The sequence below is a fragment of the Malania oleifera genome, chromosome 4 (genome assembly GCF_029873635.1).
Source record: "Malania oleifera isolate guangnan ecotype guangnan chromosome 4, ASM2987363v1, whole genome shotgun sequence".
Lineage (NCBI taxonomy): Eukaryota > Viridiplantae > Streptophyta > Magnoliopsida > Santalales > Ximeniaceae > Malania > Malania oleifera.
The window spans coordinates 106,245,347-106,317,435 of NC_080420.1; the positions used below are offsets into that span (position 1 = coordinate 106,245,347).

The 72,089-nt window shown below is 36.5% G+C and overlaps 3 protein-coding genes across 3 annotated transcripts in view; 2 read left to right on the forward strand and 1 right to left on the reverse strand.

Moving 5' to 3' along the window:
- Window positions 1-10,843: 10,843 nt before the first annotated feature.
- LOC131153561 (serine/threonine-protein kinase WNK1) lies at window positions 10,844-16,148 on the forward strand. Its single transcript, XM_058105949.1, has 7 exons — window positions 10,844-11,236; window positions 11,326-11,363; window positions 11,523-11,750; window positions 11,904-12,124; window positions 12,322-12,482; window positions 14,312-14,753; window positions 14,852-16,148. The coding sequence occupies exons 1-7, from the start codon at window positions 11,162-11,164 to the stop codon at window positions 15,328-15,330; spliced, it is 1,644 nt and encodes a 547-aa protein (XP_057961932.1). The 5' UTR covers window positions 10,844-11,161; the 3' UTR covers window positions 15,331-16,148.
- A 10,502-nt stretch (window positions 16,149-26,650) lies between these two features.
- LOC131152814 (uncharacterized) lies at window positions 26,651-54,642 on the reverse strand. The gene is made up of 6 exons (XM_058104690.1): window positions 53,670-54,642; window positions 52,717-52,819; window positions 50,527-50,582; window positions 41,932-42,096; window positions 27,134-27,247; window positions 26,651-27,057 (listed from the first exon to the last, which is right to left on the reverse strand). The coding sequence occupies exons 1-6, from the start codon at window positions 54,315-54,317 to the stop codon at window positions 26,965-26,967; spliced, it is 1,179 nt and encodes a 392-aa protein (XP_057960673.1). The 5' UTR covers window positions 54,318-54,642; the 3' UTR covers window positions 26,651-26,964.
- A 13,831-nt stretch (window positions 54,643-68,473) lies between these two features.
- LOC131153402 (small ribosomal subunit protein eS24z) overlaps window positions 68,474-72,089 on the forward strand; it is a 3,998-nt gene continuing 382 nt past the window's right edge. The window contains exons 1-4 of the mRNA XM_058105686.1: window positions 68,474-68,737; window positions 68,981-69,022; window positions 69,137-69,307; window positions 71,978-72,064. Of these exons, the coding sequence (XP_057961669.1) occupies window positions 68,531-68,737; window positions 68,981-69,022; window positions 69,137-69,307; window positions 71,978-72,064 (507 nt within the window). The 5' untranslated portion in view covers window positions 68,474-68,530. The remainder of the gene's footprint in view (window positions 68,738-68,980; window positions 69,023-69,136; window positions 69,308-71,977; window positions 72,065-72,089) is intronic.

Below are 72,089 nucleotides of genomic sequence, written 5' to 3' on the forward strand. Positions count from 1 at the left end.
TTTCCTTTTTCTGATTTTCTTTTTATTATTATTATTTTTTTTTTGGAAATAATATTATGAGTATAACTACTATTATGGTAATAATAATAATAATAATAATAATAATAATAATAATAATAATAATAATAATAATAATAATAATAACAGAAATAAATAATAATAATAATAATAATAATAATAGTACTAATAAAGATAAAAATACTAATAATAATAAAAGTTAAAAATAATATTAATAGCAATGAAAATAAATAATAATAATAATAATAATAATAATAATAATAAATAATATAAATAGAAGTAAGAAATAAAAATAAAAGTAATAATAATAATACTAATGAAAAATAATAATAATAATAATAATAATAATAATAAATAAAATAGTAATAATAGTAATAATAATAAGACTAATGAAAATTAATAATAATAATAGTAAGAATAAATAAACTAATAAAAATACTAATAATAATAATAATAAAAAGGGAACCCCTCGTTCTATTTGGCTAGGGCAAAAATAGGGTGTCTACAACCCCAACCCTTAATATGGCCCCAGAGTGCTACTATATATACATATCCTGTACAAATCCTTGGAAACCATAACTACCCGCCCTAAATAGAGACACACGGGTATTTCATAATGATTTTTACTCACATATATTGCGGAAAACATAAACATTCATATGGATTCTAATAGACATACCAGAGTATCCAATTGTTCCTTATCTATATTCATCCGTATGTAAAACATAAATTGTATTACATTCCCAAAAAAAAAATACCCATCCTGGCTAAACAACCCAAAACTTATACAAAACTTACGTCAGCTAATCAGACGCTACTCTCCAAAGTCTTTCTAAAATAACCCCTGAAACAAAGGTTGTAAGATTAAGATGAGACACTTCTCAGTAAGGAGGAAGATATTACATCAGTGTGTGATTGTACAATTATATCCTTGTTTGAAAATAGTTACGTAGATTACACATTCTCAATACTGTAATATACATATATATATATATATATATATATATATATATATATATTCCTGATAATAGATCAGCATCATTACAAGTGAGAGTTCCCGAGGTTAGGGTAGGGTATAGGCCCATACACTGTACAATCCCTCCGCCTGGTACTCAGACCTATGACTCTGCTCAATAAAACTTTTAAATCATGTATATGCATATTTAGAACACCATCCAACTCGAAACTATCATAACTATGCCAGTAACTCCCTGTGGCAAGGATTGTGCGATAAGAAAACACTAATCGAGCCCTGTACATACAGGCATCGTCAGGCATCATAACATACTGCAGTCCAACTTGGCCATCACTACCCTGATCCTTTTTTACCAGTGGCCCTTCTTACCAAGCCTACTACTAGGTACCCACATTGAATAATAACTACGTGTGGTTGCACTATACCTTTGTTTTGGCAACGGTACCGAGCTTACATAATATAAGCTTTTTAAGCTTCATATACTGTTGAGACAAGTTGCAGTCCCAATATCATATATATATATATATATATATATATATATATTTATATATATATAATTTACATTAAAACATAATCACCTGTGCAATTCCAATATTTTCAAAATCTCATTCATACATACTTTCATTCATACTATGGTAAAAATCGGCTCGTAACCTCTCGATTTTACCCTTTTCTCATACTTGGCAGGGTATCTAACCGACACCTATTTTCTGTTATTTTTTATAACTACTAGAAACTTTAGCCCCCATAATACATATACATGCATTTCAAATCAGTATAAAATTAATTCATATCATACGTCACACTTATTTGGTCAAATATACATTTCATATAGATTAGTTCGTAAAATAACATTTCTACTGCTATTAAGAGTTTCAAGCATCTCCTACTACAGTATTAGTGCAAATAAAGTAGTTTAAGAAATTTGGAGATCATATGCCAAAAATCTCATTTTTTCCAAAACTGTAAAATCGTGAAAAATCGTAAGAATCGGAATTTATACCCGATAAAACTTTATAAATAAGCAATCCATAAGTACATATAAACATAAGCTACATATCTTGTGGTTTTTTTTTTCTAAAAAATACTGATGTAAACAAATCCCCTTACCTTTTTCCTGAGAGTTGAAACACGAGTTTATTGATTCAAAACTACGACACAAGATTCTCAAAATCTAAAAGCCGAAGAACAATACTTCAATATTATTCAATCTACGACAAATCTACCCAAACAAAAATGAATTCAAATCCTTACCTCAATTTTAGGGACAATCTCGAAAATCTTCAAAACGACGATCTTATCCGCTATAACTATAAAGTTTCCTCCCCTGATCCACACAAAAACTTCCAATCGTAGAAACAGACGATGAACGACGAAGGATCTTAGAGAGAGAGAGAGAGAAAGAGAGAGAGAGAGAGAGAGAGAGAGAGAACTCATTGGTTCTAGAGAGAGATAAAAAAAAGCTTTTGGGTTTTCTTACCCCTTAAGTGGATAAAAATGATATTTATAGAGCCTTTGACCGAGTCAAATTTGTTGGCGAAGCAGCGCCTTCGTCGACGAACTACCTGGACTGTTCGTGGATAAAGCTCTCGTCGACGCCCTTCATTAACGAACCACCTAGACTGTTCATGGACGAAGCTCTTCCTTCGTCGATGAACCCCATCTAGATATTTTCTTTGGTTCGCTCGGTATTTCTTCGTCGACGACGCTTTGAATTTTGGCGACGAAGAACTTAAGGGACTTCATCGACGAATATACTAGCTTCATCGACAAACCGTGTTGAAATTCCCTTTTTACCCTTTTCTTATTTATTTTCCTTATTTATGGGTTCAGGTCTCTACACATGTCCAAGTCGATTTCGAACAAGTTGTATGTTAAGCAAATGCTTTATTGGTTTAAGATGGCGGAGGGTTCGGATTTGATTCAGCACATCAACACATTTAGTCAGATCATTAGTGAACTAAAGCAAGTTAATGGGAAGTTCGAGGAGGAGGAAAAAGCATTGATGCTGTTAAATTCCCTGCCTACATCGCCTACATACCAGAATCTGGTTATGACCCCAACTTAGGGGAAAGAAACCCTAGAGTTAGAAGACATCGCAAGTGCATTTTTGGGGTTCCACCAAAGGAAGAAGGTCAGCGATGAGAGTTCACATGGTGAAGGGCTCATGGTGAAGGGTAATCAGGATCGTGGGAGAGGCAAATCCTAAAGTGGACTGAGTGGTAATAAAACTCAGTCCAAGAGGAAGAAGGATGCTTGTTGTTTTAAGTGCAGGAAAGTAGGGCACATAGAACCAGAAATGTCCAGAGTGGAAGATAGGAAAGGCAAAAACTCAAGGGGGTTCGTCAAAATCTTTAAATGTAGTTGAAGAAGCGGACTCAAGGAGTAGTGATGGTGAGATGCTTACTGTTTCATCAGGTTCGGAATGCCTCACGAGTTCTTGGATCCTAGACTCAGGATCTTTTTTTTTTTCATAAGACGTCCAATAAAGCCTGGTTCACCAGTTACGGATTGGTGAGTCTTGGTTCCATTTTGATGGGAAACGGTGCGATCTACAATGTTGTCGGAATGGGGGATATCAAGATCATGATGTACGACAGTATGGTAAGGACATTGTGTGGGGTAAGTCATGTACCCGATTTACGGAAGAACGTGATATCATTAGGTGCTTTGGATTGTAACAAGTATAGTTACAAGTCCAAAGGCAGGATAATGATGGTGTGTGATGGCGTATTGAGGTGTTGAAAAGTCTGCCACAATATATTATATATAGAAGATGAGAAATGATATGAATTATGCAAGAGTGACTCCAAATCAAAAGAAATCATTCAGTACATCTCTATGGATGTTAAGCTTAGTTTAGACTAAAATTTGTTTGTTTTAGAGCTATTATTTCTTTTTCTCTTTTTTTTGTAGGCTTGATGTCATTATCTTTTAGTTTTTGTGAGGCTTGTTGCCTTGTATCCATCATTGGTAACAAAAACTACTTACTTTTTTTTGGAATTGGTGTATTCCCAAGAAGAGGGTGAATTGGAATTTTAAAATTTATCTCCTAAGTTAAATGAAATAACCGTATAATAAAACCTACAGTCTTTCTATGCAATTCCAAATGTGCCAATAATGTAATGTGCAGAAATTTAAATCAAACGTATCAATCACACCATAACATACATGTGCAGTAAATATAAAGTGCATAACTATAAATGAGGCACGCAATATGTTATCGGGGTTCAGCCAATTATGCCTATGTCCCCGCCTCTAGCTCGCAAGCCCGAGGTTTTCACTAAAAACTCACTTAACGGGTGGAACGGCACCAATTACAACCAGCTCAATTAGCACAAGGCTGACCTCAACCTTTACAACCAAGTCAACTAGCGGGGCTGACCTCAACATATACCTTAACAAGATGGTGCACCTAACTTTCCTAACCGAGTCTAAGCCAATCCGGGACTATTTCAAAGGGCTAGTCTCCCTCTTCAGGCTCGTGCCTTGAAATACAACAGTATGTTCACAATCAATGAAATTGGTATAGTGAATGTGCTTTCATGTAAAGTAGACATGTACCCAGTTACGTGCAATCACATATACCACCAAATGATATAATATGTAAGTTTAATGTGGTTTAATATATCAACTTTCAAATATATTTGCAATCGATGTAATCAGTGCGTGAGAGTGCAAACCAGTATGATCTTTGTATCGCAATATGTATTCAATCTAAATGCTCACACAAAGATATCAATCAACTCTCAATTATTTCAATCAGCTAAATATCTCAATCATATAAAGTTTAAGCAACGTATAACTTTGATTTGCAAAAAGGGAATTCAATCTTTGTATTCAACTAAAGATATAACTCAAATAATATTCCAACAAAGATTTTCACCTCATAAACAAATATCTCTTCAAATATTTTTCAAGATAAAATGCACTAGATATTTGAAAATGATTGAGAAAATATTTTGTGACCAAAATGAAATACGAGCTTCTCAAGATGTTGCAATGAAAGTACAATCTCAAAAGATCTAACAAAGTCTTCTTAGGATAGACTTATTAACAAAGTCCCCTAAGAACACTTAGGTTTGGCTCTCAAGAAAATCGTATCAACCAAACAAAGCAAGGAGAGCAAACCTTTTCAAACAATCACTCAAAGCAATTTACGAAAAGTTTAGGCAACAGTGGAAGGTAAGTATGAGTGAAAGGAGTGTGAAAATGAGTAGTATGGATTTTGGGAATTTCAGAGAATTTTTCTTAATCAAAATTTTTAATCCCCTTGCTAATTATTCCAAATGAGGGGGTATTTATAGACTTCCCTTGAAATATAATCGTTAAGGACATAGTTGGAATAATTAGAAAATATTTAATGATATTTAATTATTTTAACCCTGTTTTACTGAGTTAACCATGGTAAAAAAATAAGTCCAACCCGAAAGCACCGGTCAACCAAGACAAGTTCGGTCAACCCAAGTTCTTAGGGTTTGGTCAACTGGGCCAAAAATGAACTGCCCGTTCGGTCGACCGGACATGTATGTCCAAGGGCGATTTTTTCAAATTTGCAAGGTTCGGTCAACCAGACTGATTTGAACTAAGTCTGTCGGTCAATCAGACCATTGGGTTCCCACACGTGGGAACTCGGTCGATCAGGTTGGTGGTATACAATTTTCTCTCGATTGACTAGGAAGTCAAAATGTTGACTTCCTATGAGGCTCGATCGATCGGGGCAAATGACTACACTATTCGGTCGACCGGGCTGTGGTCAATCGGTTGACCCGGTCTAGGGTTGGTCGACTGGGGGCAAAATGAACTTGAATTTTTGGTCTACCAAAGGTACACATTTTGTGCTATTCGGTCCTATTTCATGCAACAAACACCCTATTCAGAGGTCTAACACATACATGTGCAACAGTAAGTGTCCTAGGGTTGTTTGTAGGTCCTGTTTCAATTAGTTTTGGTTTGAGCTTACGTATTAGACCAAGCATGTGATGTGTGTATGATTATTACAAACCAAAAGCCCTAATTACTATTACAAACCCTTTACATGAATGAAATATATTACAACATAAGAATTGGGTCTTCAATCTTCACTTTCTTCCATGTGCATTAAGATCTTTCAATTTAAGTTCCTGCACACAACCTCAAACACTCATTTGATATAATGAGTATTTGTCATTATCAAAACTTGGTGTAACCTATAAGGTCAACACTTTTCACTATATATAAGTAGGCTGAGGTTTCCCTTTTCATTGAACTTCTAAACTTGGCATTCATCTCCCTCTCATTGTTACTATGATTAAGATGCAAATGGTAGTATGAACCTAATGTTTTCCAACTGTTGTGTATATGACCTATGGGATTATGCACACACAAAATCTTCAGAGTTCTTGCTAAAATCTCTTATCTATTATGAATAAATCAATATACTCCCTTATGATTTTAACTCTCATCCACAAAAAATAAAAGTCTTCATGTGGAAAATCCCCAAATATCCCTATATAAAAAAAATATCGACACTATGCCCTAGCTTCAAAAAATACCATATTATACATTGTTACCTTAAGGCTTCTTCAATTCCCTTAACATAAATACCTTCCCCCTTCTTACAAACCCCATGTTTATCCTACTCTAAATGTAAGTCACAACTTAACAAAAGGAGACTCTCAATCCCTATTCTCCATCATGGTAACCACACAATGTTTGGTGCCATTGGTTGCCCATTTTATTGTGAATGCATCGTCCAAAAAAGCTAATAAATGGAAGCTCCAACATATATGAATATCTTACAAAAAACTAACACCATCATATTTCATGGCCTTAAGAGTTTCAAGTAAATTCCTATAAGTCAGTTGGGAGCAGTTTATGCATGTGCAATCACACAATCCTTGATGCCATTGAGTTGTCTATTTTGTTATGGGTGAATAGGCCAAAAAAGTCAATAAAACTAATGACATCATATTTGATGGCCTTAAGAGTTTCAAGTAAGTGTCCTATAAGTCAGTTGAGAGCAGTTTATGCATGAGCAATCACTAATGCAACCTTTGCATCCAATTGTAATAACAAACTTCCTGTATTTATGGTAACCTATATTTGTGCTTTCTATTGCCATAAGTGAAAAATGTTGTGTCCCACAACATTAACAGTCAAGGACATTATTTTGTAACATCTCTCTTGTATGATAACTTTACTTGTCATGATATATATGTTGATTTATTTTTTTAGTTTGAAACCACTATTAAATACATACATATAATATTAATATATATATATATATATATATATATATATATATATATATATTGTAATGTAGCAAGTTTCAAATGAGAATATTAGGTGGTGAGTACGCACATTCCTAATATTTACAAATGCAAGATGAGGTAGAATGGAATCATTTTCCTTATTTGATAACAAATAAATAGAGTAAAACGAAAGAAGAGGGATTGACACCTATTGCTTGCATATTTAAAAAGGAAAAAAAAAATAATTGAAACGATAATGTTGCAATGAATATGAAATATATTTGCAATGTTGGAAGTTTCATTGAAGAACATGTGATAAATAAGCACATTTCTTATGAAAGGAAAATGAGGTGAAATCAAATCATTTTTTTTCTTATTTAATAGAGACAAAATACAAGTGAAACAAACCAAAAAAAAAAATTACATATTTTCCGTACCAACACGATACAATCTCTTGATGAAAGGAGTGAAAGAGGAAGGAAATTATTTAATTTATTAACTTGGTTTTGTTCAATTTACCATTTTATCCTTTTTCTTTTATAATAATAAGCTTCCTAACCAATCATTTCCTCTTGTTTTCTTCTCCCTTCCTATTTTCTTTCCTTCTTTTTTTTTTTTTGCCCCATTCCAAACTTGAAAATTATTTTAAAAATAAGAAATGAAAATACAAAAAAAAAAATTTACTTTTTCACGTTTAGTTACCAAAAAATGAGAATGAAAAGAAAAAAATAAAAAATCAATGAATAAAATTTTGATTTTACATACAATTAATATTTGATTTTTTAATATTATTCATACTAAAACAAGTATTTATTTTGTATACTAATAAAAAGAGAAAATATAATAAAAAATATTTTAAATTTTTTTTATTTTCTTAAATAAAACTAGCCATGGGCACATACTATGTGCGTGTTCTACGACTTTCTATTTTTAAAAAATTATAAAAAAAATAATAAAAATTTAAATAGTATAAGAGCATTTTGAGATAGTTGTAGATAGTTTATAAGGGTCTTTTAAAATAATTATAAATAGTTAAAGGGGTAAATTTGACATAATTGTATGGGTATTTTAAAAAATTATCGGTAGTTCAAGAAGTATTTTGGAATAATTATTAGTTGTTTTTTTTTTTTATAACTCGGAGGCTCTAACCACCATTGCGTCACTTTAGATACTATGGTGCGACACTAAACTCATGGGGGAATTTTACATTTTTGAAAAATGACACCAAAGAGGAATTCCCATATAATAGCATAGATTCTTAATAGCCAGCATAATTATATTTACCCCAAAAGCCCTCCCCCACCAACAAAACAAATATCATGACCGATTGTGACTCTTTACAAATCTAATTTTTGCAAATCTCGATGCCTATAATTATTATAATTTACTAATTGGGGCTCTAATCTTAAGTCATGGTGGTCCATACTTTGCCCCCCTCATTAAAAGAAACAACTTTGTACGAAAAGGTACAAAATATAACATCAAAAAATTAATGCAATTTTCACACCCTACCTTCCAAACTCGTCAAATTCTTTTCCTTGCTAATGTCAATTTCCCATGGTCCTCCTCCATTGATTGCACCAAGATTTTATGAAGATGCGAACCTCTCTCTATTCACCGGCCAGCCTAACCTCCACAACCCCGCCCCCCTACCCCACCCCTTTATTTCACAAACCTAACTTCACCTTACTCTCTCACCTGATTTTCGACTAAGGTTTGAAATTTTCGAGTTTGAAGTTTTCGAAAACGTGTAAATAAATACGAAATGTGAGATGGGTTATCTCCCATTATATAATTTAAGTTCGATGAGCCGATAAGTTTGAATGACTCTAAAAATAATACTAGTAAATATTAGCTATGCATAAGTTATGAGGAAGTTTGTGGGTCACATCTAATTTTGAGTAAATCAGTTAAGGTTTGAAATTTTCGAGTTTGAAGTTTCGAAAACGTGAAAACAAATGCGAAATGCGAGATGAGTTATCTCCCGTTATATAATTTAAGTTCGATGAGTCGATAAATTTGAATGACTCTAAAATAATAATAACGTATATTAGCTATGCAAAAGCTATATGCAAGTTTGTGGATCACAAATTTAAGTTCGATGAGTCGATGATTTTGAATGACTCTAAAAATAATACTAGTAAATATTAGCTATGCATAAGTTATGAGGAAGTTTGTGGGTCACATCTGATTTTGGGTTAATTTAATAGGGTTTGAAATTTTCGAGTTTTAAGTTTCGAAAACGTAAAAACTAATACAAAATGTGAGATGAGTCATCTCCCGTTATATAATTTAAGTTTGATGAGTCGATAATTTTGAATGACTCTAAAAATAATAATAATTAATATTAGCTATGCATAAGCTATACCTAAGTTTGTGGGTTACACACTTCTTAATTTTAAGTATTAATAAAATTGTATTGTTATTTTTCCCATATACTTTATTTAAAATTTGGATGGAGATTTTGTTTGATAGAAAATTTTAATTCTATTAAGAATAAATGAAAGAGGAACAAAGTCTTTTTTTGTACATTACATTTTTAGTCTTTGGTTAAAACACATAAAGTAAAAGAACATGTCACGTGAATCAAAATAATGAAATCGATTTAAGTTTTCTAAGTTCACAGTTACATACTTTTAATGGTCGAACCATTTTTTCATCCAAATAGTTTGACGAGGACTTGCAATTGTACGAATGTCTCACTTTTAGGATTCTAACCACATGAAAATATGCAACTAAAACAAAGCAGTGGTACACGGAAAAGTATAATACTATTATAATTGGATCACGTTGAGAAAAATATAAAAGAATGAAGGGTTTAAAATCTAAACAATAAAAAAGTAAAAGTGAGAATTTGAGAAATTAACAAAGTTAGTTAATTTTACAATGAGTTCAATAATAATGAACTAAAAATTTTCCTAAATTACGCATTCAACAAGTGCAAATGATGCTTATTATTGATTAGAGACTTGGTAAAGGTAGGGAATCATAGAGACTATTAAATCGTTAATTCTCAAAAAAGCTCAAACACTATTTTATATATACATACATATATATATATATATATAAAATTGGAATTTTTGGTTAAATTTAAGGAGTAGGAATTATGAGTAATTAATAATAAAAATAAAAATAAAAATACCCATCAACAATAATCATAAAAGGAACATATTTTAAAAAAACATAAAACTTAAGAAAGTTAATTTAACCTATTTAAATGATAAAAAAAATCTTCAAAATCTTGTGAGCTCAAGATCATAACTCCCACTAATCAAAAAATAAAAAAGTGTCGTAGGCCCTAGCAATACGAGTTCACATAACACAGTAGAGAAAAATCAAATTTATCGGTTATACTTATTCTATTAGCGTCATGTGAGACCGTAACGAGCACAAGTCCGTTTAGAATAGTATTAGTAATAGATGAATGAATTATGAAAAAAAAAAACAAAATAATAATAGAAAGAGTTTTTTTTGACCCTTTAGGTGGGTGAACGACCCGTTTTGGAACCTAGGGTTCCCTCGTGTGCTTAACGGTCAGGATTAAAAGAACCAATCGCAGATGGTCCTTCTTTTAATCAAAATTTTTTTAACCGAAAAGCTGCAGGAGCAGATTAGAGTTTTACAGCCGCGAGGAGAGAGAAAAGCAGCTTGTTTCCTCTCTCTCTCTCTCTCTCTCTCTCTATTTGTCATGTATCGACGTGGGGTGGGTGGCTCTCTGTGTTGGAAAACCTTGTCTTTTTGATGAATCTCTCGCTCTCTCGCTCTCTCTCTCTCTCTCTCTCTCTCTCTCTGATGGTTTCTCTCTCTTTCTAGGCCAGCTCTGAGAAGGGAGTGTTTGCGTATGATAAATTTTCTCTCCAGCACCACCTTCGGTGTCAGAAGGAAGACTGTAAGGAGAAAAAAAAAATTATCAGAGCAAAAACAACAGTAGAGAATGAATGGTCTCTTGCATCTTGAAGCAGAGGACTCTGAGTTTGTAGAAGTCGATCCCACAGGAAGATATGGGAGGGTATTCAATTTTCTCTTTCCCTCTTCCCTTCTTCTTTCTATTTGCTGCTATGTGTTGCATTTGATTATCGAGCTTCATTCTTCTTGCAGTACAATGAAATTCTTGGGAAAGGAGCTTCAAAGACAGTGTATGAATTTTTGAAGTTTTTTTCCTGCTCAGCTAGTTATTTTTATTATTTTTTGTGGGTTTTTAATAATTTATTTAAGATGGTTATTTGATTGATTGGATGTTCTATTGCATTTTGGTGTTTTTGATTGAGGGGTTTCTGATGATTTTTTTGGTGCAGGTATAGAGCATTTGATGAGTATGAAGGGATTGAAGTTGCTTGGAACCAGGTCAAGCTTTATGATTTTTTGCAGAGCCCTGAAGATCTTGAGAGGCTCTATTGTGAAATTCATCTCCTGAAAACACTAAAGCACAAAAACATTATGAAGTTCTATACGTCTTGGGTAGATCCTGCAAATAGGAACATTAACTTTGTGACTGAGATGTTTACTTCCGGAACTTTGAGACAGTAAGTTCTGTAAATATGTTAAAATTTTCCTAATCTCTTCTCCCTTTTTTTTTTTTTTTTTTAAGTTTATGGGTCTTCAGATTTCAGAATATTTTTAAAAATTTTGGGTTCATTTTTTTTTTTTTTTTTATTTTGGGTGTGGCCCTTTTGTAGGTATAGGCAAAAGCACAAAAGAGTTAACATTAGAGCAGTGAAGCATTGGTGCAGGCAGATCTTGTTAGGGCTTCTCTATCTCCATAGCCATGACCCCCCTGTAATCCATAGAGATCTCAAGTGTGACAATATCTTTGTCAATGGCAACCAAGGGGAAGTGAAGATCGGCGATCTCGGCCTTGCCGCGATTCTCCGGAAGTCACACGCGGCCCATTGTGTAGGTATGTTTAACTGATGCAAATCCCTTGAGAGTAGAGAGTTTAAAAAATTACAACAGGGATTCAAAGTTGGTTTGGGGCTTTATGTCATTTAAGATTTCCCAACCAACTCAATTTTGGGGCTATCAGTGGACTGAATTGAATGGGGAGAGTAATTTTTACATAGTAATTTATTTGTCTCTGGGGTTTGTATGAACCAGGGACACCAGAGTTCATGGCACCAGAAGTGTATGAAGAGGAATACAATGAATTAGTTGACATATATTCCTTTGGGATGTGCATCTTGGAGATGGTCACCTTTGAATATCCATACAGTGAATGCACTCATCCTGCTCAGATCTACAAGAAAGTTATCTGTTCAGTACTCTTCTCCATCCAACCAACCCCCCATACAACCAAACACAAAGCAACAACAAAACCACAACAAAAACAACAAGACAACCCAAAAAACAACAAAAAAACAAATCCCATAAACAAACAAATCCCACAAAAAACAAATACAGAAAAAAAAAAAGACACCAACCCCACCTAAAACAAAAACTAAAAATAACTAAAAACAAAAAACACTAAACACAAAAAAATAAACAAACCCAAAAACAAAAACAAACACCACAAAACAACAAACACAAAACACACACAAACAACCAATCAACCGCACCACACACCCCAACCAAACCCAAACCAAAACCACACCAACACAAAACAAACACAAAACCATACACCACCAACAAACCCCACACCCAATACAAAACCCAAACATCACAAAAACCAAAACAAAAAAATAACAAAACCAAAAAAACAAAAACACAACACAAAAAAAAAACCCCAAACAAAAAAACACACCCACCAAACAAAAACAAAACAACCACAAAAAAACACCAACCACAACAAAACACAAAACAAAAAATTCCACACTAAAACTCACAAATATCCCCCAACTCCCCCAAAATAACAAAAACCACCACAAACAACAAAAAAACAAAACCAACAAACCACACAAAAAAAATAAAACCAAACACAAAAAAAATAACAAAAACAAACAAAAATAAACCAAACCCAACTATCAACAAAAAAAAACCCAAAACAACAAAAAACAAAAACAAACAAAAAAACAAAACACAAAAAACAACCAAAAACAAAACAAACATAAACACTACACCCACACAAAAACAAACCAACGTACCCAAAAACCAACCCAAGAGAACCACAAAAAAAAAAAACACCATTAACACAAAACAACATAAACCAAACCAAACATCAAACCAAAAAACACAAACCAAAACAACACACACAACCGACCACCACACCCAACCTCAACAACAAAACAACAACCAAACCAACCAAAAACACACAAATAAACTCCACACCCACCAACAACCAACCCAAAAAAAACACAAACAACAAATAACAAACAACACCAACCCAAAAAAAAACCACAACACCCAATCAAACATTACTAAAATAAAAAACCACCACACAACACACAAACCACCAACCCCACACAAACCACCCACAAAAACATTAACACCAACCCAAAACCAAAAACAAAAACAAAACAACCACACCCAAACCAAAACCCCAAAACACAAAAACAAACTAAAAAAAACACCACAACCACCAACCCAACCAACAACCACACCACACACACACAAAAACACCAACACCACCCCCCAAACAACAAAACCCACAAAAACACAACACCCCAAAAACACAACCACCAAAATACCAAACACAGTCCACACACAAAAAAAACCTCCCCACCCAACAAACCAAAACCAACCAACCCCACACACCCCAACCCCAAACCCCCACACCCCCCCCCCCACAACCCTACAAACAACAACCCACCACAAAAAAAAACCCCAACCCAACACCCACCACAACCACACCCCAACACCCAAAAAACACCACACACAAAAAACACACAACCCCCCAAAAACCCCACCCACACACCACCAACAACCACAAAAAAACACAGACCAAACCTCCCACACCCCACACACACACAACAAGAACCCCCCACCCAAACCGCCCCCCCCCCCCCCCCCCCCCACCCCCCCCCACCACCCCCCCCCCCCCCCCCCACCCCCCCCCCCCCCACCCACCCCCCACCCCCCCCCCCCCCCCCCCCACCCCGACAAACCCCTGTCTGTTGTGTTTCTCTCTCCATTGACATGCTTGCCTTTCCAGGGAAAAAAACCAGATGCTTTATATAAAGTGAATGATCCAGAAGTTCGACAATTTGTAGAGAAATGTTTAGCAACTGTTTCCTCAAGGCTGTCCGCAAGGGAGCTTCTGAAAGACCCCTTTCTCCAAATTGATGATCTTGAATCTGATGTAAAACCCATAGAGTGCCAGAGAGAATTTGACAACACGAACCCTTTGTTGAGACAACCCTTCCTTGAATACCATCACAGTGATACCTCCTTCACCAATGATTATTCCAATGACTGTGGTATAGAAGCTGAAAATGGATGGAATTATCATCCTCCGTTTGAGATTGAACACAGCGGAATTGAGCTTTTCGAGTACCATGATGATGAACATTCTGCGGATGTAGACATTAGTATCAAAGGGAAAAGAAGAGAAGATGGTGGCATCGTTTTAAGAATAAGAATTGCTGACAGGGAAGGTCAGATGCATAACCTTCCCCTTTTTCCTTTTTTTTCTCTTTCCCCTTATCTTTTGAATCTTATTCGTCAAGCAATAACTTGAGCTCTGTCTTTGCAGGCCGCGTTCGAAATATTTACTTCCCATTTGACATTGAAACAGATACAGCACTTAGTGTTGCAACTGAAATGGTTGCAGAGCTGGATATTACAGACCAAGATGTGACCAAAATAGCTGATATGATTGATGGGGAAATTGTTGCCATGGTACCAGAATGGAAACCAGGGCCAGGAATCGAAGAAACCCCTCGTTTTGCAAATTCAAGCTTTTGTCAAAACTGTGCTTCAAAACATACCTCTAATGGTTCCCTCTTGAATTTTCTATCGACCAGTCCCAGTGCCAAGAACTTGCATCTTTTGCAGTGCCCATGTTCTGCAACGCACGGTCGGTTTGAAGAGATCACATACCAAGTTGATGGGTCTGAGCATAATGATACAGACGAGGCCACTGCAATTGCATTGAGCCACTCACACAATTTGCAGTATACTTGCGCTATGGGCTCCGCAGGAAGGCCTGTGGTTTCGCTCCGTCTGCTCTGAGAAGACATTCTGCTGAAACACAGGTAAGGACTCTTGGCTCGAGGGACAATTCAGATAGCTGAGACCGATGTAGGAATGGAAAATGAAGCTTCATCCCATTGCAGAAATTGTTTCGGGCAGTTACATGCTTCCCACTCTTCATCTGAGAAAGATGTAGGAATGGAAAATAAAGCTTCATCCCGTTGCAGAAATTGTTTCAGACAATTACATGTTTCCAATTCTTCCTCTGAAATTCCTTCCTTTTATGCCGTCCCAGATGGTTACGAGAACGAAGTTCAGCACGAATTAAGATGGGCAAAGGCAAAGTATCAGATAAAATTGAGAGAACTGAGGGATTTTCAACTGGGAAGTATGCCAAAATCTTCAACCTTATGTTCTGGTTCAGATCACACACCAGGCAAAATGCAGAATGGTGCTACAAACCATTCAATTTCAAACTCATTACAGCCATACAGTAATGAAATGGCACAAAAATCAATTTCAAGATTTGACGCACATCTTCAGAAGAGCTGCCCCGATTCGAGAACCCAAAGGGCTCGGAATTGTGAGGCGATCAAGGAGCGTCCAAAAGCACAGAACATGTTCACTGCCAAGAGTCGCTATACTGGTCCACTGCTCCCACATTCTCTTCACAGGACAACATCCTTACCAGTTGATGCTGTTGACATATAAACCTTTTTTGCTGCATAGCTACATAACTAAATAAGTACTCTTCTTCCATAGACTCCATATATTCATAGAGGCTGCTGTATAATTATCAAATTCACCCTTTTTTGACTAGGAATTATAAAATTCACCCTCCCATTTGTTAGCAGAAATCTCCACACCACAAATGATGCATCCATTGTGAGCCTTTCTTGCCATTTCTACTCTCTCTTTCTATTATATACATATATAATTATTACCCATTTACCCTAAAAGTGCAGCATTTAAAACCCAGCATCCGTGATCCACTGAGCGGCCTTGTAAGTAGGAAAGAGAATAAAGTAATGCTTCAAGACCGAAGTTGCAGATGGATAACAGTAGCGGCGGTGAATTATTTGACAAGTCAGCTCTAGCTGGCCAACGAGGGCCACCTGCCTCATTCTAATTATAGAGGCCTTTAAAGATTAGGGTTTGCCCCCACAACCACAAGAGCAGCCTTTTTGCATGCATGTTGATCTGCTTGCAGTATGGGCCACCAGATGATGTGGAGTATTCAATTCATGGACCCAATGCCCCAACACACTGCATTTAGTTGGGCCGACTTTGATGCAGATTTTAAAGATTTGCTATCCAAAAAAAAGCCCATATCCTCCACCTCATCCTCTAGAGGATAGCTATCTCAAAAAAAACAAAAGCTGGGATCCATGGTCAAACTCAGACAACAGTATTATCTCAACTTGTGTTAAAAGAAAGCAACTGGGATTCTCTTTAACTATCAAAAGTTCACTCCAGAGGAAATTTCCAAGTGAAGAACAGTGGGGAAAGTGATTCACAGGATCTCAAGCTCACCAGCTTTGTGGGAAATGTTGGAGGAATTTGGATTTGTGACAGAAAATCTGGCATACTTATTTTTATGACCCGAAATTCTATTTTGAGCGATACCAGATATCCTATACTGATTTTTTTTTTTCATATTTTTAGAAAAAGCATACACCCAAAATATAGAAACATTGAAAAAGCTTATGTGTTAAGGTGAAATGGGCCACTTTGGTTTAAAAAAATATGTGATAATTACACTTATAGTTTTTAAATTAGTTGATGTCTACTCCACATTAATATGGAAACTCTCATGGGGCAATAATGAATGGGTCCTAGTTGTGATAGGTTGCTGTTATTATGACAACACTGTTTAAACTCTTCTTGATGCTTGACTAATTTACTGGATGGCTACTTCCATTATTAATGAATATTTCATTAAAGATAATGACAGAAAGTTGTTGGATTGAAATGAATGGAGAGAGAGAGAGAGAGAGAGAGAGGCTTTTCATGTTTTTCTTTCCCACAATAATAGCCCTGCATCCTCTACAAAGCTAATCACTTTCTGTGAGATTGAGAGACTGTTCTTGTTTTTCCTTCCCCACATTAATAATGTGGTCATCTCACATTTCTTACCTACTATTATTGGCACCTTTTGATGATACAGTGAAAATAATAATAATAATAATAATAATAAATTTGTTAAAAATACATAATTTTTCTTAACTTAAAAAATAAATAAATAAACCATTTATGCACAAGTTTCGACACTGCCAATGAAAATCCGCCATGTCAAAAAAAAAAAAAAAGACGTACTAATGCAAAAATGTACTGAATATTTGATACTATTTCTCAAATTATTTCACAATTTAGAAACTCAAACAGTGACCTTATGTTTGGGACATAAATTTTGAGTTTTAAATCGTGCTAATTTGAATAAAGGGTTGCATAAAATTGCATTCAATTCTTTTAATTAACTTTTATTTTTATTAGATATTACAGACTAGCAAAAATATATATAATTGATTTATTTTTACAGGATATAAGTGCCCCTGTGTTTATATATTTTTATATGGTTCATAAACTTTGAAATATATATATATAACAAATAAATGAGATTGAGTTTAATTTGAGCGCAGTCACATTTCCTCTTTAACTTTTTAAAAAGATGCTTTAGCATCCCAGGTTTGAATTCAAAGCCACAAAGCATTTCAAAGTAGCTTTTGTATTCCATTCTGATGAATCAGATGCCAAAAAAATAATAATGAAAAGTGTTAGCAGTGTTTGTTTTGCAGGTCAAGATTATCTTGATAATTTAATAATATTAAATTAAATTAATTATAATAATAATTATCTTATTTCACTAATAATAAAGAAGGTGGCAAAGGCATGAGCTTCGCCGAGCTTCATTTCCAAAACAAAATAAAACAAAACAACTTAGTCTCCTTTATCATATTTGATTTTGAAATTGAACAAGATATAAATATGTGTCGAGCCCAACACGAATCAATTCTCAACCATCAAACACAAAAGTTAAACAGGAGTATCAGACAAATATAAAAATAGAAAAGAATAAATGTAAAGTAATGTAATTCATTATTGCCATTTCGTGAAATATATATATATATATATATATATATATATATTATAGTAAGAGAAGCAAGCACATTAAACACATTTACAATCTTTGATCGAGTTTTACAACAACTCATGAATACTCGCCGTCCGCTAAAGAGTTTTCTATCTTATTCTAACTTTAGCATAAGAACACATGAAACCAATCGAGGTGTGGAGCAAGGAAAAGGGTCGAGTCGATCAGGCTCGACGATCAGGAGAAGTAAAACGAAATCAAGATTTGGCCGAAAAAGAAGCAACGCTATGGATACCATGACCGATCACCATCGACAAAGAAGAATCTTTCTAAATCACTTTGGGTTAATTCTCTACGCTAAGGCATTATCATATTCAAAAAATAAAACCTGCACTACTATTTACATGGTGATCACCTATCTCATGTAAATAAGACAAGGGGTCACAGACAAGCATAATATCTTGAAAAAGCTTGACTCGTAATAGAATAGACTGAGGATATAACGAAATCAAGTGATAAATTTGATTCCATTCCATTCCATTGAATTTGTACACATATTTATTTATATCACCAATTTTTAATTTAAATTATATACAACAAATTGCCACCTAATACATCACTTTTGCATATATTAAATCAATATCTACGCATTTTTAAACAAATAAAATTAAAAAAGAATTTTCTCAAAAATCTGAAATACCTAAATTTTCTTTAAAACTTTTTTTCATTGAAAGCAAAAGATATTTCATTAATAAGGAAAGAATTTACAAGGGGAGAGAATAAAATATCTCCGGAAGAAAATCTAGTACAAACCAAAAAAAAACAACAAAAAAAGAGACATCAAACCAATTAATTCCTCCAATGCCATAGATAAATCCTAAAAACTAGCTTCCTTCACAATTTCAAACTCAACACACCATAAAGAAATCATATACTAATTTTTTTTCCCATACTAATGATTAGTTTAACTTCTTCCCAAAAAATATCTACGTATTACGCTCCGGCCATACACCCCAAGAGACTACAAGATGCCACTCTTCCACAAATATGCCCCATCCTTCTGTCCTCCAAAGCCTACAAATGAGATGCCTAACAAGTCTTTCATTGAATAGGGGCAAACTCAACTCTTCCGTAATACGAAACAATTTGTTCCAAGTCTTCCATGCAAAATCACAATGCAAAAGAAGATGGGATGATGTCTCGAAATTCTTAAACAAAGCATGCAAACATCTAGAGAGAGAGCCTTCAAAGGTCTCCTAATCTACAAGAAGTTATTGGTATTAATTTTGTTAAGCACAATCAACCAAGTAAAAAGTTTTATTTTAAGGGAGTTTTGACCTTCTAACTAATAGGATAGAGAGGAATAGAAGAATTGGAGTAGATCAAAAACTCTATGAATGATTCGCAAGTAAACACCCACGATTGATCCAAAGTCCAACAACAAACATCCCTACCCAAAGATAGCTTGTAGTTATCAAAAAGGACAACAACGATGACAATTACACCATCTCCCATCATTTAGAGGTCTATTGAAATGGAGATTCCAAAAACCAAAGAGTTACTCAAATTGTTAACAAATAAAGAAATAACTCTATTCGGCTCAAAGCATAGTCTAAAAAGATGAGGGAAAGAAGTGGAAAAAGAAACATTCCCAAGCCTTCCAAAAACAAATCCAGGAACCCCTCTCCACCTCAAATTTAGTGTGAGGAGTGAATAGAGTTTATATCTAAGAAATATACCTCACCAACTTCCCAAAGAACATCTCAAATTAGCACTAGCATCCCACTCATTCCTATCCAACCAACAAGCTTACTTCATATAACTCTATGCCATAGGGAAGGAAACGTCATAACCATTTAACTAAATGTGCAATATTTTTAGACACCAAATTACCAAGACCTAGACCCCTCCTTTTAGACCTACAAACCTCTGCCCAACTCACTAAATGGTCCCTACAACTGCCCAAGCAAGCCAGAAGAAATCTCTCATGATTCTTTCAAACTTACTAGTGATCCCTAATACAATCTTAAAAGTAGAAATACAACGAAATGCTAGAAAGACAATCCTCAATAAGCGTAATTCTGACACCCAAGGGAGAAAAGGGCCCCTTTTCCAACCATCTAATCTTTTAATCACCCTTTCCACTACCAGATTCCGAAAATCCACCACTCTAGAATTCCCTCAAAAGGAACCCCTATGTCAAGGGCTAATCCAATACACACCACGTTTGTAGCCCAATTAGTAGTTTGCTTGAGAAGTAAATTTAAGGTTGTTAACCGACCCCTCCCCATATTAATTTTGAGCCAAGAAGCCCTATCAAAAACTTAAAGAAAACCCATAATTATCCTAAACAAAAGGCTATGATCATCAAGGAAGAAAATTAGAGCGTCAGCAAATTGAAGATGAGAAACCACCACCCCCTCACTCCCCACACCTAACCCTTTCACCAACCCCCTTTCTACCGCCCTATTCACCATCATACTCAGAATGTCAACTACAAGGACAAACAAAAAAGGAGCTAATGAGTCTCCTTGTCTAATGCCCTTCGAAGTAGTAAACAAAGATTTGGGTTCAGCATTCACAATAATTGAGAATCACACATTAGACAAAAACCCCTAACCCACCTACACCAATGCTCACCAAAATCCTTTTTCACAAAAAACTTATCCTCCAACTCACTCTATCATAAGCTTTCTCAAAATCTACTTAGGAAATAAGCCCCCTCTTCTTATTCCTACGAATATCCTCCACAACCTTATTGGCCACCAGAATATCATCCAGTATTTGCCTCCCCTTACAAATGCACTCTGAGCACTCGAAATAGTAGCAATGAGCACCACACCCAACCTATTAGCTAACACTTTAGTATAATCTTATACACACTAGAGACAAGACTAAAAGGCTTTAAATCCTTAATCATGGAAAGTCTACCCTTTTTAGGCACCCTATAAAAGAGGAATTAATGCTCTTACTCAGAAGCCCGTTCCCATAAAATAAATATTTAAAAAAAAAAGAGTGAAAACTTCCAATGAATCACCCTTAGCAAACTCCCAAAAATCTTGGAAGAAGGCCATGTTAAAATGTCCAGGCCCAATGCCTTATCCCTATCATCCCAAAAACCACCCCCTTACTTCCTCATCAAATGATCTCTCTAACTGGTACATCTAATCATTGGGTAAAGGATCTCATTCTAACTCATCTATCATCGGTCTACTATGGTCCTCCTTCGAATACAAAATATGAAAGAAATCAACAATAATATATAAGATCTAACGTTGATCATAACCCTCCCACTCCCCATATCCAACTCCTTTGTCAAGTTTCTACTATTGTTCTCGTTAGATAACATGTGGGAAAAAGAGGAATTACAATCACCATCTTTAACCCATTTGAATTTGGTCTTTCCAACTCCTCATTTCTTGAAAAACTACCTTTTCCAACTCATTTTTAATTGATACTCTTCTTACCTCTTCACTTTCCGAAAGAATAACCTTCTTCCTCCTTTCTATCCAAGATAGTCAACTCGCACCTAAGACCAGATTTTCGAATTATAACGTCTCGAAACTCCTTATTCCAAATTTTCAATTTCCCCTTCAGACATTTCAATTTCCTCATGAATTTAAAATTTTACCAACCTCTCTCCAAAACTTCTCCCCAAGAACCCCTAACCAAAGGCTTAAAATTTGTGTTTCAATATCATATTCTCAAACCTAAAAAGGGTAGGACACCATGAGACCTTACTAGATTTTAACAAAATAGGAGAGTGATTGGAAGTAGTCCAAGGAAGGGCAATTTGAGAAAGATTGGGAAATTCATCCTCCCACTCACTAAAAAATAAAAAAACTATCCAATCTACTAACCACCTCTATTGCCTCCTACAAACCAAGTAAAAGAAGCATTCCCCCAAAGAAAGATTGAGAAATTCCTTCTCTAGCATGTCCTAGGACTCAAACCCATCCTAACCACGTTCCTAGCAAGGTCTACTAATTCCAATTCCATGTCTCTCAGGAGTTTATACAGGTCTAGCCAATCTCTCTCACCTCCCTTCGAGCTAGAATCACAACCCTCTCGTTAGTAAAATCCTCCCTATTGTAAAGAGTTATCAAAGAAAGTATATGCTGAGTAGGAAGGGGAAGAATGAATTTACTACTTTAGAAGAACAAGGATCCTCCAAAAGAAAATCAACTTACCTAGTATGATCCCCACCCCCAACAGCACAAAAAGGAACAACCGAAATAGATGCAATGTAAGGACTAGGCCCATGGCCAGGTCAAAAAACAAAGATCCCACTAAATTTAAGCTTTAACCTAGTCACAGTTGTGGATAAAAAAATTTATGCCCGCTTTTGCATAATCAAAATCTAAATGAAGGCTATCTCTCTCCAATAGTTGTGAACTCATTGCTGGAATTGCCTCCTTTTCTGCCCCATCCTCTTCAAGATCCTGGTCAAAAACTTAAAACATTTGGGACAAGCCTTCCTTTTCAATATCGACTCTTATCTAATCAACCAAGGGCTCCTTCTCTGGGGCATACTACTCATCTCTTCATCCCTCATATCCCCTTTTGATAACATGTCTGTCATCTCTATTAGAGTTGTAGTTAAAGGATCACCTTTCTTTGAATATGACATCTTGTTTCTGTTGATTGTATAATCCTCTTTAGCAAAGTGCTCTACCACTAGACTATCTTTTGAACTTTGCCCAACTAGTACGTCCAAGTTAGCTTGTTTTGATGCACTCCATATCTACCGCAACCCTTAATTGTTGTGTTTCTAGGTTTGGACTTTTTACATCAACCTTTACTAGATTTGAGCCCTTACATTCAATGACCCATAAAGCCTTAGTTTTCTTCTACTTGGATGACTTAGGCCTTTGAATTTCTGGGGCAAATTCAGTCGAGCCTCTTGGTGCCATAGATGGCCCCTCAACAAATTTGAAAACTGCCCTTTTATCCCCATGCTAACATGTCATGGGATTAGGATTTGTGTTAGGCAAGTGACCTCCCCAATTCCTTTGATCATAGGTTATTTCCATCCCAATCTCCACCCTTGCTGCCAAAGTCCATCTTACCACGTTGGCGTAGGAGGGGCACAATAATAGCCTAAAACACACTGGCCCTCACTTTTTTCTCCTCTACTCTCTGAATATTTGGAAAGTTGCAGCTAGAGCATCGCCAAATACCACTTATGTATGTAGAGTGTTCTATCGATGTTGAAAAATAACTCCAAAAGAGCAAGAAGGAAGTCCCTCCATCCTTTTTCCCAATCCCCTTTAGGGATACATATGTCGAGGAGTTCTTGCTATCATTAGAGCATCACCAACTACCACTGACGGATGAAGAATGTTCTATTGATGTTGACGAATAACTCTAACAGGGTAGTAAGGAAGTCCCTCCACCCTTTTTCCCAATCTCCTTTAGAAATACATACGTCAAGTAAGTTCTTGCTATCACCCTTCTTCAAGCAAATAAACCTATCTCTATAACTCAATGTGGGTTTGTCGCACCCCTTTCATTGGCAGCATATAATACCCCTGCTAGCTTTAGCACCCACACAAGCTCCTTCTCCACCAATATGATGTTGGCAACAAGCTCACCTACAAATTTTGTGATGCGGTAGGTCGAAGCATCCAGTCAACAAATGGTAATCACCTTCTTTTAGTTTTAGAATTGCATGTTATCCCATGACTATTACAAGTACGAGCAAGATGAATAAAGTTGCATGCCCCCGAGCACATGGCCAGGTGGTAAGGGCAAGCCTTAGAACAAGCTGATAACCCCAATGGTCTGGGTTCGCTTCCCGCTGCTTGCATTGCACATCCACGATTTACCTCTTACGTGTTGCCTGTGGGCACGGCTAGCATAGACAACAGATTAGTTTAGGAAAAAAAAAATGTCTGGGATACTGTTGTTAATCCAAAAAAAAAAAGATGTATAAAGTTGTGAAGGGTCAAGACAATGAGAGTAAAAGGGTTATTAGACTTTGGGACAAAAGTTACATGATACTGGTAAATGAAGGATGATTACAGCCTGGCACGGGACACTGAAGGGTTAGCAAGATTTGGGTCGATATTAAGGGTTTTTTATGTGGATGTAGACAACGAGGTGATTGAAGGAATGTCATTGATGCGCAAGAAGGATTCCAATTAAGTTAAGTGTTCATTGAGATTCCTGGTAATGAATGGAAAGATCCGATGCAAAGTGGTCACACGGGGAATTAAAAAAGGTACTAGAAAGGTTAAAGGGTTCACTTTTTATAAAGGAACCAGCACAAAGAGATTATCACTGGTGCAAGAGATTAAGGGAAGGATTTGTGTACAAGTTTGAATGGGTTTCACCATACTCTGAGGACTCGAAGCTAGGATACCTTGAGAGGAGGGTAACGGGCACCACCTCCCTTTAGCATTAACTCTAAAATTGCTTAAAATTTTAAAATAAAATAAACACTAAAAAGTAAATTTAAAAGTATAATTATTAAGTTCCTTCTTATTTTTTAATTTCTTATTGAAAGCGGCTAATCAAACTACAATATACAAATTATTATACTAATAAAATTGCTAAAAGATTTAAATCTCTCTAGATGCTAGATTATAATGTTTACAAAAGTTCTACTGTGATTTAAGAGCGATATGCAAATGAATTATTATTTTATTCAAGTTCAAAAATGAAGACACATTCCATTTATGTTTCAGGTTGGGTAAAATGGAGAAGTACTTTAAGTGTGCTATGTGATTGTAGAATACCCTTAAAATTAAAAGGGAAGTTTTATAGGACAACTATAAGACCAGCTATGCTATATGGATCGGAATGTTGGACGACGATGAAACATAATATCCAAAAAGTAAAAATTGTCGAGATGAGGATGCTTAGATGGATGAGTGGTATAACATTGAAAGATAAATTAAGGAATGAACATATTCGTGGTAAGTTAAGTGTAGCTCCTATAAAAATAAGATAAGGCAGGGATAACTCAGATGGTATGAACACTTGCAACGTAGACCTTATAGTGCACCTGTGAGGAAGAGTGACTTAGTTACCATGAGGGGCAGTAGAAGGGGTAGGAGTAGACCTAAAATAACTTGGGAGGAGATAGTGAGTAAGGATTTAATATCCTTGAATTTATCAAAAGAAATGGTCCATGATCGCATAAATTGGCGAAAAATGATTCATATAGCCGACCCCACTTAGTGGGACTAAGGCTTGGTTTTGTTGTTGTTGTTGTTATTGTTATGAGAATACAATTATACAGTCAAATTAAGCCACTAGCTTTTAATTTTAAATTTAAATTTCTATTTCTAACTTTTATACTTATATATTCTTCACAATTCTTAAAAGCCCCGTTTGGATCAAAGATTTGTTTGAGGAATTAAAAAAGAAATTTATTTTCCATTATATTATATTTTTTTCCTATATATCAAATACTATCAAAACTGAATTTTAAGTCTAATATAATTAAAAATTAAGAGAAATTGAGTTAATGATGTGTAAAATTAAATTTTTATTTATTACTTTATTATATATTTTATCTCTCTTTTTTAGATAACCAAATATAAAAAAAATATTTTCTTCCCTTTCCCAATGTACAGGATTGAACCATGCTTGCAAAGGACATCATTGCTTTTATCTTACAAGGACTGAGCTTGCTTCTGATTCCAACTTCAGAAAAAAGTCCCTAATAGCGAGAAGGCCATGGAGCATTCAAGAGACAAATTAAGGAAAATATAAATCGAAAAAGGGAGGATTCTTAAACATGAGCAATATGACAAAAGGAGTTTGCAGAATATTATGCAAATAAACTTATGAACAAATAGACCTAACTACAAATAATCATCCTAAATTATCCGCAATTGACATTCTTCGGCATTATACAGAAGCAAAACACATCCTGCAAGATTATACATCAATTGCATCAAAACCCAGTAAGCTAAGCATCACGCTTGTAACCCAACGCTTGGTATGTTGAAATGGTATGGATTGGGGTAGCATAGAATGAAAAATTATACAGTGAAATATGTAAAATTATAGACCAAATTTCGTTCCGTTTCATTCCATTCTTGTCTACCAAACAGAGCTATAGTAGATTAGAAATTTTCCAAACTCACCAACCCCAACACACCCCCCCCCCCCCCACACACACACTCACACTCACACAGACACACCTTGGGAATAAAAGAAGACAAAAATCTGCAGTTGGGATGCATCATTATTTCTTTCCATAGCCTACTAGTCATGATGGATTGTCAGTGGGAAATAAATTAGTTGGTCTATTGATTTTAACCCTCAACTCCCCCAAGCTACGGGGTGTAAAATGGCATTTCAGATCTCACTGCAGCTTCTCACAATACTGAGACAAAAAAAATTACAATAACTGTTTTGGTGAAAAGGAAGATTTTGCTCTGAAATGGATTCACTCACCCTGCTTATAATATTTACAGATTAAACAAAATAGACTGCCTAGTCAATCTTAGGTGGAAGTTCTCTGTACCACAGATAAAACTTCCACTAAACAAAGACCGCTTGGAGGACTAAAAACAGCGTAGCTCATACCTGTTATTCAAATGTACAAGGCAACCAATTAAAGGTTCTTATAGAGGCCTCAAAAGTGGGTAATCTTCAAGCAACTCCCGCTCTGATAGAGTGTCATTTTCATTCTGAGGAGTCCACAACACCTCAACAGCCTGAATGGAAATTGGTTTGATTTCAGACAGAATTATCAAGATATCAAAATCAGTACAGCTATATTTATTTTTTTACCAGTGTTCGGCTGGAGGGGATAGAGCCAAGTTTCTGCAGGGCTTCCTTCAAGTCTCCACTGCTATTGATGGTGGGCAGTTTGTGTACTCCTTCAGCAGCCACTAAGATTGTTATCTGAAAATGGGGAAATTTTTCTCATTAAAACAAAGGGAAGACACAGACTGAAGGAAAAAAAATAAGAGCGAGGAAAAGAAGCTAGAGAATAAATACATATTTATAATCTCTACATCATTCTAATCCAAGCAGCCAATTTTGTCATGAACCCTCAACACTTTCAAGCATGGATAATTTAGAGCAATAACCATTAAAGTAGATTTTTAAATGTCTTCTTGCAGTATGTTACTTCTGAGATTGGAGAAGATTCCATGTCTTATTATGAAGAGGACACAAATCTTCATCTAAAATTTGTATGCATACCAAAGGGATTATGGCAGTCAGTGATCAAATAAGTACCCAAAAGTTCTCAACAGAAGCTGCAGTGCAGAAGAAGGTTTAGAATATCATATGATACACTATCCTAGGTCACTTTGGGCTTAAATAACAAACCATTCAGAGAGAGATAGAGAGAGGAGAGGAGCCACATAGACCTATGTCTTTGATAAAGTTTTTTGTTTTTTGCTAGGCCACAGAGTCTTTGTTAAAGATCTAAAATAGAATAAAATAAAAATAAGGTGTATACTCTTCTCCAATATATATTTTAGAGGGCTTATAGTTGGAAAGATAGGTTTCAGTACCAAATCCTGTATCAGTAATGAACGATTAGTTGATGCACCACTAAAGCAGAGCAGACAGCATACAACCTGTGGATCACCAAAAAAGTTGGGATGGCATCTCAATCCGCAGTAATGCATGGGATGGTGACTAAATCTGCACATGGAACCACAATTTCTGCTGCTAGTTTTGCACTAAACGGGATCAGAAAATGACTTATTTTGTAGAACCAAGAAAAGTGTGGAAGCTAGAGCTAAAGCAAGGTACAAAGCTACAGCTAACAGGCATTCTATGTTAGTACTTGACTCGAAAACAAGCACAAAAAGTTGGGCTGCCAATTTTTCTGCCTTTTGAAGGTCTTAATTCCAGGGAGTTGGAGCTACACTGAGAATTCCAACATGAGTTTGCTTGCAGTTGCAGGGTTGTGTAACAAGATGACACATGATGAGACATTTGGGGCTTCACTGGTTTTCACTATCAATTTCAGACCTTGAAGGTAGAGGACCGACAGTGCAACTTTTGGGCACACCATCTTTGCAGTGGCCATTGCAATTTAAGTCTCCTTAGAAATTATAATTGGGACCTGAGTCTAGAGGTGTCCATACCCCTGACAACTAAAGCATTAGATTTTCTTCTGCTTGTAAGGGTTAGTATCTTCAACTTCCCTGCGGGCTTAGGACCAGCAACTGCGAAACCACTATGTCCATGCTTAATCAGGTTCTAACTGAAGACTTTGGTGGAGCTCCCAAGTAACACTTCCAACTTATAGGCAGCCATAATGACATCTAACAATCTAAAAATCTACTACAAGCCAAACCACAGAACACACTCTGTACCTTTGACACCACAATTACTGCACTGACCAGGCCTCTGATCAAACTCCACTTTAGTTAAAAGATTCAAGCACCGTCACATCAGGAAGATCATCTCTAGTATCAATTTCAACACAAATTTGAGCATAAGAAAAATTCATCATCTCCCCAGCAAAAGAATCTAGATAAAATGGAAAACCAACTAAACCAGCAACACAGCTTAACCCTTTTTGCGGTCCAGTAAAGTAACATTGAAATTTTTCACCATAACAAGAAGTTTCTTAAACATTTAACCTCCCAGACTGTGGATTCTACAATTAAGGAACAAAGTAATTTCACCTAAATTCCATGGGCTGTGATCAAGAATCCAATCTCTACCTTTTAGATCTTTGAATTTGAAAATATGAGAACCATTGTGAACAGTAAACTGAAACCTCTAATATCTACCAGATCTTATCATTCTTAATATAAAAAAAGGGAGGAAGATTACCAATACATTGCCCAAAAACAGAGCCCTCCCACTTCACAGCACCCAAAGGAATCAAGTTTTTTCCTTCTTTAATTTTATTTTATATAAAAATATTTACGAAAAGTTTGGGGGGAACTTTATTTCCCCATTTGATGCGTCCTAAAAAACGCTGGACAGTCCAGCGTTTTTTAGGCAAAAGACACTGGCCCTTCTAGCGTTTTTTAACAAAACAAGCTGGATGGTCCAACGTCTTTTAATCTGGGGACAAAATTTATAAAAAAAAAAATGCTACATCAAGTAGCATTTTTTTCTCTGTTTCTGGTTTTTGGTTGCTGTCTGTACCGGAAGCGATTGGGATACATGCACTTGTAGAAGCTCCTCGGATTCTCACTTCCCTTCACTTGCTTCTGGCCATACTTTCTCCAATTGTACCTGTCCTCTGAGGCTGGAAACACTGAACTTGAGGCATAATAGTTTGAGTGGAAGCTTGCCAGACAAGTTAATGGAGCTGAGCAATCTGACGACAATGGACCTCAGTGAGAATAAGTTTTCCAGTGAAATTCTGGAAAATATTGGAAATTTGGCTCAGCTATTGGCTCTGAACATGAGTGGAACTGGTCTTTCAGGACACATTCCTACCAGTGTGGGGAGTTTGTACAGGCTAATGACTCTTGATCTCAGCAGACAGAACCTCTTTGGTGAGCTGCCATTTGAGCTTTCAGGATTCCCGAATCTGCAAATTATTGCTCTGCAGGAAAACGCTTTATGCAGAAATGTTCCTGAAGGTTTCAGTAGCTTGCTGAGCTTGCGCTATTTGAACCTCACTTCTAATGCCTTCTCCGGTAACATTTCAGCAACATTTGAGTTCCTGAGTTCGTTGGCTGTTCTTTTGTGGTCTTACAATCTCATCTCAGGCTCCATTCCACCAGAACTTAGCAACTGGTCTGATATCAGAATCCTTAATCTGCAGTCAAATTATTTAATAGGCCACATTCCTGCCGACCTCTCCGGCCTTGCACATTTGAATGAGCTTGATCTCGTTTGATCATCAGCTTCCAACTACACCGAGTAGTGGGGGTGCCGGTGAAGCAACCATGGATGAGTGTGAAGCAAGAACACAAGAACTACTCAGATTTCTCTTTCCAACCTCAATCGAAGCCGCCCCCAGCATCAACTTGATATTCTCATAAGGGCTCTTATATTCATTATAAATCAGATTTTTAGTTTTTTTCAGTCTCTCAACCTTCATACAATTTTCAGAAAAAAATACAGTTTTATAGATGATACGTCAGAGGTTTCATTCTTATTTGCAGGTTGTTGCATTTGTCACCTTCTTTAATCATCAGACAGCAGTCGCAGCACTGCATGCATTAAATGTGAGTGTTTTCCTCCACATGGGTATCTATGTTCCTTTAGATCATATTTTGCCTTGAGAATGGAGGTGATGCTCATGCTTTACTGTATGTTTTTTGCTTTATTTAATGGATTAAATTAAAAATGAAACAACAACAACCAATCTTAGGTCCCACTAGATGGGGTTAACGTATTAATAACTTACCAAAATTTATTTGGAATGAGAAATCCTGTATCCTAACAATTTGTTTAAATTATGGAAAATTCTACTGTCAAAATCCTGTCCCAAACTAGTAAGACGTTTCAAAAAGGAACACAAACACTTGAATTATCTTCGTCTTTCCTTATGATCATACAGCAGGTGTTTGTGGAATCTCAATGCAAGTTGGTTGAGATTCTGGAAAATGATGATAACAATACCAAAAAAAAAAAGTATTTATAAGCCATAAATAATATAAATGTTATCTGATGCCATGGCTTCAGTTCTAATTACATTTCTAATAAGATATCATTTGTTGGACCTGGTTGAAGTTTTTAAATTAAAAGATTTTGTGTTTTTCTTGCTGATGCATTTTCAAATTCGTGTTATTGTTCAACCGAAAAATATTATCAGGGTGTAAAATTTGATCCTCAACATGTATCAATGGTATACATGTTTTTTTCAATATGATTAATTTCACAGTTCATCTGTTCTCCCCTGTTTACCTTCTCTCGAACAATTCTCATCTAACAGTGTTCAAATTCTCAGGAAGAATCCTCAAGATCAGGACAGCAGCAAACGAGGAGCTTCCAAGAGCCTCCCAATTACGAAAAGAACATGGTGAAACACGAGTTCACATCGTCACTACCGGATTACAAAAGGAAGCTCAGCTGGTGGAGTGCCAAAAGATGATGGAAGAACAATATTTGCAGAGTATAACAGCAGGAGGGAGGCCATCATGCCGCTGCCCATCAAGCCCAGTGAGTGTACTGTTGAAGGACCAGATAGATGTCCACTGCTATTGCTGCAACAGTAGTAGTACTCACCATGCCCCAGCCTTAACACGCCTCCTGGTTCAAAAATTGATGAGCCATCCGTGTTGAGAAAGACCAAGAGAAAGAAAGAAGAACAATAAATGGAATTGGAAGCATGTGTGCATGGCTCAACTTGCATCTGCTTCAAACCCAAACCGTGCCATGCCATGCACATAATATATTATTCATTCCCCCAGCCAACCACCCCCTTACCCATGCAGGAAGAATGCAGGGAAGCAGGAAAGAGGGCTGATATATTTCCAATTTCCTATTTTCATACATGCATGATGTGCAATGCCTTTGTAGGCATGAGATGTCAGCTACATTAATTGCTGCAAGCTAATTCCAGCTTGCCAGCTTGCATGGTACATGCATGCCTTAACCGTTAAGGCATTTAGATGCATTTAGACACTTCCACACACTTCTACAATAACCAAACTCCTCCTTTTTTTTTTTTTTAGCACTAATAAAATTACAAATTACTTCCTTTTTATAACATACTAGCCGTTGTTATAAAAGAAGAGTTTTGTCTTCAGAAGGGCAAAGCACTAGCTTAAAATCCACCTTCCATTGTGTTAAAATGTCAACCCCAAATATCTTTGTAAATAAAATACAAATTAGGAAAGTGGGTACTTATGGGGGATTTGATTTTATTCAATAGGAAATTGTTTCCTTGTTTAGAATAGATAATTGTATTATATATTGGATTGTACGTAAGAACAAAATAATGAAGAAATATTTTTTCCAATCGTTTCTTCTTTCATGGTATCAGAGCTAGGGTTTCTTAAACCCAGCTAAACAATGGCTAACAGCAGAGACTCTACCTCCACCGCAAACATCACCGGCGATTCAGAGGTTACGTCCGGTGGAAGTACGAATGATAACACAGTCTTTCCACTCTCATTGGAAAAACTAAACGGAAAAAATTTCCGTGAATGGGCTCAGTCCATGAAACTGGTGATTGAGGGAAAAGGAAAGCTTGGTTACCTTATCGGTGAGCGAAGGAAAGCAGATTATTCCGACGCTGTAGCCCTGCAAAGATGGAGGTCCGAAAATTCCATGGTCACGGCTTGGCTCGTCAATTCGATGCAACCATCAATCGGAAAAATTATTTTTTTTTTTGCCGACGGCGAAGGAGGTCTGGGAAGCCGTACGTGAGACGTACTCCGATGTCGATAGTTACTCCCAAATCTTCGACATCAAGACCCGATTGTGGCAAATGAGGCAAGGCGAGAGAAGGGTTACCGAGTATTTCATGGAGATGAGTCACCTCTGGCAGGAGCTCGATCTAAGCATCGACGAAGAGTGGGAGTGCTTCGGCAATAGCACGCGATACCGAAGGAGGCTCGAAAACGAGATGGTTTTCAAGTTTCTTGCCGGCCTGAATCGAGAGCTCGACGACGTGAGGGGACGGATCCTTGGCCAGCGACCTCTCCCTTCAACCCGAGAAGTCTTCGCAGAGGTCGGGAGGGAGGAGAACAGGAGGCGGGTGATGTTGCAGCCCCAAAATGAATCCGCTAGGCTGGACCCGACCGTACATGGATCCGCCCAAAAATTAGATGGGCTACATGCTGGGCCGGATGCCTCAGCTCTTGCATTAAAAGGCCCAGGAGGACTTAGTCAATTACCACAAAGAGGAAAAATATGGTGCGAACATTGTCGAAAAACAGGTCATTCAAAAAATACCTGTTGGGAGATTCATGGAAAACCGGCAGAGAGGAAACCGAGACAATACCACAGAAATCGTGGGTACCAGGCCAGCACTGGTGGATCAACTGAAAGATCACAAGGAGAGAACAATGATACCCCGTCCGGCAGTGTCTTCAGTCCTGAACAGTTGGATCAGTTATATAAGATGTTTTCATCAATGCAAACATCGGGTCAGTCTTCCTCTGGTTCTCTGGCTCATCGATGTAATCATCTGTCAGCTTTAAAAACCACATCTTGTTACAAATGCCCTTGGATAATTGATTCGGGTGCATCCAATCATATGACTGGGTCGTATCAATATTTTTCATCCTACTCCCCATATGCCAAGAATTTGAAGGTAAAAATTGCAGATGGATCTCTCTCACCAGTTGTTGGAAAAGGAAGTATCCGCATATCTGATTCCTTAACTTTACAATCAGTCTTACACGTCCCCAAGTTATTGTGCAATCTGTTATCTATCAGCCAGTTAACAAAAGACTCGAACTGTTCTGCTAAATTTGTTTCCTCCCATTATGTTTTTCAAGACCTATCATCGGGGAAGACGATTGGCACTGCTAAAGCGTATGAGGGACTCTACTACTTTGAGGAGGCAAGTTTGAGTAAACTATGTAATACTGCAATTTGTGATTCTGCATCTACTTCTAGAAATAGTGAACTTTTGTTATGGCATTCACGGATGGGTCATCCCAATTTTCAATATTTAAAACGTTTGTTTCCTTCTCTTTGTTCAAATAAAATGGCTTCTGAGTTTCAATGTGAAGTGTGTGAGCTTGCTGAACATCGTCGTACTTCTTTTCCATCGTCCATATACAAACCATCTCGCCCATTTGCTATGTTTCACAGTGATGTATGGGGTCCCTCACGTTCCCTAAATCGCACCAATACAAAATGGTTTGTGACCTTTATCGATGACCATACTCGTCTTTGTTGGGTCTACTTACTAAAAGACAAAACTGAAGTCCGCTCCATTTTTATCAATTTTCATACCATGATTCATACACAATTTCAAACTTATATTCAGATCCTACGTACTGATAATGGTACGGAATATTTCAATACCATCCTGGGAACTTATCTTCAAGATAATGGGATTGTTCATCAAAGTTCTTGTGTGGATACCCCTCAACAAAATGGGGTTGCTAAACGCAAAAATAGACATATACTTGAAGTAGCCCGGGCTTTAATGTTTACTACCCACATGAAACATTATTTTTGGGGCGATGCCATCTTAACAACCACACATCTCATTAATCGAATGCCAAGTCGAGCACTCTCATTTGTCACTCCTCTTCAGAAATTTAAGGAAAACTTTCCTACCTCTCGACTCCCTTCCAGTCTCCCACTGAAAATTTTTGGCTGTACTGCTTTTGTTCATGTCCATGCACACCATCGCGATAAATTGGATCCTCGTGCCATTAAATGTGTCTTCATTGGTTATTCACCTACCCAAAAAGGCCACAAATGCTATGATCCGGTCTCAAAACGACTGTTCGTTAGTCTTGATGTCACCTTTTTTTAAACCACCCCTTATTTCTCAAAGCCCTCTCTTCAGGGGGAGAAATGGAGGAGTGAAGATCGTTTCTTTGATCCTTTTACTACTAAATCTACGGTTACTCCAGTTACTTCATTCCCTGACCCATCTATTGAGTCTTCCATTACATTACTTCCCGACTTGCCAAACACAACTGAACACTTACCCTCAGGGGGAGATGCAGGAGAACAAAACAACGCAGACATACTGGTTTACTCAAGAAAGCCAAAAACAAAGGAGAGGGAGAATCTCATACCTGAGGCACCAAGAGCGTTGGATCCGGTGATGGCTCCGAATAATCATGAGCCCTTGACTTATCCTGATCTGGTAATTGAGTCTTCCTCTGATAATTCTGCACCTCATGATATCAATCTACCTATTGCAATCAGAAAACAAACCAGGTCATGTACTCAATATCCTTGGTCGAAATACATGTCTTATAAAAGCTTGTCTATAAGATATCGTGCGTTTGTCTCTAATCTTGATAGGATGAAAGTACCAAAAAACATTCAGGAAGCTCTAGAAATACCAGAATGGAGAGAGGCAGTCTTGGAAGAAATGCGAGCCCTAGAAAAAAATGGAACTTGGAAGTTGACAGATCTACCGAAAGGGAAGAAGCCAGTAGGTTGTAAATGGGTTTTCACAGTGAAATGTAAATCTGATGGAACAGTTGAAAGATATAAAGCCAGACTTGTTGCAAAAGGCTTTACATAGTCCTACAGCATCGACTATACTGAGACATTTGCACCAATGGCAAACTTAAATACAGTTTGAGTTCTCTTGTCCCAGGCAACTAATTTAGATTGGCCACTACAACAACTTGATATTAAAAATGCTTTCTTAAATGGAGAATTAGAAGAGGAAGTTTACATGACTATACCACCAGGATTCAGTAGAACGGGTGAAGAAAACAGAGTGTGTAAACTAAAGAAATCGTTATATGGCCTCAAACAATCTCCGAGAGCATGGTTCGACAGATTCGCAAAGGTACTAAAGAATCAAGGGTATCGACAAGGGCAATCAGACCATACACTATTCTTCCAACAGTCTGAAGGAGGTAAGAAAACAATTCTAATAGTGTATGTTGATGATATAATCCTTACTGGTGATGATACTGTAGAAATGGAGAGATTGAAGAAGGTTCTAGCTACTGAATTTGAAGTTAAAGACTTGGGACAGATGCGGTATTTTCTGGGCATGGAAGTGGCAAGAATGAAAAAGGGGATTAGTGTTTCTCAGCGAAAGTATGTTACTGACCTCCTAGTTGAAACTGGCATGCTAGGGTGCAAACCCAGCGAAACCCCGATAGAAACAGGAAAGAGGGTTGAAGATTGTGGAAAACCAGTAGAAAAGGAGAGGTATCAGAGATTGGTTGGCAAACTGATCTACCTATCACATAATAGACCAGATATTGCATTTGTAGTTAGTGTAGTAAGTCAACACATGCATTCACCAAAGGAAGTTCACTTCGATGCTGTATACAAGATCCTTAGATATCTCAAGGGATCCCCAAGAAGAGGACTCTTCTTTAAGAAATGTGAAAGCAAGGAAGTAAAGATCTTTACAGATGCAAATTGGGCAGGATCAGAGGAAGATAGAAGGTCCACCATAGGATATTGTACATTCGTCTGTGGAAATCTCGTGACTTGGAGAAGCAAAAAACAGAATGTGGTGGCTCGTAGTAGTGCTGAAGCTAAATTTAGGGCAGTCGCTCAAGGGATTTGTGAAGGATTGTGGTTACGAAAACTATTGGAAGAATTACGGGTACCGGTGAACCTTCCTATCAAACTCTACAGTGACAATAAGGCAGCTATTAGCAGCTCTCTTAATCTAGTCCAACATGACAGGACTAAACATGTGGAGGTAGACAGACACTTCATCAAAGAGAAAATTGAAGAAGGAATTATATGTATGACTTATGTACCAACCAAGGAACAAACTGCAGATATCCTCACTAAAGGCTTGGGACGACAGAGTTTTGATGATCTCATTAGCAAGTTGGAGATGATTAATATTTATGATCCAACTTGAGGGGGAGTGTTAAAATGTCAACTCCAAATATCTTTGTAAATAAAATACAAATTAGGAAAGTGGGTAATTATGGGGGATTTGATTTTATTCAATAGGAAATTGTTTCCTTGTTTAGAATAGATAATTGTATTATATATTGGATTGTACGTAAGAACAAAATAATGAAGAAATATTTTTTCCAATCGTTTCTTCTTTCACATTGAGTCTCCGCCGTCTCCAACCACCCTACCTCCAACAAATTCGGAGAAGGCGGGGAACTCCTGCACAGCCAACATGTTCAACCCGCCTTCCAAAGGCGAGGACTACACCATTCTCCAAGCCCTTTTCAGCATCAACATGCTGATACTGTTCGTCGCAACTACATTCAGCGTCGATGGGATGCTGATGGCAATTGCCAACCTGGGCCAGATCGAGAAGTCCCTGGCCTACCCGGAGCGTAGCATCTCCACATTGTGTCACTGGTGAGCATATGGAACTACCTCGGACACGTCGCGGGCTTCACCACTGAAATTTTCCTGACAAAATACAAAATCCCGAACCCCCTAATGCTAGCATTGGTTCCCCTTGCAGTCTCCTTTAGTGACGAAGAAGGGATCTGAGCTAATGGGCGGCAGCATGGCAGCGTGGTCTCCGTGGGTGTTGCAGTGAGGGATAGAGGAAAAAAACGCTAGTTGATGTAGCGTTTTTTTAAAAAAATTTGTTCAAAGAAGGCTGGACCATCCAGCATTTTTTACCCAGCGTCAGTGGCCCAGGTAAAAAAGACGCTAGGCCATCCAGCGTTTTTTAAGGATGCATCAAATGGGGAAATAAAGTTTCCCCCAAACATTTCTTAAATATTTTTAAATAAAATTAAATTAAATTCAGGAAATACTCCAAAGGAATCACATTTTCAAGAGGATTAGCCAACATCTTACCTCCTTCCATAACAGGATCAAAATATTGCAAAACAAGTTCTGTAGAGCTTTGAGAATCAACAAGATTCTTCGAGGAAATTTTCATGTCAGATTTCCTCCCACTCTGCTTTAACAGCTGTTTGATCATATTGAAAAGAACCAGCAGCTTTGTTTGATTGCAGTTTAGAAGAATTACCCATACCAATTTGCAATTGAGAAGGTACAATCTAAATATTTCCAGAAAGTCAATTCGATCCAGAATAAGTCCCAAACAAAGCAGCCAAATAAAACTCTTAACAATTTAGCCGAGGATACTGTGTTTCAGGATCTGCAAGCACAAAAGAATTCAAAATCCCAGCAGAGAAACAAGATTTTCCTAGCAAAGAAAGCTGAATCTGATCAACCATAACTAATGAAAAACAGAAGGAACTTAATTCATGCAAGAAATCAAACAAGAATCAATCAAAATCAAGAATCAGCATAAGACGTTATGCCTTCCTTAGACTAATACAACTTGGCATCCTTTTTCATTTCGGCATAAGGCATTAAGAATAAGTCATCAAGCTCTCCACCTATTGTTATTTTCCCTAGACACTCCATCAATAGTCCTAACTTTATTCATTACTCTATCTTACATATCTTTAATGACAATACTATACTTACTGCTACTACACAGTCCCTTTTTTTCTAGAACCCACCATAGAACTTCCCTACCTATCTTATCATAGCCTAAGTCAATAAAATTATAAAAACCATGTGCAAGTCCCTCTTCTTTTCCCTAAACTTGTCCATCAATCTTCTTAAAAGATGTATAGCTTCTTTAGCTGCTCTCTCAGACATAAAACTAAACTGATTTTTTGAAACCCTCATTCCTATCCCCAATCTTTGTTCAATTACCCTTTCCCACAGTTTCAATCTCAAACTCATAAGTTTAATTTCGAAATAATTATTACAATTTTGAATATCTCCTCTATTTTTGTATCTACATATTAAAGTGCTTTTTCTCCAATTATCTAACAATTTCTTAGTTCTTATAATTGTTTTAAATAAATTAGTTAACCAAATAATTCTGTCATCACCTTGGTATTTCCAAAAACTTCAATTGGATGTCATCAGGTCCTATAGTTTTTCCATTTTTTTATCTTTTCTAATGCAAACTTAACTTCATTTAACTCTAATTTTTCTGCAAATAATCTCAAATTTTTATCCTTTTTCTCATTTGTAAATTCTAAGTTTAAGCCTTCTACTTGGTTTTTGTTAAACAGCTTATTAAAGTAACTCTCCATTATTCTTTCATGTCTTCTCTAACCAAGATACTATTCTCTTTTTTTATACATTTAATATTACCTAAGTCCTTACTCTTTCTTTCTCTAACTCTAGCAAGTTTAAATATGTCTCTTTTCCCTTTTTTTTTATCTAGTCTACTATATAAATTACTATGTGCACTACGTATAGCTACGCTAACAGCCTTTTTTGCATCTTTTCTGCCTATTTATCCTCTTCAAAGTTTTACATGTTTCTCTATTTTTGCCATGCTTTAAACCATATTCTTTTTGTCTTCTTTAACCAAGACACTATCCTCTCTTTTTTTTTATACATTCAATATTACCTAAGTCCTTAATCTTTTCTTTCTTTAACTCTAGCAAGTTTAAATGTCTCTTTTCCCTTATTTTGTATCTAGTCTAGTATATAAATTATTATATGCCCTATGTTTAGCTACACTAACAGCCCTTTACATCTCTTCTTGCCCCTTTATCCTCTTCAAAATTTTGCATGCTTCTCTATTTTTTCCATGTTTTAAACTATATTATTTTCGTCTTCAAGGCTTTTTGGACATCTTCATCCACTACCAGCTCTCTTTACTAGGGAGAATCTTCCTCGATTCACCTAAATTCTCTTTTGCTATCTTTTAAATAGAGCAAACTATCCTACCCCAAAGAATGTTTATGTATACACTATCCCTTATTATCCAATGACCATCTTTGATCATTTTATCTTTAAATTTTATTATATTTTCTCCCTTTGTGTTCCACCACCACTAATATACGTTACCCTTTCTCTTCTATTTTTTAATACACATATCTAACACTAAAACTCTACATTGTTAGTTAAACTTTCAACTTCGATAACTTTACAATCCTTGCATGATAAACAACCTAGGACCAAATGAACCAAATAAAAGGGACCTCTAACTCTGGGGACAACCTAGGAGGGCTATACACGGACCCCAACTTCAACAATGGAGCGAGCAACTTCAACTTTTCCGAGGAGAGACGGCCATGGTGACAATGCCACTAGAAAGGAGCGAACAAGCAGTACCAGCAAAATGGCCTATCACTTAGCTTCAAACCCTTGAACTAACTTCACAACCACACTCAGAAAAGAAAAATGACCATGGCTGGAAGGATTTACATCAGTCCTGCATAACCCTACAGGAAACTCTGGTGGTTTGGAATTCAGAGTTCTGGAAGATGACTCATCTGCCTGCTGGAAGGGGAACTAATGCTCTAATTCCATGTTGCAGTATCTTTAAATTAAAGGGACCGTGAAATTACAGATGCAAAGAGAGAAAGAACAGTGAAAAACAGAGAGAGAAGAGGAACTAATATATTCTGTTTCTCACATATATATTGAAATTAAGGGACTATGAAATTACCAAAAAAAAAAAAACCATTAAATCCAAATGGAATTTCATAACTCCTTATGCCAAAATGAAATATTTCAAGGATGGTGATCAACAAAGAATAATTTGAGCGGTTTAATTTAACAAAAAACGAAAATAGTGTTGAATAAAGAAAAAGGATTGGGAAAAGGATTTCTTATTGTTGTTGTTGCTGAGCGCAAAACCAACCATAACCAACCCAGATTAATTAGATTTAACGCAAGTTATAGTCATTAGGCCAGTTCCAGGTTAGAAACAAAGAAATGACTGGGTTGGTTTAGATTGATGACAAACCTTCTTTTCTCTTTTTTTGGGAAATATACATGAAATAAGCTTTGGGTTTGTCCTCTTTCCAGCTATTAAATGACGCATATTTAGAATATTCCCCCTTTCCCACAGTCCGAAACTAATGATTTTTCTGAGGCATAAGTAAATCCAGTTCTGAACCTTAAAACAGTATAGTTTATATACAAAATCATTGCACATATAAATTTCAAATCCTCCATTTCAATGAGCATTCCCCATAGACCACACCAGAAAAACAGAAAACTTAAGGGGGTGTTTGGTATCATTGTCAAAAATTAGAAACACAAAAACCAAAAACCAGAAGCAGAAACTAAAAACTAGAAACCAGCAACCTATTTGATTAACATTTATAAAACTAATACAAATTAAAAACTTAATTAAAAAAATACAAATAAAAATATTATAAAAATATGATTAAAATAATAAAATTACAAATAATATACATTAAATAAATCACTATAATAAAAATAAAATTGATTATAATTAATTTACTTAATTGTTCTACTATCAAATTTTACTTCACAATAAAAATTTTATTGGACATGAAAATTGAAAAATAGTAAAAGTATTTTGTAATTGGCTTTATTATTATTTTTTAAAATTTAAGTATATTTTTAAATTAATTATATTTAAATTTATATGATCATTTGATTTTGATTTTAATTTAAAAGTGTATAAAATGAATAATTTATTCCAAAAAAACTATTTCTAGATATTAAAATTTCTGGCAACAGGTTGCCAAAATAACTGAAAACCATAAAATCTCATTTTCAGTTTTTTGGAAAACAACTAAAAACCAACAGCAGAAACAGAAAATTGACAATAGAAACAAACACATTTTTATAATTTGTTTTTTTCACTGTGGAGAAACGAAAACAGAAAACAGGAAACAGCAACGATACCAAACAAACCTTAAATTTTTATGCAAAAGGTATTCTTTACCTAACTTTATTTCCTGAGTAACTCCAAATGTATATTTCCTTTAATACTGAACCTAACCCTAAAATAAACAATCAAAATCATCCAATAAGCAAAAAACCATCAAAACATTGTGCCTTTAATTTAAAACCCTCTTGCAGGAAGCAAGAATGGAAGAAACTTATCAAGATAATGCAAAATGGATAGAACTTTATAGACTGCATGTGCAGTAAAATAAGAATTCCAGTGAAGTGCCAAATAATGCTCATCAATGTGAAGATAACATCAGTAATAAAATCAATAAGCATATAGCATCACAAAAAAAAATACTTTACTACAAGAAGCTGAGATGCACTTTAACACAAGTCATCTGAAAAAATGAACTTACCACTATGTATTCATTGCTGTAACCACTAGATCTCTGGTTGTTTGTGCTTCGCCTCCTAATATTGTTTACATTGACAAGTGTTTCCTCATCAAATTTACCCCGCTCCTCAATGGAAAGTTGATTGAAGCGTTTTTCTCCTGCCTCTATGCCCTGCTTCATATCCACCTGTATCCATTGTCAAATAGATAGTGAATCAAGGGAGCAAACTGCAGAAGGTCCAAAAGAGAAAATCCATAAAAAAGGTTCATTGAATGTAGAGATTGAGGGTTTATCTAGAGTTTAAGAATGAACATAAACCATGACAGCCCAATTGCAGGCAGATCTTGATAGACCTTAGGCTTCTCCCATGGATATTCACATAATAGGTCCATTATTGGCAGGTGGGGTTCGCTCCACTTGGCATGCAAGGGCCAGAGGGCCTCTTAGAGAATGCCAGGCCACATGCATAAGCTTGTTCCTGCTACTGTTTGGAGTTTTGAGAATTGGAAAATATCTGGGAGTGAAGCACAGCTTGAAGGTATAGTAGGAGCTTTGTGAGGCTAGATTCTGAAGGTTGTGGAGCATCACAAGAACATTCGGAAAGGGGGAAGCTGTGCTGGAGTAAGATCGAGAATACAATGTTAAGACTGTGATCATGTGCAACCGGATCTGCACAGACCGTCAGAGGTGTACGACCAAGTAAAATTGCAGATGGCATATGGTGTATCAGCACCCCAAAACAAACAAAAAATAGATATTATTGTCATGAGTTCGAGAAATTGCCATCAACTCAGACAAGAAGGAGGATGATTAACTATCCTCTTCAAATTTAGGGGAGGATGAGTAATTGATTGATTAGGCTGCGGATGGGAGGGGGTGTTGCTTATTACAGTGGTGGTCACACTCAGAAGCAGGGAAGCCTGATTTTGGGGAGGCCACTGGAATAGACAAGGGGGATGCAGGGAATCCAGGGAAGAATTCAGAGGTTTCATTATCAGACAAGCATTGTATTAATCTTGACAAGAGAAGCAATTTGGAAAGTGAAGCTCAGATCCAAGGACTAAACAGTGTCAGTTGGGGCCTTTCTGTTGTTCCAAACTCTTTGGATAACCCAACTACTCCTGAATCTCCTTCAAGTTTTTGGATGAGAGCCTTAAAACTGAGCATAGGGTGCTCAACAAAAAACCAATGCCACTTCATCAGGTAGACATCCTACTCTGATGTGACTTCCTACAAACTTCGAAGTACCCGTGTGCCATGGGGAATCTGGGGCTAAGGAGGATCTCCAAACCATAGACTTTCAGGGAGATGAGAGAGAAAACCAGGCAATGCGCACAGGTTGTGAAATTCCAAAAAGTTCTTAGTTTGTCAAGAATTTGTTAGTAGAAGATTTTGGGGTTGAAGACCAGCATGGCTAAGAGTGGGGTGACTGGTATGATATGATAGCGTTTTGAATGGTTTCAAGGCTTTAGCTAGTTGAGAATCTTTAGCTAGCAAGTCTTCCTCTAGGGGGTAACCCTACCTCAACTGCAATCTAGAGGTGGGGAGAGTGGGTAAGAGATTGGAGGAGTGGAATAGGGAATATTTATCCTTAGGGTTTTGTCATATTACAATCACTAATGTTTCCCTTCCGAATGTCCCTATTTACTTTTCATCCCTTCTCAGAGTTCCTATAAGGGTAGCGAGTGTTTTGGAGAAGCTTGTGAGAGATTCCTCATAGTCTAGCACCAAAGGTAATAAGAGGGATCACCTTGTTAATTAGGATGTGGTTAGGAAACCCAACTCTGAAGGGAATTTGGGGCTTGGTAATGTGGTTTCTAAGAACAGTTCTTTAGTTGGGAAATGGTTATGGAGATTCCTCCTAGAGACAAATTCCCTTTGGCACAAGGTAATTAAAAGTAGGTACAGTGTTCATCAAAATGGCTGAGATACCAAAGGGAGTAGCAATGTTTCATATGTGAGTCCCTAGAAGTTCCTTTCACAGGTTGCCTAATTCTTTTTTCTTCTCACTTGCTTCAAAACTGGTAATTGGAATTTGATTCGGTGTTAGAAGCATCATTGGATGAGGGAAGTTACCTTGGAGGCCTTGGTACCTTGCCTCTTTAGATTATCTTCCATTTATAATGCTCAGATCTCTTCTTTTTAATCTTTGAGGGGCTTACTTGGGATTTCCAAGTTCTTCAGAATCTAAGGAAAGTGAAGTTGATGAGCTCATCACTTTGCTGAATGCTTTGAATGCTTTAGTTCCCTATCTGGGGAGCGATTTTATGGTTTGGTTAGGGGATTCTTCAGGTTCTTTTTTTCATCAAAGTCTTTCTTTCAACATTAATTGAAACCTTCAATTCCCTCCTCTATTTTTGGAATAATATTATTTAGGATGCTAAAGCTACCTAGATCAGCAGGTTCATTTGGACTTCGACTATTAAAACATCATGATTTATTGCACAACTTGCGCATAAAGAGACCCTATAACGCTATCAGCCCAGCTATCTGTATGATGTGCTTAGAATCGAATAAAATCAATGTGCATCTCCTTATGCATTGCTGGGTGGTACGACAGTTTTGGTCTACCATGTTCTCTATGTTTCGTGAATCATGGGTATGGATAGCCTCACCAAGTGTATGGATTCTCGTTGGTGCAGTATTGGGTTTTAGAAAGAGCAAAAAAGGGAGAGGCATTAAGGAAGTGTGCAGTTTATGCTATTGTTTGGACTTTTGTGGATGAGAGAAATACATGAATCTTCAATTCTAAAGCTACACCTTTGCACTTGTTATGGTATAGAATAGTTTTTGACGCTTCTTTTTGGGCTCACTCTTCAGGGATTCTTTTGGCCTCTGTCTGACCTGCTAAGGTACTGGAGAGCAGCACTTTAGTAGTTACTCTTCACTGTTTTTACCAGAGGATGTCTTGTCCTCCATAGTTTGTACATTAGTTTCTTTTATAATGAATGTTTTTTTCTTATCTAAAAAAATACATAAACCATGCCTGAACAGGTGACCACCAACCTGGTTATGCCACAGGGTTGATTGAACTGACAACCAGTGGGTAAACCTAATGTCAAACTTGTTGACTTTTTGAGTTCGATCCCTGTTTTGATTATAACAAACCACAGTATCTCATCTGTGTGCTAAGTGTTTGAACAAGTTTATTTTTCTAAACACGGATGACAAATGAGCAATGGAAGTCAAAAAACACTTACATGCGCACACCATTCGGCGCAATCCATGAATTTGCAGAGGAGCCAAGCATGAAGTTTTTTTGTTTGTTTTAAGTTGTATTGCAGTGCATTATATTTTCATTTTGGGTCCGTAATAATCAAAGGTCTGTAATAATTAATGCACTGCATGCATGGTAGGACTATAAGCTCAAATGACCATAGGGAAATCAATGACCATAGAAAAGACTTCGGTCGACCAACGCCAGGTTTTTTAGGCTAAATTAAAAAGACTAGACCTTAGAACGACCCTAAGTCCCTACACGTCACTTGGAAAAATCCCCTCTATCTTACAAATCATAACTATGCAAACAAGGATAAACTATACTCAAAATCAGGACTTAAAATAATAACTGAAAGTCACTCAATCGATTGAACCCAGCTAGTTATATTTAGCTCAATAGACCGAACCATTCAGAGGTCAACAGTTTGACCAAGAATCAGTCGACCGAACGTATTATGAACGTATCTTCCACAATCAACCGAACTGACACGTGTCTGCCCCCAACTACTTAGTCGACCGAACTCATAGGTCATTTTAGATTGGGTCAATTGAACTTAATGAGTAGCCGACTGAATCTAAATATAGTTGACCGAAACCACGAAGAGGTTTAGAATCGCCCAAATATAGTGGACCAAACTTATAGTTCAAATTAGACACAGTCGACCGAACTCCCAAATATAGCTGACCGAACTCAAAATACAGTCGACCGAAACCTCTCGGATTGGACATTTTTATCACGTGTAAAACAAGGTTATTTTTAATTAAACATCATTAAACAATTTTCAGAATACCCTTGACATCCCCCACTGTTATAATTTTGTGTATGTCTATATATACCACTTCATTTAGAAGGATTAACACTAGATTAGCAAAACTAATTAACACAAATTCTATGAAACTCCAAATACTCTTTTCACCTCTTACAAGCCAAAAATCTTATTCTTACTTGTTCTTCTTGCTAAAATTCTTTGGTAAGAATATTTCTGAGGTTGTTCATATTAGCTTACACTCTCAAATTGTTTGATTAATATTTTTTAATTAGAAGTACGCTTGAGTTTTCCTTGGTGATTTAAATCATAAATCTTCTTTGAGGAAAACTCTCTAGAGCTTGTGTGCCTTGCATCTTGATTGCAAGATTCAAGGGCTTGTTGTTTTGTGTCATTGTGAAATTTATTTTTCAACAAGCTAGTTCCAAATATCTCTCACACTTATTGATAAACTATCTTTGAGATATTTGCTTGTGTTCTTGAGATCTTTTGAGTTTGCAACTTGTGATTAATACATACATTCATATCTTAACTCAAAGATTTATTCATAACACAATCACACATATTGTTAGATATATTGACATTATCTTGAGTGTTGTTATATTCAAACTCCCTTGAGCATATACATCCATATCATTTTGAAGTGCAATTGGTTATATTGATTGTATTGGTACACATCTACTTATTGGAGAAGCACGCATATTGTACAAGAAATTTGTATTGCTTATCTGTTGTATTCCAAGCGTGGCCTGAGGAGGTGTTGATCTAGCCCGTAAGGATTGTTGTAAAGGTTGGGGTCAGTCATGGTAATCTGACTTGGGGTTCTCCTTACCCCATAAGTAAAGGGTATTGTATCCGGTGCCGCTCTACCCGTTAAGTGAGCCTTAGTGGAATCATCTAACTTGTGAACTGAGGCGGGACATAGGCACAGTTGCCGAACCTCAATAACACATCTAGTGTCATATTTACTTTATCTGCTATTTAGATTGTGCTTGCTTGTTTTAAACTCATTTGAAACATATTTATCTGCTTATTTCAATACGTGCTTAGATTGCCCCTAGGTTTGTGAAATACTGCTGCTAGATAGTTGACCTAGGAAGAAAATTTGAAATATCCAATTTACCCCCCCTCTTGGGAATACACCAATTCCAACAAAACCATGGACATCGAATGCATACAACATTACAACCCCACAAAAGTTAAGGGTGTCATCCACAACCATAGCTTGGAATATTGTCCCTTACTCCAACTTCAAGGCCTTGCAATAACATCTTCCTCGTGCTAAATGCTCTTCCATGACAAGGATGAATAACAAAGGAGAAAGAAGATCTCCTTGAGTCAAAACTCTCAAAAATTTGAAGAATACCATTACAGCTACCATTGATAAGAATTGAGAAGCTTGGGGCTATTTTTCTTTAAAAAATCCATCTTTCCCTACATAAAGAACAAAAAATTCCCACGTCAAATGCCTTTTTCCATCTAAAGTATAAATTAATCCCACAGTCCTGCCTCACCCCTTCTCACTTGACAGTCAACCACCTCCTCTGCAATAAGAGTCACATCAAGGATTTTCCTCCCTTCAACAAAAGAATTTTAAGGGTCCAACCACTGTGCCAACCAACTTCTTAAGCCTCAACCCTCAAGGCTAATACTTTCAAAATGATTTTGTAAACACTCCAACCAAGGTCGGCAATATTCAATGTTAACTATCCCATTCTTTTTAGGAACAAAAACAAAAGTAACAAAAGTTATATTAATGCTACCCACCAATTCCCTCGAAATTGTATAACCAGTTCTGTTTAAAAATCCTTAAGAGACATTGCACATTACATTCTTCATTGATCTTCAGTCTTCAAAAAAATTTCCCTCAATTTCCACTTTATCAATGAAATTATATCTCCTATAAACAATTCCCACTTTAAGGAAGAATCTTGCATTCCAATCTTCCTCATTCGGTCCAATGCAAAGAATGGGATATATAATATGAAGGATGCTTACTTGTAGCAAAACAGATTTCATTAAAATTAAGATGCAGAAGATTGGGTGTGGATTTGGAAACAAAATATATATATATATATCCTCAAATATTTAAGACTTTTATTTAGCTTGCCTATGGCAGGCATCTTCTCACAATGAGTATCATGCGCAACAAGGAATCATGAGTTCAGGGAATTGTGACTGTTGCTATGGTGGAATAGAAGACATTTTATATCTGCTTTTGGATTGTCTAAAAACAATGAGAATCTACCAATTATTTCCATTTATTTGAAACACTCAAGATTTCTTTATATAACATATGGGGATTCCCATTTAATGATCATCACTCATCTATTCAAGAGAATCCCTCTATGATTCACAATGTAAAAGCGTTCATTACAACTTGATGGACAATTTGGAAGAAGAGAAATGTAGAAATCATTGATGCTATCTACCCATAAATATACTCAAATTTTTTTAATAAGGGGGTTGATGGTGGATTGTAACAGTGCCTTTGGGTCATGTAATGATCAAAGACTTGTGGACCCCCAGGACAGGGGTACCTTTTCAAGCCCATACAGGAGTCTGGAAAGTTGGTTTTTCAGGATTGTTGGGACGATCACAGGTATGATGGCTGAATTACTAGTCATACAATGTGGACTTCAACTTCCACAAATGAAGGAACTTCGTCTGGTCACTCTTCAAATTGATTCCCTTGAAGCCTTCTTATTAACAATAGCTTGTCTCCAACACATCCAAATGGATCATTCATACTGGACCTAAATTATGAAACAATCTCTAAGGGAAGAGAACCAGTGTGCCCATCAATTGACAAAGTTGCATTCTCGAGAAGCATATTTGATGATGGAGCTAGTCATTACTTGTTGCTGATAAAATTTGGTGTTCTTTAGATAGCTCATCCCTAGTACCAAAAAAATCTTCCTCTTTTAACTACAAAGCCCCAGATTTTTTGGTGCCAAGAAGTTTCTCCTAGGCTAATTCTATTGGACAGCTCTCAATGTAGGGCCATAAAACTGTCTGCTCGAAGTCACATATTCTCAAACCAAAAAGCTGTTGGACCTCAATTAACCCTTCCCACATTGAGCAAGATAAGAGAGCAATCCGGCCCTGGTCCCAGCAAAAGTCTCTTAAGTCACCACTAGAAAGAGCTCCTCCCATCCCATAACCACAACAAATCTGCCAACTCTAAAGAGGGAAGGTTAACCCCTAAAATTTTACCAAGTAAAGGATCCCTGGCACACAAAGATCTATCAGTGATTGCTCATGAAGGAACTCTGTCATGGAAGATCTTTCTAGACTTTCTCCCTTTCTTTCATGCGTAAACAGGTGGTTTTATAACCTCCCTTTAGATCCCAAGCTGCCAAGCACTTCTGTCTGATATAGATCAATTCCCTCCAGAACATTGCACTGATTTGACCCCCTGGCCTGAAAACACTTGAAAATAACCACTCTAAGCTGTTCTCCTTGGCCTTCATCAAGCAGTTTACTGTAATATCCCCTGCCCAAATCCCATTTAGTTCTATACAATCCTCTCTCTATAGCACAACAACAACCCCGGCTGTAAATTTTGCTGCTAAACTTCTCCAACTGCCCTAACCAGTATCCCAGATACTCCTCACCTTCTGGATCATCAACCCTCTCCATTTTGTTTCCTGAAGACAGATTGCCCCCTCTCCAATTTTTCAGAAACTCCTTGAAAACAGCCCTATAAGTATTGTCATTCAAACCCCTTGCATCCCAAGAGATAACTTTTAGTCTTCATTGACACACCATGAGTTCCCTGCTGTGACTTATATCCTAGCCAACAAAAAACTCTTTACCTCTTTGATTCCTTGCTGACCTTGCTGCTCCCCATGCTCCCCCTCTTGTCCATTACACTTTCCCTCCCCATCTTTTTTCCTCATTTCTTCAAAATTTTGTAGGCTTGGTGCTCAAACCCATCAAAAGAGACACTCATCAACCTGCTCAGTCTGCACATTCTTCAGAATCCAATCAGAAACCTGCTCTTCAAAGTCTCCCTCATTCACTTCATTTCAGAATCAAGGAGAAAGCCTGTAGTTACAGCTTCAATGCGCTCATTCTCATTCAGGCATGGCTCTCCCTAAAATCATGTCTGTTCTGGACCCCTCTTTCACAGAGATAATAGCCAACCTCTCTGATTCAAAAACCCTCTGGCTATCGATACTTTCCTCCCTGTCAGGACAGCTTCCATCAGATCACCTTGCAGATCCATCAAGCAACTATCCCCTTTGAGAGCTGTTTTAAATCAGTAGCAATAATTATTGGAGTGGCATCCCCTATTGTTCTTTTTCATTTCTTTTTTTTATTGTTTGGTAGGGGTAATGTGATGAAAACAACCACCACCATTTGAGGAAGAACCTCAAGCAGCACCAACATTATTAGCATGCATGTGCTCTTAGTTCTCTTCAAAGAAAAAAGCTAGGTTATACTAATAACACAGCACCACCATTGGTGTTGGTTGCATATCCACTCCAACTATATCTAGGCAGTGGCAGACTGGTAATATAGTCATTGCTGTAAAAGAACCACTATGACTTCCTCACTTCCCATGGCCAAAATCAAAGCATGCTACAGACTAGTTAGATGTTCAAAAAGAGAGTATCTAACTTACAGATGAATAACCAGAGATGCAATAATCAGGATGGCGGAGCAATGCTAGAGTTGTCTCTGCAATCAAAAGAAAAACATGAAAAAGAAAGAACAATAAATTTACAAGTTGAATATAACAAGCTATACTGAATAATCAATCTAAGAAACCAAATCCATAAACTCCTGTGAGAATATCTGGACTGAGAATGCTCCCCACTAGAACACGAAAAACACAATCACCCTTCTCTGCTTGGGTAGAAAAAGAAAATTTTATTAAGGCAAGGAAGAAAATCCAAAGACGGAGCGCAAGAGTCTACCCAGAAAGGGCAACAGACCTAAAATGCGATCAAAAAAGATAACAATACAGACTTCCAATCTTATTGGATATCAATCAAAGGCAACTCTTTAAGTACTTGATAGTTGATGCCAAAGTGAAGCATAAAACATCTTCCGTAATAGCTAAATATATGAGTATTTATCCTTCAAAAAAATGATCTTTTGGCATGACATGTCTATAAAACAGTAAAGAGACAAATCACAAAAGCATCCTTGGGAATGATGGGGCATATAATGAAGAAAACCACATGCATCTGCCTTTCATAGGTAAAATGTTTCACACTGAAGGTCTTAAAAAAAATTTGCTTTTTTATAGCAAAAGAATAAATTCATTGATAGATTAAGAATAAACAACTAGGAGAACAAGACATCTCCTTAACAATATGCAAGGTGGCAAAATTTTATTTCTACTAAAATTTCTAGGATTAAAAGTTTGGAAATTTTGATGGAAATTTCGATTTCGATGTCAATTTCAATTTCAATTTTTAAAAAATGAAGGAAATCAAAAATAAGGCATAGAATTTTTTTATGAAATTTTAGAAGCTATTAATAGACATAATAATGCAAGATTTAGAACTAAAACATTATAAATGAAATTTCAAAGAAATTTCATTTTATAGTTAAAATTTCAATAAATTCCGCTGAAATTTCTAGATATCAATGAATTTAGGGTGATTTGTACAAATTTCTGCAGAAATTTTGCACAATAGAAATTAACAGCCACTTCAATTTTGAAGTAATGGAAAGCAGAAATCTCAAAGAAATTTTGACAAGCAGTCTTTTAGTTAAATGAAATTTCAGTAAATTATATAGATTCTCTATTGCATCTGAAACTTGTTATTAGTCATTTTGAATCAAATACCTAATCCAGAAAAGGAAGTTTTGATTTGAATGGCCTCCACTACACCACAGCTTATTCACAGCATTTTTTTCAATAATAAGAGCTCTTTTTGGTTAAGAAGGGCTTCTGTTGCATTAGAGGAGATAGGATGACATATTCTTTTCTGATTGGCTTGCATACACTGATATTTTGCACACAGAACCTTTTTCATAGTATGGAATTGATAACAGATGCATATCACAAAGTTTACTTCCCATAAAAGCAATTCTTTTTATTTTCAAAGTGAGGTGGTGGTACTGCATGAGAGAGAGAGAGAGAGAGAGAGAGAGAGATGACAAGACATTATGCCATAAATAGGTTGGGACTTTATGGATGAATAGTTACTGCAAGTTTTATAAAGGATTTCATATGCCAAAATCTCACATTACAAAATGCCCGAAAAAAAACGAAAGGAAAAAAAGATTATAAGTGAAGAAAACAATGAAAGGCTTAAATAAAGAATGACACTGGTTTTGCCTAGTAAGAAGTACAAGTCGTTAAATTTAGGGACTATGTAGCTAATTAAATCATATTGAAAAATGCATGCAGCTAATTTAATGCTTAAAAAGTGTGTAAATTTCAAATTCTTTGAATACCCAGAAACTCACTTTTTGCATCATGAATTGTTTGGTTTGTACTTTGCTGTTGTAACCATTTTTTATTTACCATTCTATCCTTTTTTTTTCCCCCTTTTTTCGGATAATGGAGAGGTCTAGCCACAAATTGACCAGCTATCCCTGGAACACCTAGTACAGCAACACTCCATATATCTATATAAGTACACGTGTCCACTTAATATTATTTTTGAATATATCCAAAACTCATCAAAGTTACACTTTTCTCTTAAGGCTTAAATAAAACATTCCACAGCTTCCCTTCACCTAAATTAACTATCTCATCATTTATCTATATGCATCTAGGATCGTTTCTGTTAGTTAATGCATAAAGTAATAAATAATCAGACAAAAAATGAAACACTTATTAAAGACGCTCTACCTGTCAATACATAGCTTAAACCCTCTGAGGTGGATGTATCTGCTGTTTCAGCAATCCGATTAAGATCCTTTTGCAGTGATCGCCCCATGCCCAACAACCCAACCTACGTAAAGAAACTGAATGTAAATCAAAATTTTGAATTTAAATTTGAAAAACAAAAAAAAATTCATAGTTGATGTGCCCATGCTCAAAGCTTATTTATTAGCTGACAAGAATCTCAATTAAAAGAATATACATAAGTTTGCCTAGCAGCAATAGTAACCCCTCTTCTACAATTACAAACAATTTATATATTACAACTAGATGAGGTTTGCAATCATGAACAATATTATTTAAACTATGTCTTTAAAATCAAATTATATTATCCCAATGATAAAATTTACAGATTTACTACTATTCTCCTCCCTAGCTTTTTGACTAATAAATATCCCTTCTCAACGTTGCTCCGTTTTGTGATTATATATCATTTTCTGATTGCCTAAGATTTCAAATCCTAGCACACGCTAAGAGGCTTTATTTTCTATTTCAACAATTCCATTTCCCTTTATCAGAAGTACTAATCACCAAACACCCCAGAAACCTTTTCCACTTCATCAGCTCCACGCCTGTAGTTCTTTCAAAACACCCCCCACGCCTTCATAGAGAAATAACCAACATGCAACAAGTAAGGAGGTTGAGCACGCAAGGAGAGCAGTATAGCACTAGACCACTAAAATAAATCTCATTGGGACCCTAAAAATTATTCAACAAGGATAACTGGAAATAAGTCAGACAATTTCAATTGACAAATTGACAATACTCTGAAAATTGTGTCCGATCTTATCAATAACTTTTCTTATTTTTGTGAGCCATAAACCAGCAAATTTGCGAAATAATATATCTCACATTGAAGGAATCGATCAATCACACAGGTTAGGGGGGGAAATCAAAAGAAAAAAATTTATCAAAAATACCTGGAGCTTTAGAACGCTAGTTTTCTCAGCAGCAGTAAGAACACCTCCCTCTGATCGATCAGAAAGAAACCCCCATAGCAATATAAACGCCACGAAACCCATCATAATCGGAAAGAAAGAAGACCCAGCACCCACACCAATCCCAAATGCTGGTCCAACATAAAGCCCGCCACCGCCGCCACCGAACCCAAATGGGGAAGGCGCATAGTATGGCACTGAATATGAGAAACCAGGGCTCGCCGTCCGGGTAGAATAACTCCTTGACGACGAAGACGACGAAAATGACCTCCCTCCCATCCTGCCGCCCGACGCGGCCAGTGCTGAATTGGGATCATACATCAACAACAATCCCAACAATAGAACCGTTATGGCGGGCTTTTGGAATGCCTTGAGGGCCTTCAAGATTCCCCCAACAATTTCATCAAATTGGCTCTTCATCGATCTCTGTTTTCCCAATGATTCATAACCCAGCTTCTCCGATTTGCCAACCACGCAACTGACGCAGAATTTCGCTCTTCCGCTAAGCTTTGCGGGTCTGATGAAACCAGTGGCAATTTTCCTGGGTTCTAGCGCTGCGGATCGAACCGGGAAGGCGTGTAGCAGAGGGCTGAAGCAACGAGTGGGTTCGAGCAATGAAGCAACGGCCATGGATTCAACCGGGTCAGCTCAATTGCTTCTCAAGAATTGAGCTCTTGTATTCTTGGGGAGTCTTGGTTGTGGAGGAGAAAGCAGGGAAGTATGAAGTGTGAATTAGGAGAGAAGAGTGCACCGATGCGCGCTGGGTATGAATTTCGAATGGCGGAGGAGAGGAGGAGGAGTCGTGGTCGAGCAAATCATTTGTGAACTGAAAATTTGGAACCTCATCTCATCTGCAGTAAGTGTTTTTTTTTTTTTTTTTTTCACAAATACAAGCAGTGCGCGCTTGTGCGGGCGTGTGTTTTTCTTCTTTTTTTTTTTCTTTCTCAGATATTTTTGAAAAGAGAGATTACCTGTTTTTAAATTATGGGTGAGCGCGGACCATTAAATATTTTTTCAAAATTATTGATGGAATAAAGTGTTAATTCATTATAGTTGATGGTAACTTAAATCTGTTCAAGATGGCCTACTCTTAATTTCTCTAAGACTCTTAATTTCTACTAAATTGAAAGGACTCGACTAATTAAATTGTTACGAAAAGGGGAGGAAGAACTAAATTAATAAAAGATCAATACTTATTTTCTTTCTTCTTTTCTTTGGACATCCACGAAACTGTAGAAGGTAATCCCTAATCCTACTGTTATGTTGGTGTCTATGTAGTGCCTCTATGCCTCTCCGTCGAACTCTTTCAAGCGAGATAAGACTTCAACCCACACAACAATTTTTACTAGAAAGGAAAATATTTGAGAGAGATGTCTTTGAACAAACAACTAAAGCTTAATTTTTCCTCTCCGAACAATAGGGTCGGAGTTCCCTTATATAGTCTAATTCCTACTCTCAAGGGATAAGCACAACCTCACTTTCTCCTTTATATGACTTGAAGTAAAAGAAAAGATTCCTTCTTTAAAAAAGTTAAATCTACTTTAATAAAGAAAAGAAAAGTAAAGGGACAGCACATCATGTCTGCTGACCCCCTTTACAAAAAGACAAGACAAATGAAATCTTTTTAAATAAAGCTAATATGACCTTTCGACAAGGCATGGATATGACACGATTCTGGATGAGTGTCTGATATGACCCTACTGATTAGTCCGATCAGTCTAGTCTGGATAAGATGAAATCCTGGACTATCATCTAAATTGTACAAATGGCAAAGATCCTGTCTATCTTCAAAGATCTTTTAGGGTTTCGATGATTTCTTCATCTTTGTCCTTTCTTGCTAGTTTTGCTAAGACTACCTAGAGATCACTCTTCATTGCTTGTGTTGACTGAAGATGATATTCTCAGTCTCTGATTTGATTTACCACCTTTCTTGCCTCAATTGCATATTTGACTAAATTGGCTTCTTCAAATCGCTGGAGATATTTTCCCTCGATGGCAATAAGGGTTTCAAAATTTGCAAAGAACACACAATCCAAAGCAGACCTTGCTTCAAGGAGATAGATTCCCCATAGATTCTGAACTAACTCGTAGAACATTCTATGTTTCTAGAAATCATCCCAATCTGGTTCTTCTTCATGAAAATCTGAAACCTGTCCATCTTTCCAGTCCTCTTGAAAAAGGTTCCAAAACAGAATTTTTCTAGTCTTTAATGTATCTAGTCCACCATAACCTTCCTGGATTAGTGAAGTTTAATACATATTTGACCAATGCTAACATAAAATTAAAGGCTTGTCCTGTTTTACTGAAACCAAAGAATCGGACATCTCCTAGCCTTAGGGCTTTCTAAACTACAATTAGATTCTCAAGATTTAAGCTTCTAGGAATGTGTAATTTTAGAATACACAGTCCACTCCTTGTCAATACTACTTTAATTTTGAGTACTCCAAAATTCCAATTATCGCTCTAGTGGTAAACTTATATTTTTTTAAGTTGTATATCCATTTCTACATTTAGGATAATATGTTGATGAATGAGTGCTGTCATATTTTCCCTATTGATTCTTTTGTAGTTGTCTGAAATTATTGCCTCAAAATCTTCAATTATTTCAACTACTTTCCTGAACCTGATAGAGAATTCATTATTTGTTGGACTTACTGGTTCTACTAGCAATCCTTCCAACGTTCTCCTCTTATCTTTTGAAATCTCTAGTGTAACGACCTGCTACTTATACATTTTTTTTTCCTGTATATCATATTATCATCTGTCTGAAATACTATTGAAAATATCTCAGGCTCCAAGGAGCATTGAAGAAACTCTGAATGTCATACACACCTAAGTAGCGATATACAAAAACTAGGAACTGCTATATACAATACCAGAAAGCTATAATATTCTGAAGTATATTTACAATAAAGAAATACCCAGTGACATCACCAAAATCTGGAAACTACCCCAAAACACCGGTATCTTAAAAACACCTACCCTTCCAGTGTGATAGTGCAAAACAATCTCTACCCGCGAGCCTGATCTGCTCGCCTAACTGGATCTCTCGCCTAACTGGATCTCCTAAAAAATAGTAAGTCACTGGGATGAGACAACGCTCAGTAAAAGGAAATATGTTATTACTAGTGTGTGGCAGCTGAGTTACACATTTAACATACTAAAATAATATTGATATTGTAAAATGAGTAAGTTGCTATACTGTATTAAAACACATGTAATGTAGTTTAAAATACAACTGCGTATCTGAGCTTGCTATCTGTACATACTACTAATATGATAATATAAACTGTTGTTGTGTGATATAGTTGTACATAGAAACTTCTGTTATACCCTGGGATCTGTGTATCATGATATAACCCCTCATGATAGGGTTGTGCGGCCCGTAGGCTAGACTTACTCTGGTTGGCCTACCAGGCAAGTCAATCTATATCTATAACATCCGTCAATCTATAAATTTGTCAATTTGTCAATTTGGCCCACTACAATCTCTTCGGTCAATCTTCACATCTATCTCGTCTAACCGGCCACCTCAACCTTGCATGCCAGGGAAACTGCAATCTCTCCTGGCATAGTTAGACGGAATCCACATACTATCTAAGTTATGTGGTTGCACATGTCTGTAATAGCAATGGTACCATGCTCTGCTGTATTTATAACTGTCTGTAATTCCCATAGGGATATGATACTGTCTAATACTAATATATATATCTTGCTGCTTTTAACATGATTTCAAAACAACCATAACACTTATAAATCTAAATTGTATTATCTGGAATATCTGACTGAATTTTCTATAATATATGTCTGAAATATCTAAAATATTTGTCTGTAATATATGTAATATCTATCTGTAATATTTGTAATATCTGTATGTAATATATATAATATTTATCTGTAATATCTGTAATATTTGTCTATAATATCTGTAATGTTTGTCAAAGTGTTATGGTTTAGAAATCATGTTATTCTGAGAAATACTATAAAGTCTCATTTTTTGCTAATAATCTGTATAACTGAATATCTGTAAAGTTGCATAACCAATCATGCTAAAATATAATAAACTCAGACCACAAAACTATGTAATTAAAATCTCATGCCCAATCTCTGTAATTATGCTGTAATTCTAATAATAATAATATTATGGGAAAAACTAATCAATAAGTTGGTAGATATACACATAAACACAATCTTCTGATATGCATTCTAAAACCTCTAGCATAGCATAATTCCTTTACCTAATTTCTGAAAAGTCCCTATTGTACTCTAGCCCTACACCCGTAGAATTCCCCACTCAATACCCTAAAAACAACATCCCCCAGAACAAAATATCAGTATTTCTTCGTATACTACATTTCTTATAACTATGGGAAATATAAATATTGACTAAAATGCCTTACCATGAGATTAGGATGAAATTCGAATCACTCCCACCAATGATCCGCCCTAGCAGACTTGCAGAGAACTTTCCCAGGAGCGTCGTGGTGGCCTCAGATCGTCAATCTAGCGAGAAACGGAGCTGGGATAGAAGAGAGAAGGGGAGAGGGACATTTTAGAGAAAGAAAAGGGTTTCCTGCGCCAGATTTTTGTGAAAATCCGATTTTAAGAGTACTTATAGCCCCAAATTCGTTGATAAGACACATCATCTCATTGACAAGTCCCTGAAGAAGTTCGTCGACGAACCTAAACCCCTTGTCGACGATTTTCAGACTGCCAAATCCCCCCTCTTGGTATCTTCTCATCGACGAAACGTGTTCTCATCGACGAGACTCTCATGTATCCTCGTCTACGAATCCCTTGTGTTCGTTGACGAGACCCTGATTGATTTCTTGGATTTTTACATTCTCCCATCCTTATAAAATTTCATCCTCGAAATTTACCATCTATGTTGAACATCATCCATACAATCTACCATCTTATAGAGGCAAACAGTCTACTTATTTTATTATTTACCCTCACTTATGGTGAAGGAATATCGTGGTTACATTCTAAGTTTTGGGAGATTACATATATAAAACTAAAAGACTACTTACTAATTAAATCAATACATGTACCTGCAAAAGAAACACTATATAACTATTATACTTTACCTGATTACCACTAAACCTCTTGGAACAACTGAATAAAATCATCTTGAGGAAGTTGGCATCTCGAGGAGGTAGGAATGCATAACCAGGGTGTGCGTCTTGAGGGAAAAGATATGAAAAATCTTCGTACAAATGCTGATGTGGTGCTAATTCCAAGAATTCGTGACTTCCCGAGGTATGGATGATTTAACGTGCACTTATTACATTCCTGCAGGGCAGTAGACGTCGCGAAAAGACTACAACGTCGCTTCAAAAGTGGTTAGACGTCGCTTCGAAAGTGGTTAGACTGACAGCCTCATAAATAAGCACAACTCATTAGACAAATAAGGCCCAACTGACGAGCACGACTCATGAGGCCAGAAGACCACCTAAAAAATGAGTACAACTCATTAGGCAAAGAAGAATCGGCCCAGCTGACAAGCAACACTCATAAGGTCAGAAGACTACCCAAAAAATGAGCACAACTCATTAGGCAAAGAAGAATCAACCCAATTGACAAGTAACGCTCATGAGGCCAAAAGATTGCCCAAAAAATGAGCACAGCTCATTAGGCAAAGAAGAATTGGCCCAACTGACGAGCAACACTCGTGAGGCTAGAAGACTGCCCAAAAAATTAGCACAACTCACTAGGCAAGGAAGAATCGACTCAACTGACGAGCAATGCTCGTGAGGCCAGAAAACTACCTAAAAAATGAGCACATCTCATAAGGCAAAGAAGAATCGGACCAACTGGCAAACAGTGCTCATAAGGACAGAAGACTGCCTAACAAATGAGCACAACTTATTAGACAAAGAAGAATCGGCCTAACTTACGAGCAACGCTCGTGAAGCAATAACCTACTTGGTAAAAGCTAACACTGCTTTAATCTCGGCTTAGATAAGTCGACTAGCCACCAACATCGGCTCGGCAAGCCCTTTGGCTGGAGAAGCCAAATATAGGGAGATAGCTCGCCAAAGATAAAAAAATAAAAAACAAACATGACAACTTTCGAACTTTGGAAATAAGCTTCAAAAATTCGAAACTGAAAGGGGGGCAATTGATATACCATAAATATATCACTTACCATAAGTCCATAGGAGACTATAGCCCAGCATTGTTGAGGCCAATTATCACCTAAGTCAAATGCACATCCAGAGCAATTGACGTCAGTTTCATGATGACCAAAACAATCTACGCCAACGCTATAACAACCAAAGCGATTCACGCTTGCGCCATAATTTGCCAATAAATGGCACATCACCCTTGGGTCAAACTCCATCACTATAAATGGGGATTCAGAGAAGAAGCTAAGGTATCTCATTCTAAACTCTACTTTACTGTTACATAAAAAACCTCTCAAGCCAATCCCAGACTTAGGCATCGGAGAGATCCCCCGGAGTACACCCCGGACCCTCAAAGCCTTGCTTATTTATTTCTTTTCAGGTGGTTGTGATCGGGGATCGTGAATGTCGTTCAATTTTTGGCTGCAACAAGGCCTATCTTGCGTACATTCTTTAACCACCATGGAGTAGGAAAGAGTGGTGATGCATTCTTTACTCTAGCTAGAAAATACAAAGGGGTATCAATGCTTTCAAGAATAATGGATAGAAAATCCCAATGAGTAAAGTCAAGGTTTTATGAGGTTAACTTTAATAGGTATTTTGACATTTATGATATTACATGATAGAAATGAAGTAGCTTTTTTAAGCTAGTAAGATGTTGTCTTGATTGAACCTCCTTTTAATAAAGGCAATTTGTTATGGACAAATGAATAAGGTCAAGCACGTTTGAAACCTTGTTTTATCTTGTAACCACGGTATTCCTCCACCAAAAGTGAGGGTATATTTATAAATAAATGGAGGTGCTACCCTCTTTTAGTAATAAAAAAAAAAAAGCACGTTTGAAGCCTATTTGCTATTATCTTAGTGAGACCTTTGTAGATTAAGTAACAACATGCAATTGGTCGGAAATCGCTTGGAAGAGAAGGGTTTTTGATTTTTGATACTAGCATCAAATTGCTAATATTAATCTACCTCAATAATTTTGAATCCTAAAAAAATGAGCATTATGGCATTGATGAAATCACCTCTTGTAATAGCCTAGCCGTGCTTGAAAAATTTGGCATTGCAGCTATTCATACCAAAAGGCTTATCCTAGAAAAATGAAAACATAGCCTTCTTGATCTCTTTTTTCTTTATGTTCTTCTAAAGAGTTGCTTTAGATACCTCATCCCAAGAAAAATTAAGAATGCTCTTCTAGTAACCAAGGTTGCACTAGATGATGTCCTATTCTTTTTCTCAAGCAGGTTCTCATAATAAGATTGAAGTTCCTTAGAGATCTCTTCAAGTAAATTTAGGTCAGATTTGGTGTGCGGAATGCCTATTCCTAAGAACATATTAATTATAATAAGTTAATTACAAATAGATACAAAAAAATTATATTGTTACCATAAAGCAAATAACAATATGAATTTTTTTTAAGTCTATAACAAATAATAAATAAGGAAAAACTACTCTCAAATTTCATCACAACAGTATCTATTCTTTTCATATTACATTTTGAATGAAATAATAAAAAATATATAAGAAATAACTATTACCTCTATTTCTAAAATTTTCACTATATTCCATTATGTTCTTAGAAATATCTGTTTTGCGAACCAAATGTAATATTAGGGTTTGCTCCTTTGAGCCAACAAGGGATGTGATTTGGGATTTAACCTTTTTGACGTTAGAAACTAGTGGGAAGAACTTGTTCTTGTCTCTAAACTCGAGTCATTCCACTATTGACAATTGCTTTAGCATGTCCTTTTTTGATTTTAGCAGAAAAATAGATTCGTCAAGCTTTAAGTTGGACTTTGTTTGGGCTTTGAGCCCCTTCTAACAATTTGATTTTGGTAATATCAAGTTTTGGTTTAAATTGCTCAATTGTGTTGCTCATGTTGGCATGAGCTATAAGAAAATAATTTAGGAAAGATACTTGGAGATGCAAATGCCCATTACTGTTGTGATATTTGTATTACCAAAATAGGATTATAAATTTTCTATTTAAATGTATACTTTTCAATGTAAAAAAGTGAGGGAAATAGAAATCATTTTTTGCAAAATTAACTGTAGAGTTGACATGGTATTAGAGCCAAACCTAAACCCTAGCCATTTGAATCTCCAGCCTCACGCTCACCGTCGCCTTCCTGTCCTTCAACGGTGACAGATTGATCCTCTCGGCACATAATGTAAAGCTTGTTGTGCGTCACTGCGACCATGCCTCGCGGCCATCGCACTGAACCAGCTGCCTGCTAGCAGCGATCATCCCTCCATCTGCCAACGTCTTAGCCATCAGGTTTGATCTACTCCATCTTTGCCCTATACTTCTCTTCTGCGAACTGAGAAGCGGTTGTGTGTTAAATTTAGTGAAAATTTGGGATGTTAAATTGACGGAGAGGGGATTGGAGTACCTTTATTAGGGCCATTGTCTCTGCTGAGTAATTGGGCAATCGTAGAACACTCCGATCTAGCTTTTCGCTCTTTGACTACTTGTGTTCACGTTGATTTTTTATTTGGGAAAAAAGTATTCTTAATAGTTGCACACTCTTTCCCTCCATGGCTGATAAAGATTTCCATACTGACGAATCTACATCTTCCTCCACCCTAGCTGAGTCTTTAAAAAATGCAAAATCCATCCCAAGTATAGGTAAATTTGGTTTTGGTTTAGTTATCTCCCCTTGTGATGTTGACCGTGGTGCTTGGCTACTTGACTTCGGAGCCACAGACCACATGACTTTTGCAGTTACCGATTTTACTACGAAATCTCCACCGCGATGCACTAGTGTTGCAAATGCTAATAGAGGTGTATCTCCGGGGGCCGGATCTGTGTCTTTGTCTTCTTCCCTCCAATTATCAAATACATTACTTGTACCATCGCTTTCGCATAAATTACTCTCTGATAGTCAAATTACTACACAATTAAATTGTGTTGTCCTATTTTATCCTAGATTTTGTCTTCTTCAGGATATTCTCACTAAGGAGATAATTGGGTGTGGTACTAAAAAGGGGGGTTTTACTACATGGAAGACATCAGCATGGGTCATGCTCATCACATACAAAGTGATGGGAAGGAACGATAAATTTGGCTATGGCATCGACATCTGAGGCAGCCAAATTTTAGTTATCTGAAACATTTGTTACCTAATCTTTTCCCTAATGTGGCGTTGTCTGATCTTTAATGTAATGCCTACATTTTAGCAAAAAGTCACCGTACTTCATATCCGCTAAGTATGAAGAAAAGCACTATTCCCTTTGCTTTAGTTCACTCTGATGTGTGGGGGCCTGCTTTTATCTCTATTGGGTCTAGTGTTCGTTGGTTTTTTTTATTTTTATTGATGACTGTACTCGTATAACTTCGCTTTACTTGATGACACATAAAGATGAAGTGTTACACATGTTTCAATCATTTCATGCAATGATCCAAACTCAATTTTTAGCCAAGCTACGCATTCTCTACTTTGATAATGGTGGTGAGTATGTTAATCAGTGCTTCCGTACCTATTTCGAATACCATGGACTCATTCATGAGACATAGTGTCCTCAGACTCCTCAGCAAAATGACGTAGTTGAGCAGAAGAACTACCATATTCTTGAAACTGCATGACCTTTACTACATGGAGCTTATGTGTCGCCTCGATACTGGACTGATGCGAAGACCACAGCTGTATATTTACTCAATAGACTATCCTCCAAAGTCTTAAAGTTTAAGACTCCGATCCAGGTTCTGGCGTCCCATGTCTCCCTACCCATAGGCCTTGATGCTTCCTCTATGAGCATTTGGGTGTGTGGCTTATGTGCATCTTCACAAAAATCAATGCACCAAACTGGATCCGTGTTCTCTCCGTTGTCTTTTCTTGGGCTATGTCGTGCACCAGAAGGGATATTGGTGCTATGATCCCTCTACCCGACGTATCTGTGTGACTATGGATGTTACCTTCTTGGAGACCGACACTTTTTTCCCAGCCCCCAATTCTTATCTCCAGGGGGAAACACGAGATGAAGAGCATAATTGGTTGCACTATGATTGGCCAACTATTGAAATAGTGGCGGATGAAGCACCAAGTTCACCAACTCCAAGGTTGGTTGAGCCCACAGATGAAGCACCGAGCCCAAGACTGGTTGAGCCCACAGAGTAGAATACATCTTTGGGAAATGATATGACTTTGGAAACTGAAACAAGTTCCTCCACTTCCTTAGAATCTGCAAACCCATCTCCTTAGAATATTCGTGAGGTAAGCACTCTAGACACGCCTTCAAACACAAGTGACTTGAATACTCCTACTAGATATACATTACCTTTCAGGGAAAATCGTGGCAAGCCATCGAATATATATTCTCCTGATATTGAAGAATGAAGATCAAAGTATCCAATTGCCAACTACGTGTCTACCAGGAGATTATTTGAACCCCTTAGAGCATTTGTGCATATACTTTCCTCAAGTCAAGTTCCAACTGGAATTCAAGAAGCCTTGTCTGATCCAAAATGGAATCATGCAATAAAGGAAGAAATAGAGACACTACTAAAGAATGACGCATGGACCATAGTTCCGTTACTTGAAGGGAATAAAGTAGTAGGATGCAAATGGGTATTCTCCATCAAACACAAGGCAGATGGATCAGTCGAAAGGTACAAAGCAAGATTGGTGGAAAAAGGCTATACACAAACATATGGGGTAGATTATCAAGAGACTTTTTCACCAGTTGCAAAAACTGAGCACTGTAAGGGTATTGTTATCTCTTGTAGCTAACCTTGACTGGCCATTACATCAATTTGATGTAAAAAATGCCTTCCTACATGACAATCTTGAAGAAGTGTACATGGATCTTCCTCTAGGCTACACGACATCCACTGAAACCAAGGTCGTGTGTAAATTGCAACAAGCACTATATGGATTAAAGTAATCGCCTCGAGCATGGTTTGGGCGATTTAGTATGGCAATGAGGAAATATGGATTCAAGAAAAGCAACTCAAACCATGCATTGTTCCTAAAGCACCGATTGGGTAAGGTAACCATGTTGATAGTATATGTGGATGACATGATTATCACATAAGATGATGAAAAAGAAATATCTAGATTACAGAAGGAGTTGACCACCGAATTTGAAATGAAGAACTTCGGAGGACTCAAGTACTTTCTTGGAATTGAAGTTGCCAGGTCTAGACAAGGATTATTTCTTTCCCAAAGGAAGTATGTGTTGGATTTATTAACTGAGGTAGGAATGTTGGAATGCAAACCAATTGATACTCCAATTGTTTAAAACCACAGACTTGGAGAATACTTAGACCAAGTACCAACAGATAAAGGGAGGTACCAAAGGTTAGTTGGCAAACTTATATACCTCTCACATACTCGTCCAGACATCGCATATGTTGTAAGTGTAGTTAGACAATTCATGCATAATCCTAATAAAGATCATATTGATGTTGTAACTTGAATACTGAGATACTTGAAGTCCTTGCCTGGGAAGAGACTTATGTTTTCAAAGAATAGTCATTTCATAATTAATGGCTATACAGATGCAGATTGGGCAGGAAATATTTCAGACAAAAGATCTACTTCAAGTTATTTTATGTTTGTTGGTGGGAATCTTGTTACATGGGGAAGCAAGAAACAGAAGGTGGTAGCACTTTCCAGTGCTGAAGCAAAATTTCGAGGAATGGCAAAAGGGCTTTGTGAACTACTTTGGATCAAGAGACTACTTTTTGAACTAAGTTTCACCTCTACTTCAGAAATGGATCTCTTTTGTGACAACAGAGCTGCTATTGCAATATCCCATGATCCAGTTCAACATGAGCGTACAAAATATGTGGAAGAGGATCAACATTTTATCAAGGAAAACCTGGAAGCAAAAATTATTCGATTTACATTTTTGGAGTCCGAAGACCAATTAGCAAACATACTCACGAAGGCGGTATCAAAAAAAAAATTTCACAACTTACTCAACAAGTTGTGCATCAGTGACTTTGAAAATAGGATATAGTTCCCAAGAGGGGGGGTGGGTGAATTGAGTTTTTAAAACATTTATATTTTTTTTAAATGCCTTTGAATTATAACAATGTACACAACCCAAACACAATCACAAAATACATGTAAAACAATCAATCCAAATCAACCACAATTAAAAATGAAATAACCAAGCACTTGATTCTTGTAACAATAGTCCAGTAGTAATATGCAATGCTTGTTGGATTTGTATAAGCCCAGTGTTGAAATTCACAATCACACTTCTTCCCAATATTCAGTTTTTAAATAAACTTTCAGTTTAATAAGTTTAGGATGATCAACCAAAGTAGTCCCTTTCGGTTTCCGCAATCAATGCTGATCAAACTAAAATAAATTATCTTCTAGTCTATTTAACAACCAAACACTCAAAAATTCAGAAATTATAAAGCATCCACGCAGTTTATAAAGTGTACTGAAAAGTAAAGAGTAGGGAAGAGAGAGAGGAACACAAGATTTTATGAGGTTCGGCTTATACCCAGCCTACGTCTCGCCTTTGGCAAACCACCAAAGGATTCACTAGGTCAGTTCTTTTGTCGGGCGGAACAACACCGTTTACAACATTCCACCAATTAGGCTAGAGCTTACCTCTCTAAACAATATCCCCTCGCTTTGCACAATGATCCAACAACCTTGAATCGTCTATAAACAAGAAACAAGTAGAGAAAGGTTTGTGTACAATAGACACTCTCACAACAGAGTTTGTTAGTACAATTTCAGTACAAATATACTTCAATGTAAATTAGTATAAAAAGATTGAACCTCAATTGAATTTAGATCACTGAATTTATCTTTTGTGTATTGAAAGATTTAGACTTTGAAAGCTTAAATTCGGAGTTGGGATCAGTAGCAATTTAGTAATGAACGTAGGATAAGCACAAGAGAGATTGAGAGCTTTGAGAGTTCTTTGATTGTTAGAAAATTTCTTAATGTCTAAAATCATTATATTTGGGGCTATTTATAGATGTTCAAAAGATAATTCCTTGCCCCTCAAGTTTACTTGGAGTAAACATCAAGTTTTCAAAAGGAGTAAAGCCTAAGAAATCCATTTAAAAAATCTGTTCGAGTGGCAGTTGCCTGTCACGACTTGGCAGTCGCCTGCCATAATAAAAATTATACATCCAGAAGGCTGACAGTCGCCTGCCAAGACACATGCAGTCGTCTGGCTTGATCACTTAGGCACTTGTCAGGGTTCAGGCAGTCACCTAGGACCCTATTGCCTCCCAAGTTTAATTCCCTTTATTTTTGGCAGTCTACTTAAGGTTTTTCAAAAATGTGTTTTCTTAGTTTCTTTTTATTTTTAAGAATTTCTATTCAATTTATATTGAGGTTTATATGAAGTACTTATATAGAGACATCCTTAAAACTCTAATCTTTTGATCTTCATGTAAATCTTTACTTTTTCATGATCATATATCATCTTTGAGTTTTCAATCAACTTTCATCCTTCAAAGTATGTCCATCATGAGCTTTTATTTTGGCTTTGAAATGCTTGTGCTTTGCCTGATTCCTGAAACAGTTTAACCAATTCATGAAAGCCGTGGCAACCAAGCAGTAAATATTGAAGCAAACGTAATTCATTAACAAATCCTCCGTTGACATGTTGTACTTAGCGAGGGAGGCAAGTAGGCTAAGCACGTTGACAATTGCTAGTGAGTTTTACAATGATTGATGAACACTCACCCTCCCCTAAAGAGGTTTTTATGTAATTATCATCCTGGCACTAGGAAACATCAAAGTGACTGAGGAGTCATACTGCCTTATTTGGCTTACAAAGACTCTATTAGTAGAAAATAACCATACACTAGTATTTACATGATGAAAACCCATCCAAAGCACACGAGATAAGCGGTCACAGGCAAGCATAATGCCTAAAACAAGCTTAGCTCGTGATATTAAAAACCATAATAAACTTATCTTGATTTGTTATCATCAAAATAAAAATTGTAAGCCTTGTTAGGTCAACAGACTTGTATGCATCAACTTGAGGGGGAGTGTTGGTATGAGTCGTGAGAAAAAAATTTAGGAAAGATAGCTGGAGATGCAAATGCCCATTACTGTTGTGATATTTGTTTTACCAAAATAGGATTAGAAATTCTCTATTTAAATGTATATTTTTCAATATAAAAAGGTGAAAGAAATAGAATTGACTCGTTTAAAAATAAAATGGAGTATTTTTTTTTTTTAATGTCATGAAATCTTTAAAAAAATTTAAAATAAATAAATTATACATTTTTAAACGGGTGACCCATTTATGATCTATTTATTAATCGTACGAGTTTAGGTTTACATAGTACTCACCCGTTAATAAATGGGTCAACTCAAATTTGAACTTGTTTAACTTTGACCCGTTTATGATCCGCCCGAACCCGGCCGATTAACCCGTTTTGCCACCCCTAATTCACCCTTTATTTGGAGAGATTTTAAATTTAAATTTATATAAAATTTAAATAATATATAATATAAAATTATATTAAAATTTGTACAATTCTATTTAAATCTAAATTTAAGTTTCTAAATGCATGGTCATTCTAGATGTGCAACCTTATACAAAGATTGTTCTCTTATATAATCTCTCTTGGATAGATGCTTAAGTTGGAAAAATAGGAAAATGGATTGCAACATCCTGTAAACTCCATTACAAATCCCAAATTGGGCTTATATTTTTAAAAATGAGAAACTGGGCCAGTAGTGTGGACTGGGCTAAACCCCTTTGGGCCACGTTAAGCCCATGTGGATCTCGCCCATACCCAGGTCTAAGGCTTCTCATATAAGCTCTAGGGTTTCGCGTTTTGCCTTCTTTGTGCTGCGACATCTTCTTGCTCCTCAGCTCCTGCTGCGCTGCTCCTGCTCCCCACTCGTGACCATGGCGGACAAGGCAGTTACCATCCGAACAAGGAAGTTCATGACCAACAGGCTTCTCTCCAGGAAGCAGTTCGTGAGTTCTTCTATCTAGCTCATGGAAAAACCCTGTCTTCATTTTTTTTTTTTTTTGTGTGTGTGTAAAAGAATGGTGTTTAAGCCTCAATCGATCGAATAAGGGATTTATTTTCTAAGATCCTGGAAAGATAAAAATCTCATTTGAAAGATTTTGCGATCCTCTCCTACATTTTCCTGACATTCACGTAGTTCTTTTAGATTTATTCTGTATAATAGTCGTTTTCTCTTTCCTTTGATGCAGGTCATTGATGTTCTACACCCTGGAAGGGCCAATGTTTCAAAGGTGAATAGTTATATATCTTTTTTTTTTTTTATTATTGTAATTTTCATTGATCATCATGCATGGTTCCCAGATTCATGTATATCTGTGGTGTTTACATTGTGTTTTGAACTTTAGGCGGAATTGAAGGAGAAATTGGCAAGAATGTATGAAGTGCGAGACCCTAGTGCAATTTTTGTATTCAAGTTCCGAACCCATTTCGGAGGTGGCAAATCTACTGGATTTGGTTTGATTTATGATTCTGTTGAGAATGCGAAGAAGTACGAACCTAAGTATAGGCTCATCAGGGTAAATGTCCGACCTTTCTTTCTTGTTTATTTGATTCTCTTATTCTTCCCTTTTCTGTTTATGAATGTCTAGTTATCTAGTATTTGGATGTTCCCCAGAGTGTAGGCACATGGAAGTTTGGCATTTGTTCTGGCCTTGTTGCAGGTTATTAGAATTGTAGATAATGGTATTGTTTGTTCATTAGTAATTTAGCACATATTAGTTAGACTTTGAAAATACTCCAGGCTTATGATTAGTATTGTTGTTGAGTAAACTTCTTCTTTCGTTTGGTTTCCTGTTTATAAATGTTGAATTGTCTAGAATCTAGTTATATCTTGAGGGTAAGCGCATTATTACATGAATGACTTGGAGTTATGTTGTTCTGTTTACAGGTTATGATTTGATATTAAGATTGACATAGCTGGTGTTCAATTTTATCTTTAACAAGATATTTTATATTCATTTATGCTTAAGAGTGTCTGGAAGTATGGAAGGACAGGATTGGAGGGCTGGGGGTTTCATTACCCTTATCTATGTTTTTTAATGATAGAAGGGGGGATAGGGTACCATTCAATCCATTGCCCTCAAAATGCTTGTCCCCTAAAATAAGGATTTTTTTAGGGAGAGTAGTGATTCTATAGAGTTTGTAACTTGCGCTTGTTTTCTTATCTCTGAAATCTCAAAAGGAGAATGTAGCCGGCCTCGTTTTCCTTTATGATAGCATAAAGCTTTCAACCTACATGATTTTATAAGTATTTCTTCCTTCCTTTCTTTCAATACCCATCCTTCCCTTTTTGTTCATGCTCCCACCCATCCTCCTTGTTTGAACTCCCAATCATGGTCTTAATTCTTTATGACCAAGAGTTTAGTTTAGTGAAATCTTTTCTTTGTAAGCTGTGTGGATGGTGGATGATAATTTGTTCGAGGGTTAAACATGCTAATATCTAGCAATCAAAATGGTCTTTTATACTTTAATATATTTGGTAAGTTAGTGTTGTTTTTTCTTGTTTATTTTTAAGATACATTGGTCTTTCTTAATCTAAACCTAATGTTGTTTGGTAGGGAGTTAGATAGCAGTTTTTTAGTTCTTTTTGAGCTGCTAGTTTGTAAGTGCGAAAAAAATGTGCTATAGCTTCCCTTTTGCTCCTTGGATATTATATTGGCCAGTTATTTAATTTTATTCATGTGTAGTTCCTCTGTTATATTAGCAGGGTTTCCCCAGTGAATGGAGCTGTACTTTGTGTGCTGTTTTCTGAACTCATTTTATGATTCCAATTTATCCAGTTTGAGACTGATTTTTTTTATTTACCTTTTTCTTTCGTAATATGTCATAGAAAGCAATGCTGATTTGCACCTTCTCATACTAAGTTGTAATGGAGCCCATGGATGGTTTGAATTCAATCAGCTATAGATTGACCTGAATGTAATTCTGGTTAAGTGCTGATTGAAGATACCAACTAATGTGTGATTGAGAATTCATGATAATAGAAAATTTATGTTTTATAATCACGTGCTTTAAATTCTTATCCATTTTGTGATCATGGACTTCGTGAGAGTACCCATCAGTTTTATGAAATTCTTGGAACTATTATCCCTAATGCTTTTCAAATATGGAAGTCTGAATGGCTTTTGGATGGAATTCTTATGGTTTGACCTGCATTTATTTTTTTGAGCATTTTTATCTTAAAATTAAGGTTGTTAAAATTGGGATCCTAAAGAGGATTGCGACGTGATTGTGGCTAGAGTAATTGAATCTGACTGCGGATTGTGAGATTTTACCAATGAATTGAAATAAATGTAAACAATCTATTATATGATATATTTTATTAATTTCAATCTCCTCAAACTAGGTGTTCAAAACTAAGAAATTCTTGAGTATCTCATTGTAGAGCCCTTGTGTTATTTTTCACTTTTTTTTTCTTTCCATTTTTATCCCTTTTCTTGATTTGTGTGAACTAAACAAGTGGGGATACTCATTTCTTTTCTTTCTCATATTCTCCTGACCTTTCTCTATTATATGATATATTTTATTAATTTCAATATCCTCAAACTAGGTGTTCAAAACTAAGAAATTTTTGAGTATCTCATTGTAGAGCCCTTGTGTTATTTTTCCCTTTTTTTTCCATTTTTATCCCTTTTCTCGATTTGCGCGAACTAAAACAGATGGGGATACTCATTTCTTTTCTTTCTCATATTCTCCTGACTTTTTCTCCAATGTTAACAAGCACCACTGATGAACATAAATTTATCAGTTTGCAGTTTAATTAATATGACGTAAACAGTTGCAGTTTAATTACTATGAAGTAAACAAATCCACTTCCAAAGTTGTGTATTGCACAGTAAAGTCGTGTGGAGTACACACCAAATCTGTAATTCAAACAAACCCGCTGGTCCCAGTAAATTTGTTATGATACTGCTGCAATCCTTCCTACTTGTGATTCTATGTGGATGGGACCTGGATCATTTTGGTATGGTAGTATTGCATTTTTGACGATACTCAATGGCTGTGTTCTTTGAGTGAACATTTTGTGGCAAATGTTCCTTTTTTTTTTTTTCTTCCTTCACCTGTCATTTCCAAAGTTATTCATGCACTGGCTTTGCTGACCTTGAAATTGTTTTGGTGCTGCGACTTTTTTGTTCTTTTTAAAATCTTTTTTCCAGTATGCTAACTCTGTAACTTGCCTATGGCAGAATGGGCTTGACACGAAGGTGGAGAAGTCTAGGAAGCAGATGAAGGAAAGGAAGAACAGGGCAAAGAAGATCCGGGGAGTGAAGAAGGTGAAAATTGTGTTTATCTTTTGTT

Coding starts and splice junctions, on each gene's coding strand:
- LOC131153561 (XM_058105949.1), top strand. CDS start 11,162: ATGAATGGTCTCTTGCATCTTGAAGCAGAGGACTCTGAGTTTGTAGAA. Junction 11,751..11,903: donor ACTTCCGGAACTTTGAGACA/GTAAGTTCTGTA, acceptor GCCCTTTTGTAG/GTATAGGCAAAAGCACAAAA. Junction 12,125..12,321: donor ACACGCGGCCCATTGTGTAG/GTATGTTTAACT, acceptor TGTATGAACCAG/GGACACCAGAGTTCATGGCA.
- LOC131152814 (XM_058104690.1), bottom strand. CDS start 54,317: ATGGCCGTTGCTTCATTGCTCGAACCCACTCGTTGCTTCAGCCCTCTG. Junction 50,583..52,716: donor TTTAAGCTATGTATTGACAG/GTAGAGCGTCTT, acceptor TTTTGATTGCAG/AGACAACTCTAGCATTGCTC. Junction 27,248..41,931: donor ACAGCAATGAATACATAGTG/GTAAGTTCATTT, acceptor CCCCATTTTCAG/ATAACAATCTTAGTGGCTGC.